Genomic DNA, 69,107 nt, shown 5'->3' with positions numbered 1-69,107 from the left:
CACGCACCCACACTCTCACCCCGACACACACACCCACACACACACCCACACACACACCCCGAAACACACCCACACACACACCCCGACACACTCCCACACACACACCCACACACACACTCACACACACATCCACATCCACACACTCCCCGACACACACACACACCCACACACACACCCTGACACACACCCACACACACAACCCCGACACACACACACCCACACCCACACTCTCACACACACCCCGACCCACACACACACACTCACACACTCACGCACACACACACACACACCCACACACACACACACACACACTCACACACACACACACACACACCCCGACGCACCCCCACACGCACCCCCACACACGCACGCCGACACACACACCCACACACACACACCCACACCCACACACCCCCGACACACACCCACACACACACACACGCCGACACACACCCAGACATACACACACCCCGACACACACCCACACACACACCCCGACACGCAGCCACACACACACCCACACACACACACACCCCTCACACACACACACAACCCTCACACACACACATACCCCTCACACCCACACACACAACCCACACACACACCCCGACACTCAACCACGCACACACCCACACACACCCACACTCTCACCCGCACACACACCCACACACACACACACACCCACACACACACACACACACACACACACACCGACACACACCACACAGACACACACACACACACCCCGACACACACCCACACACACACATCCACACACACACCCCGACACACACCCACACACACACCACGCACACACCACATACACACCCACACACACCCAAACACACACACACACACAGAGACACACACACCCACATACACACACACCCCCCGTTCCAGACTGGGATGAGGAAGAGGTCCTTGATTCTCTCGGAAGGGGAGGTGAGTCTGTGGAATTCCTGACCACCGAGCACGGTCGAGATTGGGTCATCGAGGGCTTTTAACTCCGTCAGAGGGAATCAAAACATTAGAGGGGGGACAAAGGCAGGAAAGTGGAGTTGCGGGTTACCAGATCAATGGGCTGACTGGCCTTCATCTGCTCCTGTACCTTATCATACAGCGTGGAAATAGGCCCATCTGGCCCGTGCTGACCAACCAGCTAGTCCCAATCGTCCCCAAATGGCCCCTCTCCCTCTAAACCCGTCCCATCCAGGGTCCCTGTCCAAATGGTTTTGAGATGTTGTTATTGTACCTGCCTCAGCCTCTGGCAGCTTCTTCCCACCCACCCACCCACCGCTCCCTGTGTCAAGCAGTTTCCCCCCCCCCCCCCCCCCCAGGTCCTTCTTAAATCTTTCCCCTCTCACCCTCAACCTCTGCCCTCGAGTGTCCAACTCCCCATCCCTGGGGAACAGACCGTCTGCGTTCACCCTATCCATGCCCCTCACGCACCTCAATGAGGTCACCCCTCATTCTCCTACGGTCCAAGGGATACAGTCCCTACCCTGGCCAATCCCTCCCTGTAATTCAGGCCTGCTAGCCCTGACAACAGCCTGGTCAAGCTTCTTTGTGCTCTGCTCGGTGTAGCGCTGTCTGTCCGAGAGCAGGGGTGAGAGAGCGGGGCTGGAAAAGCGCAGCAGGTCAGGCAGCATCCGAGGAGCAGGAGGGGATCGGGCAAAAGCCCTTCATCCTTTTGTCCTTTGTCGGACGGGGTATTGAGTAGAGGAGTCAGCAAGTCGTGCCACAGGATTTCGGTTCGGCCGCACTCACAATACAGTGTACAATTCTGGCCGCCGCGTTACCAGAAGGGTGTGGATGAGTTAGGAAGGGGCACAGAGGACGATGACGCCTGGGATGGACGACGCCCGCTATGACGAGAGTCATAGACTCACAGAGATGTACAGCACGGAAACAGACCAGATATCCCAACCCAGTGTAGTCCTGGCCTATATCCCTGAGGGGGAGAGGGACGCTGTGGACGGTGGGAAAGCTTTACACAGCATTCACTTCACCAGCTTCCAAAGTCAAGAGGCCATTCAGCCCCTCCTCCTCCAGCCTGTTACACAGGAACAGGAGGCCATCCAGCCCCCCTCCTCCAGATGCCTCATAATTGTACCAGCCCCCACCACTTCCTCTGGCAGCTCATTCCATACACGTACCACCCTCTGTGTGAAAAAGTTGCCCCCTTACGTCTCTTTTATATCTTTCCCCCTCTCACCCTAAACCTATGCCCCTCTAGTTCTGGTCTCCCCCACCCCAGGGAAAAGACCTTGTCTATTTACCCTATCCATGCCCCTCGTGATTTTGGAAACCTCTCTAAGGTCACCCCTCGAGAGGTTGAGGAGATTCGGATGATTTTCATTCGAAAGATGGGGGTTGAGGGGAGGGACTGAGGCCTACACAATCACGAGAGGGTTAGACAGCGTGGGTAGCAAGAAGCTTTTTCCCAGAGTGGGGGGAACTCAATTACTAGGGGTCACGGGGTCAAGGTGAGAGGGGAAAGGTGAGATATGTGTGGGAAGAGGGGGGGTGGTGCCTAGAATGCGACACCAGGGGGAGGTGGTCGAGGTGGGAACGATAGCAAGGGACAATGGCTCGGCTTGCCACCATGTTGCACTTCAATGCAGGACGACCGACGTTCGGACCCCCTTCGAGAAGGTTCATACGGGCACAGCAGCGGCAGGAGGCCATTCAGCCCATCTGACTGCTCTGCCCCGCATGGTGGATCTGATAACCCTCAACCCCACCACCCTGCCTTTTCACCCAAATCTTTCATTCCCCCTTCCTGATGAAAAGTCTCTCTCAGCCGTGAGTACACGTGACGACATCAGATCGCCTGTTCAGTCCTCCACTCGATCCCTGCCAACTTCACAGCACAGGCGGAGGCTATTCAGCCCATTACTCCGGTGCTAGCTCTCTCTACAGCAGTCCAGTCAGTCCCATTTCCACACGCTCCTCAGAGACCCCCGTGCACGTTTAATTCCCTCGGGTATCCCCCTAATTTCCGCATGAAAGTATTCATTACCTCGGCTGCGAGGGGGGACTACATCCCAGCTCATTAACACTATTCTGTTAAGAAGATCTCTGTCACATCCGGAACTGCATCTCCCATAGTGCCCAGGGATGTGCAGGTTAGGGTGGATTGGCCATGCTAAATTATCCCATAGTGTCCAGGGATGTGCAGGTTAGGGAGGATTGGCCATGCTAAATTGTCCCATAGTGCCCAGGGATGTGCAGGTTAGGGTGGATTGGCCATGCTATATTGTCCCATAGTGCCCAGGGATGTGCAGGTTAGGGTGGATTGGCCATGCTAAATTATCCCATAGTGTCCAGGGATGCGCAGGTTAGGGTGGATTGGCCATGCTAAATTGTCCCATAGTGCCCAGGGATGTGCAGGTTAGGGTGGATTGGCCATGCTAAATTATCCCATAGTGTCCAGGGATGCGCAGGTTAGGGTGGATTGGCCATGCTAAATTGTCCCATAGTGCCCAGGGATGTGCAGGTTAGGGTGGATTGGCCATGCTAAATTGTCCCATAGTGTCCAGGGATGTGCAGGTTAGGGTGGATTGGCCATGCTAAATTGTCCCATAGTGCCCAGGGATGTGCAGATTAGGGTGGACTGGCCATGCTAAATTGTCCCATAGTGCCCAGGGATGTGCAGGTTAGGGTGGATTGGCCATGCTAAATTGTCCCATAGTGCCCAGGGATGTGTAGGTTAGGGTGGACTGGCCATGGGAAATTGTCCCATAGTGCCCAGGGATGTGCAGGTTAGGGTGGATTGGCCATGGGAAATTGTCCCATAGTGTCCAGGGATGTGCAGGTTAGGGTGGATTGGCCATGGGAAATTGTCCCATAGTGCCCAGGGATGTGCAGGTTAGGGTGGATTGGCCATGCTAAATTGTCCCACAGTGTCCAGGGATGTGCAGGTTAGGGTGGATTGCCATGCTAAATTGTCCCATAGTGCCCGGGGATGTGCAGGTTAGGGTGGATTGACCATGGGAAATGCAGGGTGATTGGGTGGGATGCTGTTTGAAGGGTCAGTGTGGGTGTGATGGGCTGAATGCCCCATTTCTACACTCTCCAGATCCTGTAAGAATCCCCTCCCCCTACACCTGAAACTTGTGCACTCATGGACTGAGTGCCATCTACTGCTTCGAACAAGTTTCATTTGTGTAGCCTCTGTCAACCCTTGTGGACCCACAATGGATTTGCTGTGGGACACCCTCCTCACAGCCCTAATGGAAGGATAACCAGGCTAACCAGGCTAACCAGGAAAACCAGGATGAAGGGGTGGGACATTGAGGAGCTGGTAATGGAACGATGGGCCAAGAGAGAACCGGAACTCTGAGCAGCTGGTCACAACAGGGAGGGAGGTCCACTCCAACAGGTGAACAGACCCAGCCCGGAGCGGGAAGGGACGTTAGAGGAAGGAGATCTCTCGGAGACAAGGGCTTCCAAAACCAACCGTGGACGGGCTGAAGATAATCCGGTATCATCACTGTCTCACCTTCCATTCCGTCTGTGATTGTGATGACCAGACTTTCACTGTGGAATAAAGAATCCTTCCGCCTGACCTTTGGGCTGTCTGTCAGGGTTCAGTCTGGATGGTGTGGGAGGACAGCACCAACTCCACACCCAGCATTTCACACAGCCCTCCCAAATTACACCATCGCAAATCAGCTGACCCGAAAATGGTCTGGTTCTGTCATCACCCAAACCACACCCAACCTCTGTAACCCCCTCCATTCCCCTACACCCCTCCCTATCTCTGTAACCCCCTCCAGCCCCTACACCCCCTCCCTATCTCTGTAACCCCCTCCCAATCTCTGTAACCCACTCCTTATCTTTGTAACCCCCTCCCTATCTCTGTAACCCTCTCCCTATCTCTGTAACCCCCACCATACCTCTGTAAGCCCCTCCCTATCTTTGTAACCCCCTCCCCATCTCTGTAACCCTCTCTCTATCTCTGCACCCCCCCACCCTCTCCCTGCAACCCCCTCCCTATCTCTGTAACCCTCTCCCTATCTCTTTAACTCTCTCCCTATCTCTGTAACTCCCTCCCTATCTCTGTAACCCCCTCACTATCTCTATGACACTCTCCCTATCTCTGTAACCCTCTCCCTATCTCTGTAACCCCCTCCCTATCTCTGTAACCACCTCCCTATTTCTGCAAACTCCTCCCTATCTCTGCAACACCCTCCCTATCTCTGTAACCCCCTCCCTATCTCTGTAACCCACGCCCTATCTCTGTAACCCCCTCCCTATCTCTGTAACCCCCTCCCTATCTCTGTAACCCACGCCCTATCTCTGCAACACCCTCCCTATCTCTGTAACCCCCTCCCTATCTCTGTAACCCCCTCCCTATCTCTGTAACCCACGCCCTATCTCTGTAACCCCATCCCTATCTCTGTAACCCCCTCCTTATCTCTGTAACTCTCTCCCTATCTCCTTAACCCCCTCCCTATCACTGTAACCCCCTCCATTTCTCTGTAACTCTCTCGTTATCTCTGTAACCCTCTCTCTATCTTTGCACTCCCCTCCCTCTCTCTGCAACCCCCTCCCTATCTCTGTAAACCCTCCCTATCTCTGTAACCCCCTCCCTATCTCTGTAACCCACGCCCTATCTCTGCAACACCCTCCCTATCTCTGTAACCCCCTCCCTATCTCTGTAACCCCCTCCCTATCTCTGTAACCCACGCCCTATCTCTGTAACCCCATCCCTATCTCTGTAACCCCATCCCTATCTCTGTAACCCCCTCCTTATCTCTGTAACTCTCTCCCTATCTCCTTAACCCCCTCCCTATCACTGTAACCCCCTCCATTTCTCTGTAACTCTCTCGTTATCTCTGTAACCCTCTCTCTATCTTTGCACTCCCCTCCCTCTCTCTGCAACCCCCTCCCTATCTCTGTAAACCCTCCCTATCTCTGTAACCCCCTCCCTATCTCTGTAACCCCCTCTCTATCTCTGTAACACCCTCCCTAACTCTGTAACCCTCTCCCTATCTCTGTAACCACCTCCCTATCTCTGTAACCCCATCCCTATCTCTGTAACCCCCTCCCTATCTCTGTAACACCCTCCCTATCTCTGTAACTCCCTCCCTATCTCTGTAACCCCCTCCCTATCTCTGTAACTCCCTTCCAATCTCTGTAAACCCCTTCCTATCTCTGTCACTCCCTCACTATCTCTGTAACTCTCTCCCTATCTTTGTAACTCCTTCCCTATCTCTGTAACCCCCTCACTATCTCTGTAACTCTCTCCGTATCTTTGTAACTCCCTCCCTATCTCTGTAACCCCCACCTATCTCTGTAACCCCCTCTCAATCTCTGTAACCCTCTCCCTATCTCTGTAACCCTCTCCCTATCTCTGTAACCACCTCCCTATCTCTGTAACCCCATCCCTATCTCTGTAACTCCCTCCCTATCTCTGTAACCCCCTCCCTATCTCTGCACCCCCTTCCCTCTCTCTGTAAACCCCTCCGTATCTCTGTAACCCCCTCCCTATCTCTGTAACCCCCTCCCTATCACTGCAACCCTCTCCCTATGTCTGTAACCCCCTCCCTATCTCTGTAACTCTCTCCCTATCTCTGTAGCCCCCTCCCTATCTCTGCAACACCCTCCCTATCTCAGTAACCCTCTCTCAATCTCTGCACCCCCTTCCCTATATCTGTAACCCCCTCCCTATCACTGTAACCCCCTCCCTATCTCTGTAAACCCTCCCTATCTCTGTAACCCCCTCCCTAACTCTGTAACCTTCTCCCTATCTCTGTAACCCCCTCCCTATCTCTGTAACCCCCTCCCTATCTCTGTAACCACCTCCCTATCTCTGTAACCACCTCCCTATCTCTGTAACTCCCTTCCACTCTCTGTAACCCCCTCCCTATCTCTGTCACTCCCTCACTATCTCTGTAACTCTCTCCATATCTCTGTAACCCCATCCCTATCTCTGTAACTCCTTCCCTATCTCTGTAACCCCCTCCCTATCTCGGTAACCCACTCCCTATCTCTGTAACCCCCCCATCTCTGTAACCCCCTCCCTATCTCTGTAACCCTCTCCATTTCTCTGTAACTCTCTCGTTATCTCTGTAACCCTCTCTCTATCTTTGCACTCCTCTCCCTCTCTCTGCAACCCCCTCCCTATCTCTGTAAACCCTCCCTATCTCTGTAAGCCCCTCCCTATCTCTGTAAAACTCTCCCTATCTCTGCAATACAATCCCTATCTCTGTAACACCCTCGCTATCTCTGTAACCCCCTCTCCCTATCTCTGTATCCTTCTCCCAATCTCTGTAACCCCCTCCCTATCTCTGTAGCCCCCTCCGTATCTCTGCACCCCCTTCCCTATCTCTGTAACCCCCTCCCTATCTCTGTAACCCACGCCCTATCTCTGTAACCCCCTCCCTATCTCTGTATCCCCCTCCCTATCTCTGTAACCCACGCCCTATCTCTGTAACCCCCTCCCTATCTCTGTAACCCCCTCTCAATCACTGTAACACTCTCCCTATCTCTGTATCCCTCTCCCTATCTCTGTAACTCTCTCCCTATCTCTGTAACCCCCTCCCTATCTCTGTAACCCCCTCCCTATCTCTGCAAACTCCTCCCTATCTCTGCAACCCCCTCCCTATCTCTGTAACCCCCTCCCTATCTCTGTAACTCTCTCCCTATCTCTGTATCCTTCTCCCTATCTCTGTAACCCCCTACCTATCTCTTTAACTCCCTCCCTATCTCTGTAACCCCCTCCCTATCAATGCAACCCCCTCCCTATCTCTGTAACCCCCTCCCTATCTCTGTAACTCTCTCCCTATCTCTGTAGCCCCCTCCCTATCTCTGTAACCCTCTCTCTATCTCTGCACCCCCTTCCCTATCTCTCTAACCCCCTCCCTATCACTGTAACACCCTCCCTATCTCTGTAACTCTCTCCCTATCTCTGTAAACCCTCCCTATCTCTGTAACCCCCTCCATATGTCTGTAACCCCATCCCTATCTCTGTAACCCCCTCCCTATCTCTGTAACACCCTCCCTATCTCTGTAACACCCTCCCTATCTCTGTAACCCCATCCCTATCTCTGTAACACCCTCCCTATCTCTGTAACTCTCTCCCTATCTCTGTAAACCCTCCCTATCTCTGTAACCCCCTCCATATGTCTGTAACCCCATCCCTATCTCTGCAACCCCCTCCCCATCTCTGTAACCCCCTCCCCATCTCTGTAACTCCCTCCCTATCTCTGTAACCCCCTCCCTATCTCTGTAACCTCCTCCCTATCTCTGTAACCCCCTCCCCATCTCTGTAATCCCCCTCCCTATCTCTAGAACACAGAACATTCCAGCGCAGTACAGGCCCTTCGGCCCCTCGATGCTGTGCTGACCTGTGGAACCAATCTGAAGCCCATCGAACCTACACTATTCCATTCTCATCCATGTGCCTATCCCATGCCCATTTCAGTGCCTGTAAGGTTGGTGAGTCTGTTGCAGGCAGAACGTTCCACGCTCCCCTAATACTCTCTGAGTAAAGAAACTACCTCTGACATCTATCCTATATCTATCAGTTTAAAGCTATGTCCCCTGGTGCTCACCGTCCCCATCCTGAGGTAAAAGGCTCTCCCTGGCCACCCTAGCTAACCCTCTGATTATCTTATATGTCTTTATTAAGTCAACCTTCTTCTCTCTAACGAGAACAGCCTCAAGTCCCTCAGCCTTTCCTCTCAGACCTTCCCTCCAAACCAGGCAACATCCCGGTAAATCTCCTCTGAACCCTTTCCAAAGCTTCCACATCCTCCCTGTAATGCGGTGACCAGAACTGTACACCATACTCCAAGAGTGGCCACACAATGACCTCATGGTTCCGGAACTCTAACCCTTTCCCAATCAAAGCTAACATACCGTACGCCTTTTCTGTAACCTCTCCCAACCGCGTACCCACCTCCCCCACTCTACCTTCATTCTAAGGGGAGATGGACCGTTTAATGAGTCATAGTCTTAGAGAGTCAGAGAGAGATGTACAGCATGCAAAGAGACCCTTCAGCCCAACCCGTCCATGCCGACCCAGATATCCCAACCCAATCTAGTCCCACCTGCCAGCACCCGGCCCATATGCCTCCAAACCCTTCCTATTCATATACCCATCCAGATGCCTCTTAAATGCTGTAATTGTACCAGCCTCCACCACTTCCTCTGGCAGCTCATTCCATACACGTACCACCCTCTGGGTGAAAAAGTTGCCCCTGAGGTCTCTGTTAAACCTTTCCCCTCTCACCCTTACCCTATGCCCCTCTAGTTCTGGACGTCTCCACCTTGGCTGACGCTGGTCAGGGGGAGGTTACGCAGGCTGGGGGAAAGAGTCGAAATGTCGACGGGAATTCAAATGGACAGAGGAGGTGATCTGGAACAACACGGGGCTTTCGGAGGCTCTGTGAATGACAGATCGAAGGTGAGCGCACAGATGCAGTGGGACACCCAGACAGCGGATGGAATCGGGTCAGTATGGCCGAGGGTATTGCAGGTGAGACGACAGGAGGTATGTTCCAGCTGTCCAGGGTGTTGGTGAGTCAGCAAGGTAATACCGTGTACTCTATCAAGGCAACGACGTCCAGGCATTAGGCCCTGTTCAAACCACACTCTCCCGACGGGTCCTTGGGAGAATGTATTGAGAATGGGTTAACAGGTTTGGCCATTACTGACGGAGTTTAGAACAATGAGGGGTGATCAGACCGAAACAGAACAGGTTAGGGGGCAGGGTTAACAGGAGACACGTTGAGAGAATGTTTCAACTAGTGCGCTCCCTCAGCACTGACTCTCCGACAGTGCGGCACTCCCTCAGCACTGACCCTCCAACAGTGCAGCACTCCCTCAGCACTGATCCTCCGACAGTGCGGCATTCCGTCAGCACTGACCCTCCGACAGTGCCCACTCCCTCAGCACTGACCTTCTGACAGTCCCCACTCCCTCAGCACTGACCCTCCGATAGTGCGCGACTCCCTCAGCACTGACCCTCCGACAGTGCGGCACTCCCTCAGTCCTGACCCTCCGACAGTGCCCACTCCCTCAGCACTGACCCTCTGAGAGTCCCCACTCCCTCAGCACTGACCCTCCCACAGTGCGGTACTCCCCCAGCACTGACCCTCCAACAGTAAGCACTCCCTCAGCACTGTCCCTCCAACAGTGCGGCACTCCCTCAGCACTGACCCTCCAACAGTATAGCACTCCCTCAGCACTGACCCTCCGACAGTGCGGCACTCCCTCAGCACTGACCCTCTGACAATGCGGCACTCCCTCAGCACTGACCCTCCGACATTGCGGCGCTCCCTCAGCACTGACCCTCCGACAGTGCGGCACTCCCTCAGCACTGACCCTCCGACAGTGCCCACTCCCTCAGCACTGACCCTCTGACAGTCCCCACTCCCTCAGCACTGACCCTCCAACAGTATAGCACTCCCTCAGCACTGACCCTCCGACAGTGCGGCACTCCCTCAGCACTGACCCTCCGACAGTATAGCACTCCCTCAGCACTGACCCTCCGACAGTGCGGCACTGCCTCAGCACTGACCCTCCGACAGTGCGGCACTCCCTCAGCACTGATCCTCCGACAGTGCGGCACTCCCTCAGCACTGACCCTCCGATAGTGCACGACTCTCTCAGCACTGACTCTCCGACAGTGCGGCACTCCCTCAGCACTGACCCTCCAACAGTGCGGCACTCCCTCAACACTGACACTCCGACAGTGTGGCGCTCCCTCTGCACTGACCCTCCGACAGTGCGGCACTCCCTCAGCACTGACCCTCTGACAGTGCAGCACTCCCTCAGCACTGACCCTCCCACAGTGCGGCACTCCCTCAGCACTGACCCTCCCACAGTGCGGCACTCCCTCAGCACTGACCCTCTGACAATGCGGCACTCCCTCAGCACTGACCCTCCGACAGTGCGGCACTCCCTCAGCACTGACCCTCTGACAATGCGGCACTCCCTCAGCACTGACCCTCCGACAGTGCGGCGCTCCCTCAGCACTGACCCTCCGACAGTGCGGCACTCCCTCAGCACTGACCCTCCGACAGTGCCCACTCCCTCAGCACTGACCCTCTGACAGTCCCCACTCCCTCAGCACTGACCCTCCAACAGTATAGCACTCCCTCAGCACTGACCCTCCGACAGTGCGGCACTCCCTCAGCACTGACCCTCCGACAGTATAGCACTCCCTCAGCACTGACCCTCCGACAGTGCGGCACTGCCTCAGCACTGACCCTCCGACAGTGCGGCACTCCCTCAGCACTGATCCTCCGACAGTGCGGCACTCCCTCAGCACTGACCTTCCGATAGTGCACGACTCTCTCAGCACTGACTCTCCGACAGTGCGGCACTCCCTCAGCACTGACCCTCCAACAGTGCGGCACTCCCTCAACACTGACACTCCGACAGTGTGGCGCTCCCTCTGCACTGACCCTCCGACGGTGCGGCACTCCCTCAGCACTGACCCTCTGACAGTGCAGCACTCCCTCAGCACTGACCCTCCCACAGTGCGGCACTCCCTCAGCACTGACCCTCCCACAGTGCGGCACTCCCTCAGCACTGACCCTCTGACAATGCGGCACTCCCTCAGCACTGACCCTCCGACAGTGCGGCGCTCCCTCAGCACTGACCCTCCGACAGTGCGGCACTCCCTCAGCACTGACCCTCCGACAGTGCCCACTCCCTCAGCACTGACCCCCCGACAGTGCGGCACTCCCTCAGCACTGATCCTCCGATAGTGCCCACTCCCTCAGCACTGACCCTCTGACAGTCCCCACTCCCTCAGCACTGACCCTCCAACAGTATAGCACTCCCTCAGCACTGACCCTCCGACAGTGCGGCACTCCCTCAGCACTGACCCTCCGACAGTATAGCACTCCCTCAGCACTGACCCTCCGACAGTGCGGCACTGCCTCAGCACTGACCCTCCGACAGTGCGGCACTCCCTCAGCACTGACCCTCCGACAGTATAGCACTCCCTCAGCACTGACCCTCCGACAGTGCGGCACTCCTCAGCACTGACCCTCCGACAGTGCGGCACTCCCTCAGCACTGATCCTCCGACAGTGCGGCACTCCCTCAGCACTGACCCTCCGATAGTGCACGACTCTCTCAGCACTGACTCTCCGACAGTGCGGCACTCCCTCAGCACTGACCCTCCGACAGTGCGGCACTCCCTCAACACTGACACTCCGACAGTGTGGCGCTCCCTCTGCACTGACCCTCCGACAGTGCGGCACTCCCTCAGCACTGACCCTCTGACAGTGCAGCACTCCCTCAGCACTGACCCTCCCACAGTGCGGCACTCCCTCAGCACTGACCCTCCCACAGTGCGGCACTCCCTCAGCACTGACCCTCTGACAATGCGGCACTCCCTCAGCACTGACCCTCCGACAGTGCGGCGCTCCCTCAGCACTGACCCTCCGACAGTGCGGCACTCCCTCAGCACTGACCCTCCGACAGTGCCCACTCCCTCAGCACTGACCCCCCGACAGTGCGGCACTCCCTCAGCACTGATTCTCCGACAGTGCCCACTCCCTCAGCACTGACCCTCTGACAGTCCCCACTCCCTCAGCACTGACCCTCCAACAGTATAGCACTCCCTCAGCACTGACCCTCCGACAGTGCGGCACTCCCTCAGCACTGACCCTCCGACAGTATAGCACTCCCTCAGCACTGACCCTCCGACAGTGCGGCACTGCCTCAGCACTGACCCTCCGACAGTGCGGCACTCCCTCAGCACTGATCCTCCGACAGTGCGGCACTCCCTCAGCACTGACCCTCCGATAGTGCACGACTCTCTCAGCACTGACTCTCCGACAGTGCGGCACTCCCTCAGCACTGACCCTCCGACAGTGCGGCACTCCCTCAACACTGACACTCCGACGGTGTGGCGCTCCCTCTGCACTGACCCTCCGACAGTGCGGCACTCCCTCAGCACTGACCCTCTGACAGTGCGGCACTCCCTCAGCACTGACCCTCCCACAGTGCGGCACTCCCTCAGCACTGACCCTCCCACAGTGCGGCACTCCCTCAGCACTGACCCTCTGACATTACGGTACTCCCTCAGCACTGACCCTCCGACAGTGCGACGTTCCCTCAGCACTGACCCTCCGACAGTGCGACGTTCCCTCAGCACTGATCCTCCGACAGTGCGGCACTCCCTCAGCACTGACCCTCTGACAGTCCCCACTCCCTCAGCACTGACCCTCCCACAGTGCGGTACTCCCTCAGCACTGACCCTCCAACAGTGCGGCACTCCCTTAGCACTGACCCTCCCACAGTGCGGCACTCCCTCAGCACTGACCCTCCAACAGTATAGCACTCCCTCAGCACTGACCCTCCGACAGTGCGGCACTCCCTCAGCACTGACCCTCTGACAATGCGGCACTCCCTCAGCACTGACCCTCCGACAGTGCGGCACTCCCTCAGAACTGACCTTCCGACAGTGCCCACTCCCTCAGCACTGACCCCCCGACAGTGCGGCACTCCCTCAGCACTGATCCTCCAACAGTGCCCACTCCCTCAGCACTGACCCTCTGACAGTCCCCACTCCCTCAGCACTGACCCTCCCACAGTGCGGCACTCCCTCAGCACTGACCCTCCAACAGTAAGCACTCCCTCAGCACTGACCCTCCAACAGTATAGCACTCCCTCAGCACTGACCCTCCAACAGTGCGGCACTCCCTCAGCACTGATCCTCCGACAGTGCGGCACTCCCTCAGCACTGATCCTCCGACAGTGCCCACTCCCTCAGCACTGACCCTCTGACAGTGCCCACTCCCTCAGCACTGACCATCCGATAGTGCGCGACTCTCTCAACACTGACTCTCCGACAGTGCGGTACTCCCTCAGCACTGACCCTCCGACAGTGCGGCACTCCCTCAGCACTGACCCTCCGACAGTGCCCACTCCCTCAGCACTGACCCCCCGACAGTGCGGCACTCCCTCAGCACTGATCCTCCGACAGTGCCCACTCCCTCAGCACTGACCCTCTGACAGTCCCCACTCCCTCAGCACTGACCCTCCGACCGTGCGGCACTCCCTCAGCACTGACCCTCCAACAGTAAGCACTCCCTCAGCACTGACCCTCCAACAGTGCGACACTCCCTCAGCACTGACCCTCCAACAGTATAGCACTCCCTCAGCACTGACCGTCCAACAGTGTGGCACTCCCTCAGCACTGATCCTCCGACAGTGCGGCACTCCCTCAGCACTGATCCTCCGACAGTGCCCACTCCCTCAGCACTGACCCTCTGACAGTCCCCACTCCCTCAGCACTGACCATCCGACAGTGCGGCACTCCCTCAGCACTGACCCTCCGACAGTGCCCACTCCCTCAGCACTGACCCTCTGACAGTCCCCACTCCCTCAGCACTGACCCTCCGACAGTGCGGTACTCCCCCAGAACTGACCCTCCAACAGTAAGCACTCCCTCAGCACTGTCCCTCCAACAGTGCGGCACTCCCTCAGCACTGACCCTCCAACAGTATAGCACTCCCTCAGCACTGACCCTCCGACAGTGCCCACTCCCTCAGCACTGACCTTCTGACAGTTCCCCACTCCCTCAGCACTGACCCTCCGATAGTGCGCGACTCCCTCTGCACTGACCCTCCGACAGTGCGGCACTCCCTCAGTACTGACCCTCCGACAGTCCCCACTCCCTCAGCACTGACCCTCCCACAGTGCGGTACTCCCCCAGCACTGACCCTCCAACAGTAAGCACTCCCTCAGCACTGTCCCTCCAACAGTGCGGCACTCCCTCAGCACTGACCCTCCAACAGTATAGCACTCCCTCAGCACTGACCCTCCGACAGTGCGGCACTCCCTCAGCACTGACCCTCTGACAATGCGGCACTCCCTCAGCACTGACCCTCCGACAGTGCGGCGCTCCCTCAGCACTGACCCTCCGACAGTGCGGCACTCCCTCAGCACTGACCCTCCGACAGTGCCCACTCCCTCAGCACTGACCCCCCGACAGTGCGGCACTCCCTCAGCACTGATCCTCCGACAGTGCGGCACTCCCTCAGCACTGACCCTCCGACAGTATAGCACTCCCTCAGCACTGACCCTCCGACAGTGCGGCACTCCCTCAGCACTGACCCTCCGACAGTGCCCACTCCCTCAGCACTGACCCCCCGACAGTGCGGCACTCCCTCAGCACTGACCCTCTGACAGTGCGGCACTCCCTCAGCACTGACCCTCCGACAGTATAGCACTCCCTCAGCACTGACCCTCCGACAGTGCGGCACTGCCTCAGCACTGACCCTCTGACAGTGCGGCACTCCCTCAGCACTGACCCTCCGATAGTGCACGACTCTCTCAGCACTGACTCTCCGACAGTGCGGCACTCCCTCAGCACTGACCCTCCGACAGTGCGGCACTCCCTCAACACTGACACTCCGACAGTGTGGCGCTCCCTCTGCACTGACCCTCCGACAGTGCGGCACTCCCTCAGCACTGACCCTCTGACAGTGCGGCACTCCCTCAGCACTGACCCTCTGACAGTGCGGCACTCCCTCAGCACTGACCCTCCCACAGTGCGGCACTCCCTCAGCACTGACCCTCCCACAGTGCGGCACTCCCTCAGCACTGACCCTCTGACATTACGGTACTCCCTCAGCACTGACCCTCCGACAGTGCGACGTTCCCTCAGCACTGATCCTCCGACAGTGCGGCACTCCCTCAGCACTGACCCTCTGACAGTCCCCACTCCCTCAGCACTGACCCTCCCACAGTGCGGTACTCCCTCAGCACTGACCCTCCAACAGTGCGGCACTCCCTTAGCACTGACCCTCCCACAGTGCGGCACTCCCTCAGCACTGACCCTCCAACAGTATAGCACTCCCTCAGCACTGACCCTCCGACAGTGCGGCACTCCCTCAGCACTGACCCTCTGACAATGCGGCACTCCCTCAGCACTGACCCTCCGACAGTGCGGCGCTCCCTCAGCACTGACCCTCCGACAGTGCGGCACTCCCTCAGCACTGACCCTCCGACAGTGCCCACTCCCTCAGCACTGACCCCCCGACAGTGCGGCACTCCCTCAGCACTGACCCTCCCACAGTGCGGCACTCCCTCAGCACTGACCCTCCAACAGTAAGCACTCCCTCAGCACTGACCCTCCAACAGTATAGCACTCCCTCAGCACTGATCCTCCGACAGTGCGGCACTCCCTCAGCACTGATCCTCCGACAGTGCCCACTCCCTCAGCACTGACCCTCTGACAGTGCCCACTCCCTCAGCACTGACCATCCGATAGTGCGCGACTCTCTCAGCACTGACTCTCCGACAGTGCGGTACTCCCTCAGCACTGACCCTCCGACAGTGCCCACTCCCTCAGCACTGACCCTCCGACAGTGCGGCACTCCCTCAGCACTGACCCTCCGACAGTGCCCACTCCCTCAGCACTGACCCTCTGACAGTCCCCACTCCCTCAGCACTGACCCTCCGACAGTGCGGCACTCCCTCAGCACTGACCCTCCAACAGTAAGCACTCCCTCAGCACTGACCCTCCAACAGTGCGACACTCCCTCAGCACTGACCCTCCAACAGTATAGCACTCCCTCAGCACTGACCCTCCAACAGTGCGGCACTCCCTCAGCACTGATCCTCCGACAGTGCGGCACTCCCTCAGCACTGATCCTCCGACAGTGCCCACTCCCTCAGCACTGACCCTCTGACAGTCCCCACTCCCTCAGCACTGACCATCCGACAGTGCGGCACTCCCTCAGCACTGACACTCCGACAGTGCGGCACTCCCTCAGCACTGATCCTCCGACAGTGCCCACTCCCTCAGCACTGACCCTCTGACAGTCCCCACTCCCTCAGCACTGACCCTCCGACAGTGCGGCACTCCCTCAGCACTGACCCTCCAACAGTAAGCACTCCCTCAGCACTGACCCTCCAACAGTGTGACACTCCCTCAGCACTGACCCTCCAACAGTAAGCACTCCCTCAGCACTGACCCTCCAACAGTGCGACACTCCCTCAGCACTGACCCTCCAACAGTGTGACACTCCCTCAGCACTGACCCTCCAACAGTAAGCACTCCCTCAGCACTGACCCTCCAACAGTGCGGCACTCCCTCAGCACTGATCCTCCGACAGTGCGGCGCTCCCTCAGCACTGACCCTCCGACAGTGCCCACTCTCTCAGCACTGACCCCCCGACAGTGCGGCACTCCCTCAGCACTGATCCTCCGACAGTGCCCACTCCCTCAGCACTGACCCTCTGACAGTCCCCACTCCCTCAGCACTGACCCTCCGACAGTGCGGCACTCCCTCAGCACTGACCCTCCAACAGTAAGCACTCCCTCAGCACTGACCCTCCAACAGTGCGACACTCCCTCAGCACTGACCCTCCAACAGTATAGCACTCCCTCAGCACTGACCCTCCAACAGTGCGGCACTCCCTCAGCACTGATCCTCCGACAGTGCGGCACTCCCTCAGCACTGATCCTCCGACAGTAAGCACTCCCTCAGCACTGACCCTCTGACAGTCCCCACTCCCTCAGCACTGACCATCCGACTGTGCGGCACTCCCTCAGCACTGACACTCCGACAGTGCGGCACTCCCTCAGCACTGACACTCTGACAGTGCGGCACTCCCTCAGCACTGATCCTCCGACAGTGCCCACTCCCTCAGCACTGACCCTCTGACAGTCCCCACTCCCTCAGCACTGACCCTCCGACAGTGCGGCACTCCCTCAGCACTGACCCTCCAACAGTAAGCACTCCCTCAGCACTGACCCTCCAACAGTGTGACACTCCCTCAGCACTGACCCTCCAACAGTATAGCACTCCCTCAGCACTGACCCCCCAACAGTGCGGCACTCCATCAGCACTGATCCTCCGACAGTGCGGCACTCCCTCAGCACTGATCCTCCGACAGTGCCCACTCCCTCAGCACTGACCCTCTGACAGTCCCCACTCCCTCTGCACTGACCCTCTGACAGTGCGGCACTCCCTCAGCACTGACCCTCTGACAGTGCCCACTCCCTCAGTACGGACACTCCGACAGTGCGGCACTTCCTCAGCCCTGACCTTCTGACCGTGCGGCACTCCCTCAGCACTGACCTTCCGACAGTGCGGCACTCCCTAAGCACTGACGCTCTGACAGTGCCCACTCCCTCAGCACTGACCCTCTGACAGTGCGGCACTCCCTAAGCACTGACGCTCTGACAGTGCCCACTCCCTCAGCACTGACCCTCCGACAGTGCGGCACTCCCTCAGCACTGACCCTCCGACAGTGCGGCACTCCCTCAGCACTGACCCTCCCACAGTGCGGCACTCCCTCAGCACTGACCCTCCCACAGTGCGGCATTCCCTCAGCACTGACCCTCCGACAGTGCCCACTCCCTCAGCACTGACCCTCTGACAGTGCCCACTCCCTCAGTACGGACACTCCGACAGTGCGGCACTTCCTCAGCCCTGACCTTCTGACCGTGCGGCACTCCCTCAGCACTGACCTTCCGACAGTGCCCACTCCCTCAGCACTGACCCTCTGACAGTGCGGCACTCCCTAAGCACTGACGCTCTGACAGTGCCCACTCCCTCAGCACTGACCCTCCGACAGTGCGGCACTCCCTCAGCACTGACCCTCCGACAGTGCGGCACTCCCTCAGCACTGACCCTCCGACAGTGCGGCACTCCCTCAGCACTGACCCTCCGACAGTGCAGCACTCCCTCAGCACTGACCCTCCCACAGTGCGGCACTCCCTCAGCACTGACCCTCCCACAGTGCGGCATTCCCTCAGCACTGACCCTCCGACAGTGCCCACTCCCTCAGCACTGACCCTCTGACAGTCCCCACTCCCTCAGTACGGACACTCCGACAGTGCGGCACTCCCTCAGCACTGACCCTCCCACAGTGCGGCACTCCCTCAGCACTGACCCTCCCACAGTGCGGCACTCCCTCAGCACTGACCCTCCCACAGTGCGGCACTCCCTCAGCACTGACCCTCTGACATTGCGGTACTCCCTCAGCACTGACCCTCCGACAGTGCGGCACTCCCTCAGCACTGACCCTCCCACAGTGCGGCACTCCCTCAGCACTGACCCTCCCACAGTGCGGCATTCCCTCAGCACTGACCCTCCGACAGTGCCCACTCCCTCAGCACTGACCCTCTGACAGTGCCCACTCCCTCAGTACGGACACTCCGACAGTGCGGCACTTCCTCAGCCCTGACCTTCTGACCGTGCGGCACTCCCTCAGCACTGACCTTCCGACAGTGCCCACTCCCTCAGCACTGACCCTCTGACAGTCCCCACTCCCTCAGCACTGACCCTCTGACAGTGCGGCACTCCCTAAGCACTGACGCTCTGACAGTGCCCACTCCCTCAGCACTGACCCTCCGACAGTGCGGCACTCCCTCAGCACTGACCCTCCCACAGTGCGGCACTCCCTCAGCACTGACCCTCCCACAGTGCGGCACTCCCTCAGCACTGACCCTCCCACAGTGCGGCACTCCCTCAGCACTGACCCTCTGACATTGCGGTACTCCCTCAGCACTGACCCTCCCACAGTGCGGCACTCCCTCAGCACTGACCCTCCCACAGTGCGGCACTCCCTCAGCACTGACCCTCCCACAGTGCGGCACTCCCTCAGCACTGACCCTCTGACATTGCGGTACTCCCTCAGCACTGACCCTCCCACAGTGCGGCACTCCTCAGCACTGATCCTCCGACAGTGCGGCACTCCGTCAGCACTGACCCTCCGACAGTGCCCACTCCCTCAGCACTGACCTTCTGACAGTCCCCACTCCCTCAGCACTGACCCTCCGATAGTGCGCGACTCCCTCTGCACTGACCCTCCGACAGTGCGGCACTCCCTCAGTACTGACCCTCCGACAGTCCCCACTCCCTCAGCACTGACCCTCCCACAGTGCGGTACTCCCCCAGCACTGACCCTCCAACAGTAAGCACTCCCTCAGCACTGTCCCTCCAACAGTGCGGCACTCCCTCAGCACTGACCCTCCGACAGTATAGCACTCCCTCAGCACTGACCCTCCGACAGTGCGGCACTCCCTCAGCACTGACCCTCTGACAATGCGGCACTCCCTCAGCACTGACCCTCCGACAGTGCGGCGCTCCCTCAGCACTGACCCTCCGACAGTGCGGCACTCCCTCAGCACTGACCCTCCGACAGTGCCCACTCCCTCAGCACTGACCCCCCGACAGTGCGGCACTCCCTCAGCACTGATCCTCCGACAGTGCCCACTCCCTCAGCACTGACCCTCTGACAGTCCCCACTCCCTCAGCACTGACCCTCCAACAGTATAGCACTCCCTCAGCACTGACCCTCCGACAGTGCGGCACTCCCTCAGCACTGACCCTCCGACAGTATAGCACTCCCTCAGCACTGACCCTCCGACAGTGCGGCACTGCCTCAGCACTGACCCTCTGACAGTGCGGCACTCCCTCAGCACTGACCCTCCGATAGTGCACGACTCTCTCAGCACTGACTCTCCGACAGTGCGGCACTCCCTCAGCACTGACCCTCCGACAGTGCGGCACTCCCTCAACACTGACACTCCGACAGTGTGGCGCTCCCTCTGCACTGACCCTCCGACAGTGCGGCACTCCCTCAGCACTGACCCTCTGACAGTGCGGCACTCCCTCAGCACTGACCCTCTGACAGTGCGGCACTCCCTCAGCACTGACCCTCCCACAGTGCGGCACTCCCTCAGCACTGACCCTCTGACATTACGGTACTCCCTCAGCACTGACCCTCCGACAGTGCGACGTTCCCTCAGCACTGATCCTCCGACAGTGCGGCACTCCCTCAGCACTGACCCTCTGACAGTCCCCACTCCCTCAGCACTGACCCTCCCACAGTGCGGTACTCCCTCAGCACTGACCCTCCAACAGTGCGGCACTCCCTTAGCACTGACCCTCCCACAGTGCGGCACTCCCTCAGCACTGACCCTCCAACAGTATAGCACTCCCTCAGCACTGACCCTCCGACAGTGCGGCACTCCCTCAGCACTGACCCTCTGACAATGCGGCACTCCCTCAGCACTGACCCTCCGACAGTGCGGCGCTCCCTCAGCACTGACCCTCCGACAGTGCGGCACTCCCTCAGCACTGACCCTCCGACAGTGCCCACTCCCTCAGCACTGACCCCCCGACAGTGCGGCACTCCCTCAGCACTGATCCTCCAACAGTGCCCACTCCCTCAGCACTGACCCTCTGACAGTCCCCACTCCCTCAGCACTGACCCTCCCACAGTGCGGCACTCCCTCAGCACTGACCCTCCAACAGTAAGCACTCCCTCAGCACTGACCCTCCAACAGTATAGCACTCCCTCAGCACTGACCCTCCAACAGTGCGGCACTCCCTCAGCACTGATCCTCCGACAGTGCGCGACTCTCTCAGCACTGACTCTCCGACAGTGCGGTACTCCCTCAGCACTGACCCTCCGACAGTGCCCACTCCCTCAGCACTGACCCTCCGACAGTGCGGCACTCCCTCAGCACTGACCCTCCGACAGTGCCCACTCCCTCAGCACTGACCCTCTGACAGTCCCCACTCCCTCAGCACTGACCCTCCGACAGTGCGGCACTCCCTCAGCACTGACCCTCCAACAGTAAGCACTCCCTCAGCACTGACCCTCCAACAGTGCGACACTCCCTCAGCACTGACCCTCCAACAGTATAGCACTCCCTCAGCACTGACCCTCCAACAGTGCGGCACTCCCTCAGCACTGATCCTCCGACAGTGCGGCACTCCCTCAGCACTGATCCTCCGACAGTGCCCACTCCCTCAGCACTGACCCTCTGACAGTCCCCACTCCCTCAGCACTGACCATCCGACAGTGCGGCACTCCCTCAGCACTGACACTCCGACAGTGCGGCACTCCCTCAGCACTGATCCTCCGACAGTGCCCACTCCCTCAGCACTGACCCTCTGACAGTCCCCACTCCCTCAGCACTGACCCTCCGACAGTGCGGCACTCCCTCAGCACTGACCCTCCAACAGTAAGCACTCCCTCAGCACTGACCCTCCAACAGTGTGACACTCCCTCAGCACTGACCCTCCAACAGTAAGCACTCCCTCAGCACTGACCCTCCAACAGTGCGACACTCCCTCAGCACTGACCCTCCAACAGTGTGACACTCCCTCAGCACTGACCCTCCAACAGTAAGCACTCCCTCAGCACTGACCCTCCAACAGTGCGGCACTCCCTCAGCACTGATCCTCCGACAGTGCGGCGCTCCCTCAGCACTGACCCTCCGACAGTGCCCACTCTCTCAGCACTGACCCCCCGACAGTGCGGCACTCCCTCAGCACTGATCCTCCGACAGTGCCCACTCCCTCAGCACTGACCCTCTGACAGTCCCCACTCCCTCAGCACTGACCCTCCGACAGTGCGGCACTCCCTCAGCACTGACCCTCCAACAGTAAGCACTCCCTCAGCACTGACCCTCCAACAGTGCGACACTCCCTCAGCACTGACCCTCCAACAGTATAGCACTCCCTCAGCACTGACCCTCCAACAGTGCGGCACTCCCTCAGCACTGATCCTCCGACAGTGCGGCACTCCCTCAGCACTGATCCTCCGACAGTGCCCACTCCCTCAGCACTGACCCTCTGACAGTCCCCACTCCCTCAGCACTGACCATCCGACAGTGCGGCACTCCCTCAGCACTGACACTCCGACAGTGCGGCACTCCCTCAGCACTGACACTCTGACAGTGCGGCACTCCCTCAGCACTGATCCTCCGACAGTGCCCACTCCCTCAGCACTGACCCTCTGACAGTCCCCACTCCCTCAGCACTGACCCTCCGACAGTGCGGCACTCCCTCAGTACTGACCCTCCAACAGTAAGCACTCCCTCAGCACTGACCCTCCAACAGTGTGACACTCCCTCAGCACTGACCCTCCAACAGTATAGCACTCCCTCAGCACTGACCCCCCAACAGTGCGGCACTCCCTCAGCACTGATCCTCCGACAGTGCGGCACTCCCTCAGCACTGATCCTCCGACAGTGCCCACTCCCTCAGCACTGACCCTCTGACAGTCCCCACTCCCTCTGCACTGACCCTCTGACAGTGCGGCACTCCCTCAGCACTGACCCTCTGACAGTGCCCACTCCCTCAGTACGGACACTCCGACAGTGCGGCACTTCCTCAGCCCTGACCTTCTGACCGTGCGGCACTCCCTCAGCACTGACCTTCCGACAGTGCCCACTCCCTCAGCACTGACCATCTGACAGTCCCCACTCCCTCAGCACTGACCCTCTGACAGTGCGGCACTCCCTAAGCACTGACGCTCTGACAGTGCCCACTCCCTCAGCACTGACCCTCCGACAGTGCGGCACTCCCTCAGCACTGACCCTCCGACAGTGCGGCACTCCCTCAGCACTGACCCTCCCACAGTGCGGCACTCCCTCAGCACTGACCCTCCGACAGTGCAGCACTCCCTCAGCACTGACCCTCCCACAGTGCGGCACTCCCTCAGCACTGACCCTCCCACAGTGCGGCATTCCCTCAGCACTGACCCTCCGACAGTGCCCACTCCCTCAGCACTGACCCTCTGACAGTGCCCACTCCCTCAGTACGGACACTCCGACAGTGCGGCACTCCCTCAGCACTGACCCTCCCACAGTGCGGCACTCCCTCAGCACTGACCCTCCCACAGTGCGGCACTCCCTCAGCACTGACCCTCCCACAGTGCGGCACTCCCTCAGCACTGACCCTCTGACATTGCGGTACTCCCTCAGCACTGACCCTCCGACAGTGCGGCACTCCCTCAGCACTGACCCTCCCACAGTGCGGCACTCCCTCAGCACTGACCCTCCCACAGTGCGGCATTCCCTCAGCACTGACCCTCCGACAGTGCCCACTCCCTCAGCACTGACCCTCTGACAGTGCCCACTCCCTCAGTACGGACACTCCGACAGTGCGGCACTTCCTCAGCCCTGACCTTCTGACCGTGCGGCACTCCCTCAGCACTGACCTTCCGACAGTGCCCACTCCCTCAGCACTGACCCTCTGACAGTCCCCACTCCCTCAGCACTGACCCTCTGACAGTGCGGCACTCCCTGAGCACTGACGCTCTGACAGTGCCCACTCCCTCAGCACTGACCCTCCGACAGTGCGGCACTCCCTCAGCACTGACCCTCCCACAGTGCGGCACTCCCTCAGCACTGACCCTCCCACAGTGCGGCACTCCCTCAGCACTGACCCTCCCACAGTGCGGCACTCCCTCAGCACTGACCCTCTGACATTGCGGTACTCCCTCAGCACTGACCCTCCCACAGTGCGGCACTCCCTCAGCACTGACCCTCCCACAGTGCGGCACTCCCTCAGCACTGACCCTCCCACAGTGCGGCACTCCCTCAGCACTGACCCTCTGACATTGCGGTACTCCCTCAGCACTGACCCTCCGACAGTGCGGCGCTCCCTCAGCACTGACCCTCCGACAGTGCGGCACTCCCTCAGCACTGACCCTCCGACAGTGCGGCACTCCCTCAGCACTGACCCTCCGACAGTGCGGCGCTCCCTGAGTCGTGTCAGTGTAGCTTTGGATGTGGGCTTTGGGGATTTGGACTGTGTATGTTGTGGTATCCCGTGACCCTATTGCCCTGAGCACGGAACCTTCCGGAGATCCCTGGCTGCGCACCCTCCTGTCGGTATCTCTCTGCTCAGTCGATCATTTGGATGGTCCTTGGGAATCCCAGAGTGCGGCTGGGCGTTTCCGGGGGTACGTGGGCGGATTTTACCGGTGAGGGAGATACAGTTAGTGGGAGACTGTACCGTAACCGAGTCACCGTTATCCGCGGTGACTCAGCACAGCTGTTATCTTCACTGACTTGTGAGAAGGAACGTTCTGGAACCGGACTCTGGGAAACTCTCCTTCTGGTCGATTCCGTGCACGGCCCATTTTTGGGAAGGCTGTCAACATCTTAAAGTAGGTGCCAAGGTCACGCACCCGATTGGTAATCGGTGATTAATCGATGACAGCCATTCGGCCAGAACCCATCTCTGCAACAGCATGGAATGCAGACACTTCGGCCCAACTCCTCCATGCTGACCCAGATATCCCAACTCAATCTAGTCCCACCTGCCAGCACCCGGCCCATATCCCTCCAAACCCTTCCTATTCATATACCCATCCAAATGCCTCTTAAATGTTGTAATTGTACCAGCCTCCACCACTTCCTCTGGCAGCTCATTCCATACACGTACCACCCTCTGTGTGAAAAAGTTGCCCCTTAGGTCTCTTTTATATCTTTCCCCTCTCACCCTAAACCTATGCCCCTCTAGTTCTGGACTCCCCCACCCCAGGGAAAAGACTTTGCCTATTTATCCTATCCATGCCCCTCATGATTTTATAAACCTCTATAAGGTCACCCCTCAGCCTCCGACGCTCCAGGGAAAACAGCCCCAGCCTGTTCAGCCTCTCCCTGTAGCTCAAACCCTCCAACCCTGGCAAACATCCTTGTAAATCTTTCCTGATCCCTCTCCATTTTAACGATACCCATCCGAGAGAACGATCCTGCTCCCTTCGCCCTGCTATCCCTACCAACCTTGCTTCCCTCTTCCATTGACAGTCCCAGACCTTTCCTGGGAATCTCTGTTGGATCTGAGTTCCGTTAGGATGTGTTGCATCTCCCAATCTGAGGGGATGTTTACCTCCACCACCATCCCTCCAGCCTTGCCAACCCTCAGCGCCGAAGGTAGGTGCTAAACTTGGCCTATCGACCTGATGAGGGGCCGAATGGCCTGCGCCTTGTCTTTGTTTGGATGTTAGGACAGAGAGAGACATTCCCCGTGTATTTGGATGGCATTTCACGATTTGAGAGTGACACAGTACTAGGAGAAACTGTGTTCAGGGACGGAGGATCCCACTTTTACAGGACGCAGTCCGTTGGGTGGAGAGCTGAATTTGGAATGTCTGGAATGTTTCCCTGAAGAACACAGGGAACTGGAATCAATGGAAGAAAGGGGATTAAAAATGAGAGGGGTCAGAGGGATATTGTTGGGAATGAGGTGTTTGGGTGATAAGGAGAGGCAGAAAAGACTGGGACTGTTTTCCCTGGAGCGTCGGAGGCTGAGGGGTGACCTTATAGGGGTTTATAAAATCATGAGGGGGATGGATAGGGTAAATCCACAAGGTATCCCGAGTGGGGTGGTGGTAGATTTTGAGGCTGGGATGATATGTTCAGAAGGAGAGAGGACAACGTTATAAAAAACACAAGAGGCTTTTTTTTACCTAGAGATTGGTCTGTGTGGGGAATGACCTTCCTGAGGAAGTGAGGGGTGTGGGGACAGTTACAGCGTTTAAAAGACATTTGGATAAGGACATGAACAGTTGGTTTGGGTGGATTGGCTTTGGGAAATTGTCCCATAGTGCCCAGGGATGTGCAGGTTAGGGTGGATTGGCCATGCTAAATTGTCCCATAGTGCCCAGGGATGTGCAGGTTAGGGTGGATTGGCCATGCTAAATTGTCCCATAGTGCCCAGGGATGTGCAGGTTAGGGTGGATTGGCCATGGGAAATTGTCCCACATACAGATGCACACACTCACACGCACTCTCTGACACACACACACACACACACACACACACTCATACACTCACATACAAACACTCCCAGACACAAAAATACATACACTCACTGTCTCTCTCTCTCACACGCATACACCCACACACATACACATGCTCCCTCTCCCTCCCTCTCATCCACACCGTGTGAGGGTGAGTCAGCACTATAGCTGTACAGCTGCAGAGTGGGATTCGGAAAACCGTGTCCAACCACGGGATACCGAATCTCCTCATTGCTGGAAATATCTGGGTGAGTCCCACTGGGGAATTGTGTCCCGCTCTGGGAAGGATGGGAAATCCTGAGATCGAATGCAAAAACAGAACTCTTGGGAATGCTCCCAGGCTTGTGAGAGACCGGGAATGCCTGGTATTGTCTCTCTCCGAGCTGGGGATGGTTAGGGGGAAGATTGAGAATCCCTGGGAGCGGCATTCGATCCAGGGAAAGACTGTTCTGAGGAGCAGAAGGGTCAGTCGGCCGAGGGACACAGGCTGAAGGGGGTTCGGGAATGGACCAGCAGACGGGGAGATGGAGGAGAGGTTGTTTCCTGACCCAGTGAGTGGAGATCTGGGATACCTGGCCCAAAAGGGAGTGGATTCAGCAGGAACTTTCAAACATTTGGGGAGAGATGAGACAGAGCCATTCTGGGTGGGGGAAGTGGAGAAGGACTGAGGGCTCAGAGAGCTGGGCAGGAGCAGATTGGGCTAGTCTGGGAGGCAGAATGGCCTCTCCCTGTCTCGTTTGATTCTGCAATGTGCTTTCCCTGAAGATGGGAATAAATGCAGTTGGGTCAATGAGGGCGTTGGGAGGGAGAGAGAGACAGAGAGAGAGAGAAAGAGGCAGATAGAGAGAGACAGAGAGAGAGAGAAAGAGGCAGATAGAGAGAGACAGAGAGAGACAGAGAGAGAGAGAGACAGAGAGAGAGAGAAAGAGGCAGATAGAGAGAGACAGAGAGAGACAGAGAGAGAGAAAGAGAGAGAGAGAGAGAGACAGAGAGAGAGAGACAGAGAGACAGAGAGACAGAGAGAGAGAGACAGAGAGAGACAGAGAGAGAAAGAGACAGAGAGAGAAAGAGACAGAGAAAGAGAGACAGAGAGAGAGAGGGGAGAGACAGAGACACAGAGAGAGGGGAGAGACACAGAGAGAAGGGAGAGACAGAGAGAGACAGCCACAGAGAGAGAGAGAGAGAGAGAGCGAGACAGAGAGACAGAGAGAGAGACAGAGACAGACAGAGCGAGAGACAGAGAGAGAGAGAGAGACAGAGAGAGAGGGGAGAGACAGAGAGAGAGAGAAGAGACAGAGAGAGAGAGAGAGAGAGAGAGAGAGAGAGAGAGAGAGACAGAGAGACAGAGACAGAGACAGAGAGAGAGAGAGTGTGCAATGGACAGGGTTCTCTGAAAGTAGGGTCCCAGGTAGACAGGGCAGTGAAGGAGGCCCTCATCAGTCAGGGCATTGGGTATAGAATTTGGGAAGTTCTGTTGCAGTTATACAGGACGTTGGTGAGGCCACACTTGGAGTATTGGGTTCAGGTTTGGTCACCCTGCTACAGGAAGGATGTTATTAAACTGGAAAGTGTGCTGAAGGAAGTTATCAAGGATGTTACCGGGACTCAAGGGTTTGAGTTATAGGGAGAGGTTGGACAAGATAGGACTTATTTCTTCAGAGTGTAGGAGACTGAGGGGGGACCTTACAGAGGTGGATATGATCATGAGAGACATGGATAGGGTGAACACACTCAGTCTTTTCCCCAGGGTTGGGGAATCGGGGGCTAGAGGGCATCAGTATAAGGTCAGAGGGCAAAGAATAAAAGGGAACCTGAGGGGCAACGTTTTACCCAGAGGGTGGTACGCAGATGGAATATGGAATGAGCTGGAAGGGGTTGAGGCGGGTACATTAACAACATTTAACAGGCATCTGGACAGATACACGGATAGGGAAGGGTGAGAGGGGGATGGGCCAAGTGCAGGGAAATGGGGGTTAGCATGGACGGACATTTTGGTCAGCACAGAGCATTGTGGGCCGAATGGCCTGTCTCTGTGTTGTGGGACTCTGCGACTCTACAAGTTTTGAGTTATCCGAAGCAGGATATCCAGGAATTCCGACAGCGGAGAATTTTCCAGCTGAGGTGATATCTGGAGGGAGCGTGGGAAGGGAACACGTGTTGGTAACGATCTCTGCCCCTCCCTGATATCTCTTGGCACCTGACTCTGTCCTTGTCCCTATAACAACATTACCTGGGAAGCAGGGGGTTTCGGGAGATACCGGAGGCAGGGGATAAATAGCCGGATCTTTGGAAATCACTGCAGACTGGAGTGGACTGAAGATGAAGGAGCTAATTCTCAGCCTGTGGCTGGTGGCAGTAGGTAAGACCACAGCGGGGAAAGGGCAGGGGGGCGGTCTCGTTCCAGACCACTGTATCCAGGGGGAGGGGTGGTGAAAGATTGACAAGGGTAAACCTACCCCTCTCTGATTAATTTGTGAGGTCGCGAAATCTGAAGCAAGAGCAGAGGCTGTGTAGGTTAGGGTGGATTGGTCATGGGAAATTGTCCCCTAGTGCCCAGGGATGTGCAGGTTAGGGTGGATTGGCCATGCTAAATTGTCCCATAGTGCCCTGGGATGTGCAGGTTAGGGTGGGATTGGTCATGGGAAATTGTCCCCTAGTGCCCAGGGATGTGCAGGTTAGGGTGGATTGGCCGTGGGGGAAATTGATCTGCAGGTTCGCTGCCCAAAGTTAAAAGTCCCACAGACAATCCTTCAGACCCCCACCCGATGAAGGAACGACGCTCTGAAAGCTCCTGTTCCCAAATGAACCTGTCCGACTGTGGGCTGGTGTTGTGAGAGTGTGTGCAGTCCAGTCCCATACCGAGCACCTCCACACCACAGAGTCAGGGGGGTGGGGAGGGGGAATGGGTCTGGGTGGGACACTCCTCGGAGGGGTCAGTGTGGACTTGTCGGGCCGAAGGGCCTCTTTCCACACTGTGGAGCTCCTGGAAAAACTCAGCAGCTCTGGCAGGATCTGTGGCGAGAGAAAGCAGGGTTAATGGGTCAAGGGACCCTCCCCTCCTACACAGCCAGCTCCCCTCAACCCCCCCCCCCCCCAACTCCAGGTGACCTCCCGTCGCTGGGGAGGTTGGGACTCCAGGGTGGGGAGGGGGAGGATAATTTCTGGGTGGGACGGGCAGGGTTGAAGGGGCGAACGAGGGGCCGAATGGTCTCGCCTCCTGCTCTGTGACTTGCCGTTATTAATTGTTCTTCCCCCCTCCCCCACTCCCCCTTTCCCCATCCCTATCCCACCCCTTTTCCTTGTAGCTGCTGCCTCATCCGATGACAAGATTGTCGGGGGGTACGAATGTAGCCCCCACTCCGTGCCATGGCAAGTCTCTCTGGACATGGGGTACCATGGCTGTGGGGGCTCTCTGATCAGTGACCGATGGGTGATCTCTGCTGCCCACTGCTACTACAGGTACGCACACCTTCTCCGGACCCCGCGCCATTCCGCCCATCTCCTCCCTACTAGCTGGCGGTGAGAGCGCCCCCCTCTCAGGTGACCTTGCGGAAGCCTCAGCCAAGTCCCCCTCAGTTTCCCTCCCCTCCTCCGTCCCCTCCCTCCTCGCTGCCAGCCTCAACCTCGCCCCACCCCCTCGCGGCTACTGCTTCCTCTCGACCAATGCCCTCCCCTCCTGCCAACCCTGGTGATGCCAGGCCCCTCGGTCAATCCCCTACTAGTCTTCCCTGACTCTGAGTGACCCCCTCTGGTCTCTCTCTCTCTCGCTGGGTCACCCACGTTCAGGAAATTAGCCCCCACTTTTCCCAAAACTTTCGCTCCATGTGCCCAGTTTCGTTCATTCGGGCCCGGTATTTATTGTCTACCTCATCCTGCCCGTCCCTAGTTGCCCTCCCCCCCCCCCCCCACCTTGAGAGGGTGGGGGGTGTGAGTGCCTTATTGAACTACTGCTGTGGGTAGACCCACAATGCCCCTGAGGGAGGGGAATTCTGATCCAGGAAGGATATATTTCCGAGTTGGGATGGCGAGGTGACCTGTCTCTCTCTCCCCCTCCCCCCCCGGGCCTGCATTTATCGCTGGGGTGAGGGGGTCTCGGTTTGACGGGTGCAGCAGGGGGGGAGAGTGAAGAGTGCGGTGTGTCTCTGGGAGTCACATCTGCGTCTGCCCCTGCCCTGGGTGTTCCAGCCAGATCTACCCTGTTCCAAATACCGAGAGCCTGCAGCCGCGACTGAGGTGGGCTGGTGCTAGTTAAATTGTGGGCCCCGCATTCCCCCCACCTCCCCCTCCCCCAACAACACCACCAGCAGAGTCTGAGAAACAGGCCCTTTGGCCCATTGAGTCTAGTTTGACACTAAACCACAAGTGTTCCCATTCAGTGGGTGTTCACCCAGAAATGTTCCCTCCTCCCCTCTCTCCCAGGCTCTGCTGCCCCCCCCACCCACTGGGTAAACTCCCGTCACCTCCCCCACCCCCCGGCTCACACCCTCCCCCCACCTCACCTTCGCCCTCCTGTCTCAGGCACGCCCGTCGGTGCCCACCTAAATCTGGCAAACTTCACCCAAAGGTCCACCCCCAACTGCTCCAGAGGACACACCCCCAACCTCCTCAGAGCTGAGAGATTCAACTCCACCCCCAACCCCCAACTACCCCCCTCCCCAACACATCACTTCACAAAGCTACCCCCAGCGCCCCTGCGCCTTGCCCACAGTCCTCCCGGTCCTGAGGGAGGTGACCAGAACTGGGCACGACTCAACGTTCCACAACGCAGGCTCGGTCATCCAAACAGGTGACCTCCGGGCAACGTCACCAACTCCACCACCAACTCCACCAACCCCCAACTGTTGGGGGCCTTCTGGGGTGGGGGCTCCAGAGGGGTAGGGAAGGTCTGCCAGGAACCTGGGAATGGTGGGGGGGGGGTGAGTAGACAGGGAGTCACGGGAACTGACCGTTCCTGAGAATTCTGATCCTTCCATCAACACCATCTCCAATTCCCCCACCTCAGGAAAGTAGCCAACATCGTCAACATCCCCCTCCCTCCCCAAACCAAACACCCCTCCCTCCCCAAACCAAACACCCCTCCCACCTCAAACCAAATACCCCCTCCCACCCCAAACCAAACACCCCTCCCACCTCAAACCAAATACCCCCTCCCACCCCAAACCAAACAGTGCCCAGGGATGTGCAGGTTAGGGTGGATTGGCCATGCTAAATTGTCCCATAGTGTCCAGGGATGTGCAGGTTAGAGTGGATTGGCCATGCTAAATTGTCCCATAGTGCCCTGGGATGTGCAGGTTAGAGTGGATTGGCCATGCTAAATTGTCCCATAGTGCCCAGGGATGTGTAGGTTAGGGTGGATTGGCCATGCTAAATTGTCCCATAGTGTCCAGGGATGTGCAGGTTAGGGTGGATTGGCCATGCTAAATTGTCCCATAGTGTCCAGGGATGTGCAGGTTAGAGTGGATTGGCCATGCTAAATTGTCCCATAGTGCCCAGGGATGTGCAGGTTAGGGTGGATTGGCCATGCTAAATTGTCCCATAGTGCCCAGGGATGTGCAGGTTAGGGTGGATTGGCCATGGGAAACTGTCCCATAGTGTTCAGACTGATATGGGAACTTCTGGTACATCTGATTCGATCTCTCTCTCTCTCTCTCTGCTATCTGCAGCACGATATTCCGCACTCTGTACCATCCCCCTCCTTGTGCTTCTGATTTGGCTGGTTACAAAACACTAATTTTCACTCTATCCCGGCACAACGTGACATTAATGTGATCAAGTCAAATCATTCTGTTGCAGTCCGGATTACCTGAAAGTGCTGCTGGGAGCGCACAGTCTGACGCACCGTACAGGGACAGAGAGGCTGGTTGGAGTGGACGGTATCTATCAGCACCCGCAGTTTGATGGTTACACACTGGATCACGACGTCATGCTAATTAAACTGGCAGAGACCGTCCGCATGAATAACTACATCAGCGCAGTGCCATTGCCAACAGAGTGCCCACAGCCCTATATCATGTGCACAGTCTCAGGATGGGGTAACACTTATCCCAATGATGGTAGGTACAGCTTTACCCGGGGGTTGTCAGGGTTGGAGGGGGGGAAACGGTTGGAGGGGACATGGGGAGGGATGTGGTGCTCTCGGAGTGAGGGAGGGGTCATCAGCAGGGCAAAGTCCCTTCGGAATCTGTGACAGTGTCAGAGCAACGGGATCACAGCACACACCCCGATCCAGGGAATGATCGCTGGGGAGAGTGTAGAGGGAGCTTTACTCTGTATGTAACTCCGTGCTGTCCCTGTCCTGGGAGTGTTTGATGGGGGACAGTGCAGAGGGAGCTTTACTCTGTATCTAACGCCGTGCTGTCCCTGTCCCAGGGAGTGTTTGATTGGGGGACAGTGTAGAGAGAGCTTTTACTCTGTATCTAACCCTGTGCTGTCCCTGTCCCTGGGAAGATTTGATGGGGGACAGTGTAGAGAGAGCTTTATGCTGCATCTAACCCATGCTGTCCCTGTCCTAGGAGTGTTTGATGGGGGACAGTGTAGAGAGAGCTTTACTCTGTATCTGACCTTGTGCTGTCCCTGTCCTGGGAGTGTTTGATGGGGGACAGTGTAGAGAGAGCTTTACTCTGTATCTGACCCTGTGCTGTCCCTGTCCTGGGAGTGTTTGATGGGGGACAGTGTAGAGAGAGCTTTACTCTGTACCTAACCCCGTGCTGTCCCTGTCCCTGGGAGGGTTTGATGGGGGGACAGTGTAGAGGGAGCTTTACTCTGTATCTAACGCCGTGCTGTCCCTGTCCCTGGGAGGGTTTGATGGGGGGACAGTGTAGAGGGAGCTTTACTCTGTATCTAACCCCGTGCTGTACCTGTCTCTGGGAGTGTTGATGGGGGACAGTGTAGAGAGAGCTTTATGCTGCATCTAACCCATGCTGTCCCTGTCCCTGGGAGTGTTTGATGGGGGGACAGTGTAGAGGGAGCTTTACTCTGTATCTAACCACGTGCTGTCCCTGTCCTGGGAGTGTTTGATGGGAGACAGTGTAGAGAGAGCTTTACTCTGTATCTAACCCCGTGATGTCCCTGTCCCTGGGAGGGTTTGATGGGGGGACAGTGTAGAGGGAGCTTTACTCTGTATCTAACCCCGTGCTGTACCTGTCTCTGGGAGTGTTGATGGGGGACAGTGTAGAGAGAGCTTTATGCTGTATCTAACCCATGCTGTCCCTGTCCCTGGGAGTGTTTGATGGGGGGACAGTGTAGAGGGAGCTTTACTCTGTATCTAACCACGTGCTGTCCCTGTCCTGGGAGTGTTTGATGGGAGACAGTGTAGAGAGAGCTTTACTCTGTATCTAACCCCGTGATGTCCCTGTCCTGGGAGTGTTTGATGGGGGGGACAGTATAGAGGGAGCTTTACTCTGTATCTGACCCTGTGCTGTCCCTGTCCTGGGAGTGTTTGATGGGGGACAGTGTAGAGGGAGCTTTACTGTGTATCTAACCCCGTGCTGTCCCTGTCCTGGGATGTTTGATGGGAGACAGTGTAGAGAGAGCTTTACTCTGTATCTAACCCCGTGCTGTCCCTGTCCTGGGAGTGTTTGATGGGGGACAGTATAGAGGGAGCTTTACTCTGTATCTAACCCCGTGCTGTCCCTGTCCTGGGAGTGTTTGATGTGGGACAGTGTAGAGGGAGCTTTACTCTGTATCTAACCCCGTGCTGTCCCTGGGAGTGTTTGATGGGGGGACAGTGTAGAGGGAGCTTTACTCTGTATCTAACCCCGTGCTGTCCCTGTCCCTGGGAGGGTTTGATGGGGGGGTGCAGTGTGGCTTGTCTGTCCCTAATGAAACTCTGTATGTTATGTTTCTCACGGTAGTGGTGATGCCGGATAAGCTGCGATGTGTGAAGGTTCCGTTGATGAGTGATCCTCCCTGTCATTACGCCTACCCTGGCCTTATCACCAGCACCATGATCTGTGCCGGCTACATGGAGGGGATGAAAGATGCTTGCAATGTAAGTTCCCGTTCAAAGCACACTTCCTGAATCCTCCTCCATCCCTGCGGGAGTGGAGCACCCCGAGACATTGCTCACGGTGCAAGTGTAATTTCAGATCGGTCCTGCTCTACACAAAGAAATCGTGAAAGATTTCCATTTAGGGTCAGACAGCATGGAAACAGACCCTTCGGTCCAACCCGTCCATGCCGACCCAGATATCCCAACCCAATCTAGTCCCACCTGCCAGCACCCGGCCCATATCCCTCCAAACCCTTCCTATTCATATACCCATCCAGATGCCTCTTAAATGTTGTAATTGTACCAGCCTCCACCACTTCCTCTGGCAGCTCATTCCATACACGTACCACCCTCTGTGTGATAAAGTTACCCCTTGGGTCTCTTTTATATCTTTCCCCTCTCACCCTAAACCTATGCCCCTCTAGTTCTGGACTCCCCGACCCCAGGGAAAATACCTAATCTATTTATCCTATCCCCATGATTTTATAAACCTCTATAAGGTCACCCCTCAGCCTCCGACGCTCCAGGGAAAACAGCCCCAGCCTGTTCAGCCTCTCCCTGTAGCTCAGACCCTCCAATCCTGGCAACATCCTTGTAGATCTTTTCTGAACCCTTTCAAGTTTCACAACATCTTTCCGATAGGAAGGAGACCAGAATTGCACCCAATATTCCAACAGTGGCCTAACCAATGTCCTGTACAGCCGCAACATTACCTCCCAACTCCTGTACTCAATACTATGACCAATAAAGAAAAGCATACCAAACACCGCCGTCACTATCCTATCTACCTGTGACTCCACTCTCCAGGAGCTATGAACCTGCACTCCAAGGTCTCTTTGTTCAGCAACACTCCCTAGGACCTTACCATTAAGTGTATAAGTCCTGCTAAGATTTGCTTTCTCAAAATGCAGCACCTCACATTTATCTGAATTAAACTCCATCTGCCACTTCTCAGCCCATTGGCCCATCTGGTCAAGATCCTGTTGTAATCTGAGGTAACCCTCTTCGCTGTCCACTACACCTCCAATTTTGGTGTCATCTGCAAACTTACCAACTGTACCTCTTATGCTCGCACCCAAATCATTTATGTAAATGACAAAAAGTAGAGGACCCAGCATCGATCCTTGTGGCACTTCACTGGTCACAGACCACCAGACTGGAAAACAACCCTCCACCATCACCCTCTGTCTTCTACCTTTGAGCCAGTTCTGTATCCAAATGGCTAGTTCTTCCTGGATAGTGCATTACCATTGCACCCGTCACATCCTTGAGACATTCAGGGAAGCCTGTTCCTTGATGTGTGTTGTTGTGTGTGAACATGGGAGCCCCTGTGCATCTAGTGACACCATGCACATAGCGGTGAGACTGTGACTCGGCCTGTCCACTTACCAGTGACTCAGCCTGAGGCCTGGGTGATGGATCCCTCCCTGGGATTGGGTTGGTACTGACAGACTCAAATCGGTGACCCAGCGACCAGGCGAGTGAGCACCACCCACTGAGCCAGGGCTCCACGTATCGTGTGAGATCGAGAATGGACCAGTGGGAGTTAACTTGGTGGGATAGCGAGAGGAGGAGAGAGTGACAGCCCTTGACACCATTTGACCGAGTGTGGCATCAAGGAGTCACTGGCAAAACTGGTATCAGAGGGCAAATCCTCCACTGGTTAGAGTCGTACCTGACTCATCAGAAGATGGTCGTGGTTATTGGAGGGTCACCCATCCCAGCACCAGGCCATCTCTGCAGGAGACCCTCAGGGGACAGTCTGAGGCCCAACCATCTTCAGCTGCTTCCTCACTGACCTTCCCTCTGTCATAAGGTCAGGATGGGGATGGTGACTGATGGTTACACAGCGTTCAGCCCCATTCACCCACTCCTCACATCCTGAAGCAGGCCGTGTGTAAATGCACCAAGATCTGGACAGTATCCAGGCTTGGGCTGACAAGGGGCAAGGAACATTCACACCACACACTAACCAGACATATACATCACCTCCAACAGGAGGGAATCGAACCCCTGCCCCTTGACCTTCCACGGTATTCCCATCACTGAATCCCCCACTGTCACCAGAGGGTCTCTCTCTCTCTCTCTCTCTCTCCCTCCCCCCCATTACGATGCTCATGGAATAATTAAGAGTTTCCAACTCTGTTTTTTGGCCCCCTTGGCCGAGCGAAGCCCCGTGACAAATCATCGCTGTGCAGTTCTGTCCCTGGTGCTCCTCGGGATGTTTCTCTCTGTTAGTGTGGCTACATAAATGTAAGCTGCTTTATTTTGTGAGTGGAAATTGGTAATCCCAAAATGGCGGATACTCCCCAACTGGTGGACTATTCCAAAATGGCAGACAATTTCAAAATGGCGGGCCACTCCAAAATGGCAGGGATACGGAAGCTGACATGTCCGGCTGGGGCTGAACATTGTTTATGGCTGTGATTGGGGATGTGGGGTTCCTCCATTCCTGAAGTGGGTCAAAGGGTAAATGGTGCTGAGAGGTGGTTGAATGGCCTTGAATCACGGTGTTACGCATCACTGTGAGCCGGGTTCCCCTCCCCCTCCCTCCGGTGATGTGTCCCGATGTGGGCTTCAGTAACGGGGTGAGGCTGGGTCTGCCAAACCGTCCCCTGCCCATCACCATGGACCCTCTCTGTCGCTCCATCCCCTTCCTTTCTATCGTTCACTGTGCACCGTTCCTGGTTTAATGAGGCTTCTTGCTCACACAGGGAGACTCCGGGGGTCCGCTGGTGTGTGATGGGATCCTGGAAGGCATTGTGTCCTGGGGACAAGGTTGTGCTCAGCAAAACTACCCGGGGGTGTACACGAAGGTCTGCGCAGTCCTCCCCTGGATTCACGAAACCATGGCCACAAAGTGAGATCCCTCCATTTGGACACAGACCAGACCCTGCCCACTGCTTACCTAGCTGGTCAGGCTAGTTTGTGCTGGTTAGACCCGTTGGCTGGTTGGTTAACTGGTTGTCAAGTTAATAAAGGGCTCATTTCGAGTTCAGTCCCGACTCTTGTCTCTGTCACTCACACATTGTTCAAGAGCACACTCTGACACTTGCACACTCACACTTACACGTCAACACACACAGTCACAGTGACACACACACACAGTCACACTGACACACACAGACACACTGACACACACACACAGTCACATTGACACACACACACAGTCAGATTGACACACATACAGTCACACTGACACACACACACAGTCACAGTGGCACACACATACAGTCGCACTGACATACGCACAGTCACAGAAAAATACACACAGTCACACTGACTCACAGTCACACTGACTCACACACAGTCACATTGACGCACGCACAGTCACACTGACACACATACAGTCACACTGACACACAGTCACAGTGACACATACACAGCCACAGCAACACACACATAATCACACTCACACACACATAGTCACACTGACACACACAGTCACAGCAACACACACAATCACACAGACACATACAGTCACACTGACACACACACAGAATCACAGTGACACACAAAGTCACACTGATACACACAGTCACACTGACACACAGTCACACTGACACACACAGTCACACTGAATCACACTCTCAGTCACATTGACACACATACAGCCACAGCAACAAACACAATCACACCTACACAGAGTCACACTGACACACACACAGAGTCAGTGATGAAGGGCTCTGGCCCGAAACGTCGAATTTCCTGTTCCTTGGATGCTGCCTAACCTGCTGTGCTTTAACCAGCAACACATTTTCAGCACACACACAGTAACACCTACACAGAGTCACACTGACAAACATACAGTCACACTGACACACAGTCACAGTGACACACACAATCACACTGACACACAGTCACACTGATGCACACAGTCACAGTGACACACACATACAGTCACACCGACACACAGTCACATCAACACACACCGTCACAGTGACACACACGTACAGTCACACTGACACACACAGAGTCAAAGTGACACACACAGAGTCACACTAACACACAGAGTCACACTGACACACAGTCACACTGACACACACAGTCACACTGACCCACACACAGTCACATTGACGCACATACGGTCACACTGACACACATTCACAGTGACACATACACAGCCACAGCCACAGCAACACACACAATCACACTGACACACACAGTCACACCGGTACACGCAGTCACAGTGACATACACACAGTCACACTGACACACAGTCACACTGACACACATCCAGCAGCACACACAATCACACTGACACACACAGTCACACTGACACACACACTGTCACAGAGAAACATACACAGTCACGCTGACACACACAGTCACACTGACACACACACAGTCACAGAGAAATGCACACAGAGTCACAGTGACACACACACACAGAGCCACAGTGACACACACAGTCACACTAACACACACAGTCACACTGACACACGGTCACACTGACACACACACAGAGTCACAGTGACACACACAGTCACACTAACACACACAATTACACTGACACACAGTCACACTAACACACAGTCACACTGACTCACACACAGTCACACTGACACACACAGTCACAGTGACACAACACAGTCACACTAACACACACAGTCACACTGACACACAGTCACACTGACACACACAGAGTCTCAGTGGCACATACAATCACTCTAACACACATAATCACACTGACACACAGTCACACTAACACAGTCACACTGACTCACACACAGTCACATTGACACACATACAGCCACAGCAACACACACAATCACACTGTCACGCACAGTCACATTGATACACACACATTGTCACAGAGAAATACACACAGTCACACTGACACACACATTGTCACAGAGAAACACACACTCACACTGACACACACACAGTCACATATGACACAGAATCACACTGATGCACAGACACAGTCACACTGACATACAGTCACAGTGACACACACAGTCACACTGACATGCACACAGTCACAGCAACACACACACTCACACTGACACACATAGAGTCACATATGATGCACAATCACACTGATGCACGGACACAGTCACACTGACACACAGTCACACTGACAAACACACAGTCACAGCAACACACAATCACATGGACACACAGTCACACTGATGCACAGAGGCAGTGACAAACACACAGTCCCAGTGATACACACACAGTCACACTGACACACTCACAGAATCACAGTGACACACACAGTCACAGCAACACACCCAATCACACTGTCACACACATTCACACTGATACACGCAGTCACAGTGACACACACATACAGACACACTGACACACAGTCACACTGACATGCACATTCACAGTGACACACACAGTCACACTGACAAGTACAGAATCACAGTGACACACACAGTCACAGCAAGAAACACACAATCAGTTTGTCACTGTGACCGTGTGTGTCAATGTGACTGTATGTGTGTTGGTGTGACTCTGTGTCAGTGTGATTATGTGTGTTGCTGTGGCTGCATGTGTGTCAGTGTGACTGTATGTGTGTCAATGTGACTGAGTGTGTGAGTCAGTGTGACTGCGTGTCAGTGTGACTGTGTGTCACTGTGATTCTGTGTGTTGCTGTGGTTGTGTGTGTCACTGTGATTCTGTGTGTGTCAGTGTGACTGTCTGAGAGTCAGTGTGACGGTGTGTCAGTGTGACTGTATGTGTGTGTCACTGTGACTCTGTGTGTGTCAGTATGACTGTGTGCATCAGTGTGTCAGTATGGGTGTCAGTGACAAACATAAAGTCACACTAACACACAATCATAGTGACACAGGCACAGTCACATTAACACATACAGAATCACACTGACACTCAGTCACAGTGACACTCACATACAGTCACACTGACACACACAATCACACTGACACAGTCACAGTGACATGCACACAGTCACACTGACGCACATACAGTCACAGCAATACACACACAATCACACGGACACAGTCACACTGACACACACAATCAACTGACATCCAGTTACACTGACATACACACAGTCACACTGATGCACACAGTCACAGTGACACACACATAGTCTCAGTGACAAACATACTGTCACACTGACACACACATTCAAACTGATAGACACAGTCACAGTGACACGCACATATAGACACACTGACACACAGTCACACTGACTCTCAGACAGTCACACTGACTCACACACACAGTTACACTGACACCCATGCAGAGTCACAGTGACACACACACAGCCACGACAACACACACATAATCACACTGACATACAGTCACACTGACACACAGTCACAGCGACACACACACAATCACACTGACGCACACAGTCACAGCAACACATACGCAATCACATGGACACACAGTCACACTGACACACACAATCAACTGACATCCAGTCACACCGACACACACTGTCACACTGATGCACACAGTCACAGTGACACACACATATAGTCACACTGACACACAGTCACACGGACTCTCAGACAGTCACACTGACTCACACACAGTCACGCTTACACACATAGAGTCACAGTGACACACACAGCCACATTGACACACATACAGCCACACCAACATACACAATCACACTGACACAGAGTCACAGCAACACACACAGTCACACTGACAAACACACACAGTCACACTGGCGCACAATCACACCGATGCACAGACACAGTCACACTGACACACAGTCACACTGACATGCACATGCACAGTGACTCACACAGTCACACTGACACACACAGTCACAGCAACACACACACAATCTGTTTGTCACTGTGACCATGTGTGTGTCAATGTGACTGTACATGTGTTGGTGTGACTCTGTGTCAGTGTGATTGTGTGCGTTGCTGTGGCTGTATGTGTGTCAATGTGACTGAGTGTGTGAGTCAGTGGGACTGTGTGTGTTAGTGTGACTGTGTGTCACTGTGATTCTGTGTGTTGCTGTGGTTGCGTGTGTGTCACTGTGATTCTGCGTGTGTGTCAGTGTGATTGTCTGAGAGTCAGTGTTACGGTGTGTCAGTGTGACTGTATTTGTGTATCACTGTGGCTCTGTGTCTGTGTGTCAGTGTGACTGTGTGCATCAGTGTGTCAGTATGGGTGTCATAAACAAACATACAGTCACACTGACACACACAGTGACACGCACACAGTCACACTAACACACACAGAATCACACTGACACCCAGTCACAGTGACACTCACATACAGTCACACTGAAGCACACAATCACACTGACACCCAGTCACAGCAGCATGCACACAGTCACACTGACACACAGTCACACTGACTCACATACAGTCACAGCAACACACACACACACAATCACACGGACACACACATACAGTCACACTGACATACACAGTCAGAGTGACACATACATACAGTCACACTGACACACAGTCACAGTGACACACATACATAGTCACAGTGACAAAAATACAGTCACACTGACACACAGTCACAGTGACACACACATACAGTCACATTGACACACACAGAGTCACAGTGATACACACATAGTCACAGTGTCACACAAATAGTCACAGTGACAAACATACAGTCACACTGACACACAGTCACACTGACACACAATTACAGTGAAACACACAGTCACACTGACAGACATAATCATAATGACACACACAGTCACATTGACACACACAGTCACAATGACACACGCGGTCACACTGTCACACACATAGTCACACTGTCACACAGTCACAGTGACACACACGCAGTCACACTGGCATACACAGTCACTGTGACACACACAGGCACACTGACATACAGTCACCCTGACACACACACACACACATACAGGCACACAATCGCACACACACAGTCACAGTGACACACACACACACACACACAGTCAAACTGACACCCCCCACACAGTCACACTGACATACACAACATATTCACATTGACACACAGACACACAAAGTAACACACAGAGACAGAAACACACCCTCACCCAAATAAGACACACACACATATGCAGTGAATTTATCATTTCACACTGTACCGCTCGGATTGTAAACAGGAGGTGCTGGAGAATGTCAGCAGGTCTTGCAACATCTGCGGAGAGAGAAATCCGAGTTAAAGTTTGAGTCCGGTGACCCTCCATCACAACTCTTCGTTGGAACACAGGAGGGAGGTGAGGAAGTGGGGAGGGAGTTACACGGTCAGGGAAGATGGGAACAAGTCCAACAGACAGAAAGTTGGTGAAAAGGGTGATAGAAGAACAGAGAAAGAGAGAGAGAGAGTGAAAGTGAGAAAGTGAGAGAGGGAGAAAGGGAGAGAGAGAGGGAGAGAGACAGAGTGAGAGAGAGAAAGAGAGAGTGAGAGAGAAAGAGAGAGAGGGAGAGAGTGAGAGAGAGAGAGAAAGAGAGAGAGTGAGAGAGAGAGAGTGAGAGTGAGAGAGAAAGAAAAGAGTGTGAGAGAGAAAGTGAGAGAGGGTGAGAGAAAAGAGAGAGGGAGAGAGAGTGAGAGGGAGAGAGAAAGAGACAGAGTGAGAAAGAGCGATAGTGAGAGACAAAGACAGAGAGAGGGAGAGAGAAAGAGTGAGAGTAACGGTAAAAGAGTGAGAGAGTGAGTGAGAGAGAGTGAGAGAGAAAGAGAGAGTGAGAGAGAAAGAGAGAGAGGGAGAGAGAGAGAGAGTGAGATTGAGAGAGAAAGAGAGAGAGTAAGAGAGTGAGAGAGAGGGAGGGAGAGAGTGAGAGAGAGAGAGTGAGAGTGAGAGAGAGAGAGTGAGAGTGAAAGAGAGAGAGGGAATGAGAGAGAGAGTGAGAGAGAAAGAAAGAGAGAGAGAATGAGAGAGAAAGAGAGAGTGAGAGTGAGAGAGTGAGAGTGAGAGAGAAAGAGAGAGAGAGAGAGTGAGAGAGAGGAGGGAACACAATGGTGGAAGCAGAGAAAGATCCAAACCAGGAGAGAAAAAGAGAAAGTGACAGTGAAAGAGAGAGAGAAAGAGAGTGTGAGAGTGAGAGAGTGAGAGTGAGAGAGAAAGAGAGAGAGAGAGAGAGTGAGAGAGAGGAGGGAACACAATGGTGGAAGCAGAGAAAGATCCAAACCAGGAGAGAAAAAGAGAAAGTGACAGTGAAAGAGAGAGAGAAAGAGAGTGTGAGAGAGAGAGAGTGAGAGAGAAAGAGAGTGAGAGTGAGAGTGAGAGAGAGAGAGGGAGGACACAGTGGTGGAAGCAGAGAAAGATCCAAACCAGGATGCTTGAGTGTACTCTGCACTTTCGACACTCCCACAGTGTGAAAACAGGCCCTTCGGCCCAACAAGGCCACACTGACCCTGCGAAGAGTAACTACCCCAGACCCATTCCCCAACTACTCTACATTCTCACTGACTAACCCACCCTAACCTACACATCCCTGGGCACTATGGGACAATTTCCCATGGCCAATCCACCCTAACCTACACATCCCTGGGCACTATGGGACAATTTCCCATGGCCAATCCACCCTAACCTGCACATCCGTGGACACTATGGGACAATTTAGCATGGCCAATCCACCCTAACCTACACATTCCTGCGCACTATGGGACAATTTCCCATGGCCAATCCACCCTGACCTGCACATCTTTGGACTGTGGGAGGAAACCGGAGCACCCAGAGGAAACCCACACAGACACGGGGAGAATGTGCAAACCCCACCCAGAGGTTTGCATGAGGCAGGAATCGAACCCAGGACCCTGGCGCAGGGAGGCAGCATTGCTCACCACTGAGCCAGTGGGTCTGACCTAATTCTTTCCACCCTGAGGGGGCTGAGGCCACTCCTGTGACATTTACTAACCCCATACAAGGCCTGACTTTCTACTAGTGCAGCTGGGCTGGGACTCTCTGTGATGTGGTCGACTGAGATCCAGGGAAAGGTCAGCAGCACTGCAGCCAATGTGTGGAAGGGAATCCTCGATTAAAGGTTGCTGGCATCATAGAGTCATTGAGTCATCGAGATGGACAGCACGGAAACAGACCCTTCGGTCCAACCTGTCCATGCTGACCCAGATATCCCAACCCAATCTAGTCCCACCTGCCAGCACCCGGCCCATATCCCTCCAAACCCTTCCTATTCATATACCCATCCAGATGCCTCTTAAATGTTGTAATTGTACCAGCCTCCACCACTTCCTCTGGCAGCTCATTCCATACACATACCACCCTCTGTGTGAAAACATTGCCCCTTAGGTCTCTCCTATATCTTTCCCCTCTCACCCTAGACCTATGCCCCCTAATTCAGGACTCCCCCACCCCAGGGAAAGTCTTTGTCTATTTAAGTAAAAAAATGAGGTCTGCAGATGCTGGAGATGCTGCCTAACCTGCTGTGCTTTAACCAGCAACACATTTTCAGCTTTGCCTATTTATCCTACCCATGCCCCTCATGATTTTGTAAACCTCTATAAGGTCACCCCTCAGCCTCCGACGCTCCAGGGAAAACAGCCCCAGCCTGTTCAGCCTCTCCCTGTAGCTCAAACCCTCCAACCCTGGCAACATCCTTGTAAATCTTTTCTGAACCCTTTCAAGTTTCACAACATCTTTCCGATAGGAAGGAGACCAGAATTGCACGCAATATTCCAACAGGGGCCTAACCAATGTCCTGTACAGCCGCAACATGACCTCCCAACTCCTGTACTCAATACTCTGACCGATAAAGGAAAGCATACCAAACGCCTTCTTCACTATCCTATCTACCTGCGACTCCACTTTCAAGGAGCTATGAACCTGCACTCCAAGGTCTCTTTGTTCAGCAACACTCCCTAGGACCTTACCATTAAGTGTATAAGTCCTGCTAAGATTTGCTTTCCCAAAATGCAGCGCCTCACATTTATCTGAATTAAACTCCATCTGCCACTTCTCAGCCCATTGGCCCTTCTGCAAACTTACTAACTGTACCCCTTATGCTCGCATCCAAATCATTTATATAAATGACAAAAAGTAGAGGACCCAGCACCGATCTTTGTGGTACTCCACTGGTCACAGGCCTCCAGTCTGAAAAACAGCCCTCCACCACCACCCTCTGTCTTCTACCTTTGAGCCAGTTCTGTATCCAAATGGCTAGTTCTCCCTGTATTCCATGAGATCTAACCTTGCTAACCAGTCTCCTATGGGGAACCTTGTCGAACACCTTACTGAAGTCCATATAGATCACATCCACCGCACTGTCCTCATCAATCCTCTTTGTTACTTCTTCAAAAAACTCAATCAAGTTTATGAGACATGATTTCCCACGCACAAAGCCATGTTGACTATCCCTGATCAGTCCTTGCCTTTCCAAACAGATTTACATCCTGTCCCTCAGAATTCCCTCCAACAACTTGCCCAACACCGAGGTCAGGCTCACTGGTCTATAGTTCCCTGGCTTGTCTTTACCGCCCTTCTTAAACAGTGGCACCACGTTTGCCAACCTCCAGTCTTCCGGCACCTCACCTGTGACTATCGATGATACAAATATCTCAGCAAGAGGCCCAGCAATCACTTCTCTAGCTTCCCACAGAGTTATCGGGTACACCTGATCAGGTCCTGGGGATTTATCCACCTTTAACCATTTCAAGACATCCAGCACTTCCTCCTCTGTAATCTGGACATTTTGCAAGATGTCACCATCCATTTCCCTACAGTCTATATCTTCCATTTCCTTTTCCACAGTAAATACTGATGCAAAATATTCATTTTGTATTTCCCGCATTTTCTGTGGCTCCACACAAAGGCCGCCTTGCTGATCTTTGAGGGGCCCTATTCTCTCCCTAGTTACCCTTTTGTCCTTAATATATTCGTAAAAACCCTTTGGATTCTCCGTAGCTCTATTTGCCAAAGCTATCTCATGTCACCGTTTTGCCCTCCTGGTCTCCCTCTTAAGTATACTCCTACTGCCTTTATACTCTTCTAAGGATTCACTCGATCTATCCTGACTGTACCTGACATATTCTTCCTTCTTTTTCTTAACCAAACCCTCAATTTCTTTAGTCATCCAGCATTCCCTATACCTCCCAGCCTTCCCTTTCACCCTGACAGGAATATACTGGCTCTGGAACTTGAGGATTATCCTCAGATCCATTCCCATTCCAAACAACATGAACCCAAATAGCGCAACCATTTGGGGAGTTTACTGATCGAAATAATCATGATGAACATTGTCAATTTTACCATAATCTGGAATCCAACGGTAATCTCAGGCAACACAGTCGAAATAGGAGCGAGGGGAGGCCCTTTGAGACGGCTCCGGCACTCAGTCAGATCTTGTCCGTAGAGTTGGGGTCTGAAATATCTCCCTCTGAGCTACTCCTGATCGCCTCCCACTGCCCAACAGGATTCCATCTCCCCCCGCCTCATAAATGTACCATTTTGTCCCCTCCACCACCTTCCGAGACACAGAGTTGCCCGACTCTTGGAGAATAGATGTTGCTCCTCACCTCCATCCTGAAAGGATGACCCCTTGGTCTGTGTGTGTGCAGTGGTCTGTGTGTGCTTCCCCTTCCCCCCCTGCCCCCCCCCACTCTGCACTGAGCCCACAAGAGAACACTTCTCTTTCCCATCCATCTTGCGGAGACCATCTGGGTCCTAACCCCATCAGCTGAGCCAGCCCTCACTCTCTCAGCTCCAGGGGGGGGGAGCGAGTTGAAGCTGACAATCTTTCCACATAGTTACCGGGTCCTTACAGCACAAAAACAGACCCTTCGGCCCAACCAGTCCGTGCTGACCCTAACCCCAAACTGAACCAGTCCCAGCTGCCTGCTCCTGCCCCATCCCCCTCTAACCCTTTCCTGTCCATGTCCTTATCCAAATGTCTTTTAAACGTCCCCACACACCCCCCACTTCCTCACACGGACCACTCCCCCCGGGGGAAATAATTCAATCCTCACATCTTTTGAAAATCTCCCCCCCCCCACCTTAAAAATTTGACCCCTAGTCTTGAGATCCCCCATTCTAGGGGAAAGACCCCAGCCATTCCCATTAGCTCTCCCCCTCATGATTTTATAAACCACTCCAAGGTCAACCATCCAACCTCCGACGCTCCAGAGAAAATGTCCCCGTCTGTCCAGTCTTTGTTTGTAACTGACACTCTCTCCACCCGGCAACATCCTGGGAAGGATCGGAACGATGTGGAGGCACTGGAACGGGTGCAGAGGAGGTTTCCCAGGATGTTGCCTGGTATGGTAGGAAGATCGTATGAGGAAAGGCTGAGGCACTTGGGGCTGTTCTCATTGGAGAAAAGAAGGTTTAGGGGAGATTTGATAGAGGTGTACAAGATGATTAGGGGTTTAGATAGGGTTGACCATGAGAACCTTTTTCCACGTATGGAGTCAGATATTACAAGGGGACATAGCTTTAAATTAAGGGGTGGTTGGTATAGGACAGATGTTAGGGGTAGATTCTTTACTCAGCGAGTCATGAGTTCATGGAATGCCCTGCCAGTAGCAGTGGTGGACTCTCTTTCTTTATGGGCATTTAAATGGGCAATGGATAGGCATATGGAGGAAAGTGGGCTAGTGTAGGTTAGGAGGGCTTGGGTCGGCGCAACATCAAGGGCCGAAGGGCCTGCACTGCGCTGTATTTTTCTATGTTCTATGTTCTATAAACCTCTCCTGAACCCTCTCCAGTTTAATAATATCCTTCCTATAACAAGGTGACCGGAACTGGACACAGTATTCCAGAAGGGGCCTCCCCAATGTCCTGTACAACCTCAACGTGACGTCCCCAACGCCTACACTCAAAGGGCTGAGCAATGAGGGGTAGTGTGCTAAACCCCGTTGCAACCCCCCTGTCTGTCTGTGATGGAAACTTCAAAGGATGGCGTCCCTGAACCCCTAGGTCTCTCTGTTCTCCAACACCACCCAGGGCCTGACCATTCACTGGACAAGTCTTGTCTTGACTTGCCTTTCCAAAGCACATTGATCCAAATTTATCCATCTGCCACTTCTCAGCCCATTGACCCAATTGGTCATGGTGCCTTTGTGATCCTAGGCAGCCATCTGCCCTGCTCACTGTCCCACCAACCTTGGTGTTATCCACAAACTTGCTGACCCTGCTTTCTATCTTCTCGTTGACGCCACTGATAGAAATGAGGAGCAAAGATGGACTCGGTTCCTGTGGATCACCACCAGGTACAGGTCACCAGTCTGAAAAGCAACCCTCCACCACAACCCTCTGGCTTCTGCCGTTAAGCCAATTTTGCAGCCAATTGGCGAGCTCACCCTAGATCCCATGTGATCTGACTTCACCAATGAGTCCACCATGCTGGGTCATGTCAATGGCCTTATTAAAGCCCACGTCCGAACATCTACCCCTCCAGGTCCTCATTAATCTTCGTGGCCTCTTCCTCGAAGATCTCAATTATGTTTGTGAGACAAACCTTCCCTCACACAAAACCACGCAGTCTATCCCTGATCACTCCTTGGAGGACACCCCCTCCCTCCAGGTATCAATCCAGTCACCAATCCCCGAACCAAATGCACACCAGTCAGACCCTCCCTTCAGGAAGGAGGTCCAAAGGGTACACAGTCATCCAGACGTGGGTTCACCAATGCCCGGTGGATAGCACAGTGGCTCAGTGGGTTAACACTGCTGCCTCACGGTTCCAGGGAGCCAGGTTCGATTCCAGCCTCAGGTGACTGTCGGTGTGGGTTTCCTCCCACAGTCCACGATGTGCAGGTTAGGGTGGATTGGCCATGCTAAGTTGTCCCATAGTGCCCAGGGATGTGCAGGTTAGGGTGGATTGGCCATGGGAAATTGTCCCATAGTGCCCAGGTATGTACAGGTTAGGGTCTGTCTGCCTGTGTGTAGTGGGATGTGGGTGTGTGTAGTGGTCTCTCTGTGTGCAGTGGTCTGTGTGAATACAGTGGTCTGTGTGTGTGCAGTGGTCTCTCTGTGTGTAGTGGTCTGTATGACTGTGTGTGTGCTGTGGTCTTTGTGTGCGCAGTGCTCTGTCTGTCTGTGTGCAGTAGTCTGTCTACGTGTACTGGTCTGTCTGTCTGTGTGCAGTAATATGTCTGTGTCTAGTAGTCTCTCTGTCTGTGTACAGTAGTCTCTCTGTCTGTGTGCAGTGATCTGTCAGTGTGCAGTGTTCTGTGTGTGTGTAGTGGTCTGTGTGTGTGTAGTGGTCTGTGTGTGTGCAGTGGTCTGTGTGTGTGTAGTGGTCTGTGTGTGTACAGTGGTCTGTGTGTGTGCAGTGGTGTGTGTGTGTGTGCAATGGTCTGTCTGTGTGCAGTGGTCTGTGTGTGTAGTGGTCTGTGTGTAGTGGTCTGTGTGTGTGCAGTGGTCTGTGTGTGTGTAGTGGTCTGTCTGTCTGTGTGCAGTAGTCTCTCTGTCTGTGCGCAGTGATCTGTCAGTGTGCAGTGTTCTGTGTGTGTGTAGTGGTCTGTGTGTATGCAGTGGTCTGTCTGTGTGCAGTGGTCTGTCTGTGTGCAGTGGTCTGTGTGTGTGCAGTGTTCTGTGTGTGTGTAGTGGTCTGTGTGTGTGCAGTGGTCTGTGTGTGTGCAGTGGTCTGTGTGTGTGTGCAATGGTCTGTCTGTGTGCAGTGGTCTGTGTGTGTAGTGGTCTGTGTGTAGTGGTCTGTGTGTGTGCAGTGGTCTGTGTGTGTGCAGTGGTCTGTGTGTGTGTAGTAGTCTGTCTGTCTGTGTGCAGTAGTCTCTCTGTCTGTGCACAGTGATCTGTCAGTGTGCAGTGTTCTGTGTGTGTGTAGTGGTCTGTGTGTGCAGTGGTCTGTCTGTGTGCAGTGGTCTGTCTGTGTGCAGTGGTCTGTGTGTGTAGTGGTCTGTGTGTGTGCAGTGGTCTGTCTGTGTGCAGTGGTCTGTGTGTGTAGTGGTCTGTGTGTGTGCAGTGGTCTGTCTGTGTGCAGTGGTCTGTGTGTGTAGTGGTCTGTGTGTGTGCAGTGGTCTGTGTGTGTGTAGTGGTCTGTCTGTGTGTAGTGGTCTGTGCGTGTGCAGTGGTCTGTGCGTGTGCAGTGGTCTGTGTGTGTGCAGTGGTCTGTGTGTGTGTAGTGGTCTGTGTGTGTGTAGTGGTCTGTGTGTGTGCAGTGGTCTCTCTGTGTGTAGTGGTCTGTGCGTGTGCAGTGGTCTCTCTGTGTGTAGTGGTCTGTGTGTGTGTAGTGGTCTGTGTGTGTGCAGTGGTCTGTGTGTGTGCAGTGGTTTGTGTGTGTGCAGTGGTCTGTGTGTGTAGTGGTCTGTGTGTGTGCAGTGGTCTGTGTGTGTGTAGTGGTCTGTGTGTGTGTAGTGGTGTGTGTGTGTGTGCAATGGTCTGTCTGTGTGCAGTGGTCTGTGTGTGTAGTGGTCTGTGTGTGTGCAGTGGTCTGTGTGTGTAGTGGTCTGTGTGTGTAGTGGTCTGTGTGTGTAGTGGTGTGTGTGTGTGTGTGCAATGGTCTGTCTGTGTGTAGTGGTCTGTGCGTGTGCAGTGGTCTGTGTGTGTGCAGTGGTCTGTGTGTGTAGTGGTCTGTGTGTGTGCAGTGGTTTGTGTGTGTGCAGTGGTCTGTGTGTGTAGTGGTCTGTGTGTGTGCAGTGGTCTGTGTGTGTGCAGTGGTCTGTGTGTGTGTAGTGGTGTGTGTGTGTGCAGTGGTCTGTGTGTGTGCAGTGGTCTGTGTGTGTGTAGTGGTGTGTGTGTGTGCAGTGGTCTGTGTGTGTGTAGTGGTGTGTGTGTGTGTGTAGTGGTCTGTGTGTGTGCAGTGGTCTGTGTGTGTGCAGTGGTCTGTGTGTGTGTAGTGGTGTGTGTGTGTGCAGTGGTCTGTGTGTGTGCAGTGGTCTGTGTGTGTGTAGTGGTCTGTGTGTGTGCAGTGGTCTGTGTGTGTGCAGTGGTCTGTGTGTGTGTAGTGGTCTGTGTGTGTGCAGTGGTCTGTGTATGTGTAGTGGTCTGTGTGTGTGTAGTGGTCTGTGTGTGTGTAGTGGTGTGTGTGTGTGCTGATATTTTGGCCATGGGTCTGGGAATGGCTGCACTCTGAGTCATTCCGAGTTGTGAGCGATCGGAAATTCATAGATTGTGCCATTAATGTCCGAGAATTATTCGATCCCTCTGTGAGTGTTTTGCTGGAGACAAGGTGTTGACTGGCTGTAATCACCTCCGCTAATCTCTGCTCAATTCGCCAATCTCCCAAACCTGGGAATCGCTGCACATGTATGTCATTAGCTCCCACTGAGTGTCCCCTAAATGTTCTCCAGATACAGCTTCTGGGCTCTGGAATGGCGACGTTAATGAGAAACATGTTTGCTTTCTCTGGTGACTGATACCTTCCCTCCTCCTGACCCGATAAGCAGGTGTGTTTCTCAGTATTAAAACTGCACCCTCTCCCTCTCCCATTCTGTGTTTGACCTGACCATGGAGTTGCTGATTCTTGCCCTGCTGCTCGGAACTGCTGGTAATTGTGTGATCATAACTTTGCTGTTTCCCTCTCTCTCTGTCTTCCCCACCTCTCCTGCTCTCTCTCTCTCTCTCTCTCTCTCCTTCCCTCTCTCTCTTTTGCACTCTCTCTCTCCCTCCCTCTCTCTTCCCCTCTCTCTCTCTCTCTCCTGCACACTCTCTCTCTCTCCTTCCTTCTGTCTCGGTCTCTCCCAAGCCATCTCTCTCTCTCTCTCTCTTTCTCCCTCCCCCTCTCTCTCTCCATCTCTTTCTCTCTGCCTCCCTCCCTCTCTCTCCCTCCCTCTCTCACTTTCTATCTCTCTCCTGCACTCGCTCCCTCTTTCTCTCTCCATCTCTCTTCCCCTCTCTCGCTCTCTCTCCTGCACACACTCTCTCTCTCTCCTTCATTCTGTCTCTCTCTCTCTCTCCCTCTCTCTCTCTATGTTATGATTTTCTCTGACCATTCTCTTCCCCTCTGGGTCCTGAATCACTTCTGGTTAACGGCATCTTTCGGCGTTCACGAGTCTGAGGTGAATCGAAGGGACGAGGAGGTGAGAGGCAGATCCTCAATAAATTTGGGGTAGACTTTGTCTGAGAGCAAGACTCCATGCAGAGGTTTTGAGATGAGGAGGCTCCCCACTCCTGATCCTCAGAGGGACCGGCTGCCATCCTGGCTTGCACGTTGGGTTGTGACATTGCAGGGAAAGAACTCGATTTATTACAGCACCGTCATGAATTCCTTTCAGTGTTAAATGTTCAGTCATGTACCTTCTTAAATGTGAGTGAAAAGCTTACGTTTCTTTATCACCACGTCTCGATTCATCATTTGAAAATGATGTCCTGTCCTTCCCAGATTTATCACAAAGGTTAAAGAGTTTAAAATAAATGCTGAAACGCCTCCTAATTTATCCAGCCTTCAGACCCAGGAGTCGTTCTTTTCAATGACTCAGGTGACAGAGATAGCGTTATTAACCATTCCTTATGAAACCTTCAAATCCCCTTTTAAATTCCCCCAGAGACGCATTTATCGACAGACAGAAAAACACAGGAATGGAGAGAGAATATTGCAAAGGGTTCATTGTTCTTTCGCTCCTAAGTTTGGCGGGGTTGGGTCTTTCCTTATTGGGTCCCCCAGTTTCACTCGTTCCCCAGATGCTTCCCTGGAAGTGCAGAGGGACCGGAGTGATTTGCTCTCACAGAGAACCTACCTCTCGTGTTTAAGGTCACCTCGTTTCCTTCAGGTGGGAAAGGGGTTTCGTTTTGACTGCAGAGAACAGAGAAACCGCTCCTGAGATGGTGGAGAGCGAGTCGCGCTGACCACCTCGGTTAGCCCACAGCCAATCATACAGGAGTTGGCAAGCGAGCAGCCACTGGCCTACAGACCAATCAGGGTTCATATGACACGGCCGCTCAGTGGGTTAGCACTGCTGCCACACGGCGCCAGGGATCTGGGTTCGATTCCAGCCTCGGGAAATCGGGGAATCAGACAATCACCCCGTGTCTGTGTGGGTTTCCTCCAGGTGCTCCGGTTTCCTCCCAGAGTCCAAAGATGTGCAGGTTATGGTGGATTGGCCATGCTAAATTACCCATAGTGCCCAGGGATGTGTAGGTTAGGGTGGATTGGCCATGCTAAATTACCCATAGTGCCCAGGGATGTGTAGGTTAGGGTGGATTGGCCATGCTAAATTACCAATAATGCCCAGGGATGTGCAGGTTAGGGTGGATTGGCCATGCTAAGTTGTCCCATAGTGCCCAGGGATGTGTAGGTTAGGGTGGATTGGCCATGCTAAATTACCCATAGTGCCCAGGGATGTGCAGGTTAGGGTGGATTGGCCATGCTAAATTACCAATAATACCCAGGGATGTGCAGGTTAGGGTGGATTGGCCATGCTAAATTGTCCCATAGTGTCCAGGGATGTGCAGGTTAGGGTGGATTGGCCATGCTAAATTGTCCCATAGTGCCCAGGGATGTGTAGGTTAGGGTGGATTGGCCATGCTAAATTACCCATAGTGCCCAGGGATGTGCAGGTTAGGGTGGATTGGCCATGGAAAATTGTCCCATAGTGCCCAGGGATGTGCAGGTTCGGTTCATTAGTCAGGGGTAAATGTAGAGTAGTGGGGTTGGGTTTGGGTGGGATACTCTTTGGAGGGTCGGGGTGGATTTGTTGGGCCGAAGGGCCTGTTTCCACACTGTAGGGATTGTATCATGCTAAAACGTGGGGCTCCATTTGTACGCGTGTGCCCCCAGACTGTCTGTGACCCCCTCAAATGCAACTTGTTCAAGTAACCGCGCAAACCATTGGGCACAGGTAAGCCGCTTCTCAAACACCTTCCAAAGAAACAGTCCCTCCCTTTTTCACTCGGCAGCCTGTAAGAACGCACCAAGGCCCTCCGAATTAATTGGGTTCCTTTCCACAGCGGCGTTCTCCGGAGATGAGAAGATTGTTGGCGGATATGAGTGCTCTCCGCATGGGGTTCCGTGGCAAGTGTCGCTGAACATTGGCTACCATTCCTGCGGGGCGTCCATCATCAGCGACCAATGGCTGGTTTCTGCTGCCCACTGTTGGTATTAGTAAGTATCCCCCTGTCTCCGAATGTACCACACAAACTCAGGCAAAGTCCCTTCCCCGCTCCCCACCCTCAAACTTTCCCAAGAAGGAAGTAACCGGGAAATGCTCGGGGAATCTAAACTGTTGGGGGTTGGGGGAAGGGGGTGGAGTCTGATACAAGAGTAGGGAGGGTATGGGCTGCAGATGCTGGAGGTCAGAGTTAAGAGTGTGTTGCTGGTTAAAGCACAGCAGGTCAGGCAGCATTTGAGGAGCAGGAACATCGACGTTTGGGGTATAAGCCCTTCATCAGGAATGGTGAAGCCATTCCTGAAGGAGGGCTTATGCCCGAAACGTCGAATTTCCTGTTCCTTGGATGCTGCCTGACCTGCTGCGCTTTTCCAGCAACACATTTTTAGTTTCATCAGGAATGGGTATGGTCCAGTTATGATGTGGAGTGTTAGACTGGGGTGGACAAAATTTAAAAATCACACCACACCAGATTTTAGTCCAACAGGTTTAATTGGAATTACAGAACAAACTCGATTTCCCAGACGAGACAGACGGGGAATATTTTGTTTGGATAACTGATTGTTCAGATAACAGGTTGTTAAGATACCTGAGAGCTCAGATATCTGATTGTTCGGATAATGGATTTTTCAAATAACGGATTGTTCGGATAACTGAGAGTTCGCAAAAGCAACTGTTCGGATAACAGATGGTTCAGATAACTGATTGTTCAGATGTTTTTACAGGACCTTGAGATCCTTTTCGGATAATCCGAAATTTGGATAATTGATGTTCGGATTACCGAGATTGTTCTGTACTCGCTTTGAGAGTGCTGCTGTTATATCAGGTGACTAGCTTCCTGATGAAGGAACAGCGCTCCGAAAGCCTTAGTGATTCCAAATAAACCTGCTGGACTCTAACCTGGTGTTAGGCAGAGAGTACACCTGGAGCGTGGCTAATACAGAGCCCAGCTCTGGTCACCGTGTTCCAGGAAGGATATGATTCAGGATTCAGGAGAGCTGTCCCAGGGAATGGGAGTGTTTGAGTCATGAAGGGGAGGCTGGATAGGTCGGAGCTCATTTTACTGGAGTCTAGGAGGTTGAGAGGTGACCTTACAGAGGTATGTAGAATCATGAGGGGCATGGCTACAGTTAATGGTAGCTGAAAATGTGTTGCTGGAAAAGCGCAGCAGGTCAGGCAGCATCCAAGGAGCAGGAGATTCAACGGTTCAGGCATAAGCCCTTCATCAGGAATTCTCCTGCTCCTTGGATGCTGCCTGACCTGCTGCGCTTTTCCAGCATCACACTTTCAGCTCAGATCTCCAGCATCTGCAGTCCTCACTTTCTCCTCCTGTTACTGGTAGTTGTCTTCCCCCTAGGGTGGGGGATTTGGAGACTGGGGGAGGGGATAGGCTGTTAAAGAGAGAGGGGAGAGATTTGAGGGATGAAGTTTTTACCCAGAGGGTGGTTTGTGTGGAAGGAACATCCTGGGGAAATGGGGTGGGGGGGTGTGGGGACAGTTGCGACGTTTAACTGGATCAGGACGTGAACGGGAGGGATGTGGGCCAGGAGCAGGAAGGGGTGGGACTGGTTTAGTGTGGGGATTATGGACTGGTTGGGCTGAAGGGTCTGTTCCCGTGCCGAAGGACTCAATGCCTATCGTTCCCTTCCTCAAAAGGTAGAAGATGCAGAATGGTTTAATATTTCTCAGGCAGAGATGGGTTCCCAACAACCGAGAGGGCGGGAGATTGCCGGGGGGCTGGTGCGGGACAGGACGGTTAATATTGAAACCAGACCAGCCATGATCTGACTGAATGGCAGAACGGACGGGAAGGGGCCGAATGGCCTTGGTTTGGTCCTGTGCATCTGTTCGTAAAAGGATTCAGGAGCATCAGGGGATCTGTGTCAGAGAACAGGCTGGCCCAATAACTGGGCCGAAAGGCCTCAAAGAATTCTGATTGGGTGGGATTGAGGAGAAGGTGTTGCTAATGACAACGGGGGAGTGGGAGATCAGAATGGGGGGGAGGGGATAGAAGACAGTCCCTAATAAATCCGCTGGGGAGTTCAGGAGTGATGGGGAGTGAGAATGGTGTTAATGTACTGAAGGGTGGGAGCTATATCAACGCATCAGGGAGAAGGGGATGGTGACAGGGTGGCGGTGTGTGTGGGGTGGAGAGAAAGAGAGAGTGAAAGAAAGAGAGGAGAAAGTGTGAGAGAGAGAGGGAGAAAGAGGGAGAGGGAGAGAGAGTGAGAGTGAGAGAGAGAGTGAGAGAGAGAGGGAGAGGGAGAGAGAGGGAGAGAAAGTGAGAGTGAGAGAGAGGGAGAGAGAGGGAGAGGGAGAAAGAGAGTGAAAGTGAGAGAGGGAGTGAGAGAAAGTGAGTGAGAAAGAGGGAGAGGAAGAGAGAGTGAGAGAGTGAGAGAAAGAGGGAGAGGGAGAGACAGGGAGAGGGAGAAAGAGAGTGAGAGAAAGTGAGTGAGTGAGAGAGAGGGAGAAAGAGGGAGAGAGAGAGAGTGAGAGAGAGGAAGAGGGAGAAAGAGAGTGAGAGAATGTGAGAAAGGGAGTGAGAGAACGTGAGTGAGAAAGAGGGAGAAAGAGGGAGAGGGAGGGAGAGTGAGAGAGTGAGAGAGAGAGGGCGAGGGAGAGACAGGGAGAGGGAGAAAGAGAGTGAGAGAAAGTGAGAGAGGGAGTGAGAGAGAGAGTGAGAGGAAATGAGAGAGAGTGAGAGGGAGAAAGAGAGTGAGAGAGAGTGAGAGAAGGTGTGAGAGAGAGTGAGAGAGAGTGAGAGAAGGTGTGAGAGAGAGTGAGAGGGTGTGAAAGGGAGTGAGAGAGTAAGAAGGAGTGGGAGAGAGGGAGAGAGAGAGTGAGAGTGAGAGAGGGAGAGGGAGAAAGAGAGTGAGAAAAAGTGAGAGAGGGAGTGAGAGAGAGTGAAAGGGAGTGAGAGAGAAAGAGAGGGAGTGTGCAGGTGCGATTTACATGAACAATTCCAGGGATGAGGAAGTTTGGGGATCAGGATGGAGTGAAGAGGGTGGGACTGTTCTCCCTGGAGCAGAGAACCCAGAGGGAGAGGGAGGGAGGGAGATTGGATCGAGGTTTACAACATCAGGGGCAGGAGCTGGAGAGAATCGAGTGGGAGGAGCTGTTCCCAGTCGGAAAAGGGAACAAGGAACGAGAGGGGCAGGGATTGAATGAGAAGCAAGGGCAATGTGAGTGAAACCATTTCCACCCAGCGAGTGGTGAGGGGGCTGGGGGAGAGGCACTGCCTGGGGATGAGCGGGACAGGAGGAGGCAGGGTCAACCGAGGGGCACGGTGGGGCTGGATATTTAGACAGGGCTATGGGGAAAGGGGGCAGGGATTTGGGGCTAGGGGATAGAACCAGCACGCTGGGCCGAATGGCGTCCGCCCTCGAACGGTGACTTGGGAGCTGGGAGGGGGATGTTCTTGTTGACTGGGGTGGGTGAGGTTGACTGGCTAACCCCCGTCGGTATCTCTGTCTCCTCCCACACCCCCCATCTCTCTCTCTCTCTGTCTGACAGCCCAGGTTATATGGTAGCAGCATTAGGAGACCCAGACTGGGCAGTGTTTGAAGGCACTGAGCAGCTCATAAAGATCGACAATATCTTCTGGCATGATAAATACGACTATTATACCCTGGACCATGACATCATGTTGATTAAGCTGAATGTTCCCTGCATCTTCAATGACTACATCCAGCCGGTCAGACTGCCCACAAACTGCGCTGCGGATGGGACCATGTGCACTGTGTCGGGCTACGGAAATCTCCTCGGCTCTGGATGTAAGTGACTCCCCAACCCTCCCAGGCCCCACGCACTGGCAAGTCTCCCCCTCCCCCCACAGGGCCAGAGAACTTCCCGTCACCTCCCAGCGACGCAAGATCCCGCAACCCGACTCCTTGCGTTCCGACCCAACTTCCCACAGTCACAGAGACGGACGGCACGGGAACAGACCCTTCGGCCCGACCCGTCCAGGCTGGCCCAGGTGTCCCAACCCAATCCAGTCCCATTTGCAAAGCCCATATCCCTCCAAACCCTTCCTGTTCATATACCCATCCGAATGCCTCTTGAATGCTGTCATTGTACCAGCCTCCACCACTTCCTCTGGCAGCTCATTCCATCCACGTACCACCCTCTGGGTAAATTCCAACATTTCAAAACTCAACCCATTTTTAATCAAGAAACCTCACCACATAATCCAGGCCCGACTCTCAGAGGGGCAGTGCTGAGGGAGCGCCGCACTGTCGGAGAGTCAGTGCTGAGGGAGTGCTGCACTATTGGAGGGTCAGTGCTGAGGGAGTGCCGCACTGTCGGAGGGTCAGTGCTGAGGGAGTGCCGCACTATTGGAGGGTCAGTGCTGAGGGAGTGCCGCACTGTCGGAGGGTCAGTGCTGAGGGAGTGCCGCACTGTCAGAGGGTCAGTGCTGAGGGAGCGCCGCACTCTCAGAGGGTCAGTGCTGAGGGAGCGCCGCACTGTCGGAGGGTCAGTGCTGAGGGAGTGCCGCACTGTCGGAGGGTCAGTGCTGAGGGAGTGCCGCACTGTCGGAGGGTCAGTGTGAAAGACAGTTGGTGTTTGTATGTTTTCCTGTCTGTGTATGAGCAGAGTAGGTGTCTGTGAAAGAGAGTGTGTTTTTTTTTGGGTCTGTGTGTGTCTCTGTTTGTTTGTCTCAGTGTGAGTGAGTGTGTGTGTGTGTGTGTGTGAGAGAGTGTGTGAGTGTGTGTCTCAGTGTGTGAGTGAGTGTGTGAGTCTCTGTGTGTGAGTGTGTGTGTGTGAGTGTGTGTGTCTCTGTGTGAGTGAGTGTGAGTGTGTGTGAGAGTGTGTGAGTGTGTGTGTGTGTGTGTGTCTCAGTGTGTGAGAGAATGTGTGAGTGTGTGAGTGTGTGTCTGTGTGTGTGTCTCTCTGAGTGTGTGTGAGAGTGTGTGTGTCTGTGTGAGTGTATGAGTGTGTGTGTGAGTGCGTGTGTGTGTGTGTGAGTGAGTGAGTGTGAGTGTATTTTTGTGTGAGTGTGTTTGGGTGTGTGTGGGTGTGAGTGAGAGTGTGTGTGTGTGTGTGTGTGAGTGTGAGTGTGTGTGTCTCTGTGTGTGTGAGTCTAGGAATGTGTGTGTGTGAGTGTGAGTGTGTGTGAGAGTGTGTGTGTGTGTGAGTGTGTGTCTCTGTGTGTGAGTGAGTGTGTGTGTGAGTGAGTGTGTGTGTGTGATTGAGTGTGTGTGTGAGTGTGTGTCTCTGTGTGTGAGTGAGTGTGTGAGTGTGTGTGTCTCTGTGTGTGAGTGAGTGTGTGAGTGTGAGTGTGAGTGAGTGTGTGTGTGTCACTGTGTGTGAGTGAGTGTGTGTGTGTGTCTCTGTGTGTGAGTGAGTGTGTGAGTGTGTGTGAGTGAGTGTGTGTGAGTGTGTGTCTCTGTGTGTGAGTGTGTGAGTGTGAGTGTGTGAGTGAGTGTGAGTGTGAGTGTGTGAGTGACTGTGAGTGTGAGTGTGAGTGTGTGAGTGAGTGTGTGTGTCTGTGTGAGTGAGTGTGGGAGTGTCTCTGTGTGTGTCTGTGTGTGTGTGTGTGAATGTGTGTGAATGAGTGTGAGTGTGTGAGTGTGTGTCCCTGTGTGTGAGTGACTGTGAGTGTGAGTGTGTGTGAGTGAGTGGGTGTGTCTGTGTGAATATGAGTGTGAGTGTGAGTGTGTGTGTGAGTGTGTGTGTGTCTGTGTGAGTGAGTGTGAGAGTGAGTGTGTGCGTCTCTATGTGTGTGAGTGTGTGTGTGTGTCTGTGTGTGAGTGAGTGTGAGAGTGTCTCTGTGTGTGTCTCTGTGTGTGTATGAGTGTGTGAATATGTGTGTGTGAGTGTGTATGTGTGTGAGTGTGTGTCTCTGTGTGTGAGTGAGTGTGTGAGTGTGAGTATGTGTGAGTGAGTGTGTGAGTGAGTGTGTGTGTGTGTGAGTGAGTGTGTGAGGATGTGAGTGTGTGTGAGTGTGAGTGTGTGAGTGTGTGAGTGAGTGTGTGAGTGAGTGTGTGAGTGAGTGTGTGAGTGTGTGTGAGTGTGTCTGTGAATGTGTGTGTGTGAGTGTGTGTGAGTGCGAGTGTGTAAATGAGTGTGAGTGTGTGTGTGTGTCTCTGTGTGTGAGTGTGTGTGTGTGTGAGTGTGTGCGTGTGTCAGTGTGTGTGTGTGAGAGTGTGTGTGTCTGTGACTGTGTGTGTGTGAGTGTGTGTGTCTGTGTGTGTGTGAGTGAGTGTGAGTGTGAGTGAGTGTGCGTGTGTGTGTGCGTGTGAGTGTGTGTGTGTGAGTGTGTGAGTGTGTGTGTGTGAGTGTGTGTGAGTGAGTGTGAGTGTGTGAGTGTGTGTGTGAGAGTGTGTGTCTCAGTGTGAGCTGGGTGTTACTGACTGTGTGTGTGTGTTCTAGCCCAGTACCCTGACAGCCTGCACTGTGTGGACGTGCCCATTGTGAGCGCTGCAGAGTGTGATGCGGCGTACCCGGGCCTGATCACCAGTACCATGGTGTGTGCCGGCTACCTGGAGGGAGGCAAGGACGCCTGTCAGGTTAGTGGCCATCTCTACTCATGGCGGCCATGTCCTGCTCTCCAGGGCTGTCCTGCTCTCTCTCTCTGTCTGTATCTCTCTCTCTCTGACTTGCACACTCACACTCACACACTCACACACAGACACACACACATTCTTATGCACACACACACTCACACGCACTCTCACAGACACACACACACTCACACGCACACTCACACACTCACACACAGACACATACACATTCTCACACACACACTCACACAGACACACACATACACACACTCACATGCACACTCACACACAGACACACACACTCACACACACACTCATACACACACACACGCTCACACACACACACACCCACAGACAAACAGACATACAAACACACACTCACACACAAACATACTCTCACGCACACACACACCCACACTCACACTCACACTCACTCACACACACACACTCATGCACAGACACACACACTCACCCACCTGCACATACACACTCACACGCACACACAGACACACACACTCACACACAGACACCCACCTGCACATACACACTCACACGCACACACAGACACACACTCACACACACAGACACACACACACACTCACACACACTCTCTTTCTGATTCTTTTTCTCTCACATGTTTGTCCCTCTTTTGTCTCCCTCTCACTCCCTCCCACTCTCACTCTCTATCTCTTTCTCTCTCTCTCTATCTGTGTGTCTCTCTCTCTCTCTCTGTGGCTCTCTCTCTCTGTCTCACTCTCCCTCTCACTCACTTTCTCGGTCTGACTTTATCTCACTCTCTCTGTCGCTGTCTCTCACTCTCACTCTATGTGTCTCTCTCTCACCCTCTCTGACTTATTCTCACACTCCCTCTCTTTCTGTCTCTCTGTCTCTTTCTCTCACTCTCTGTCTCACGCTCACTCACTCACACACTCTCTCTGTCTCTCTCTCTCATACACACGCTCTCTGTCTCTCTCTCTCACTCTCTTTCTCTCACTCGGTCTGTCTCTCTGTCTCTCTCTCACACACACACACTTACTGTCTCTCTCTCACACACACTCTTTGTCTCTCACACACACTCACTCTCTCTGTCTCTGTCTCTCTCTCTCTCACACACACACTCTCTCTATCTCTCTCTCTCACACACACACACACTCTGTCTCTCTCTCACACACACACTCTCTCTGTCTCTCTCACACACACACACACACTCTGTCTGTCTCTCTCTCTCACACACACACTCTCTCTGTCTCTCTCACACACACACACTCTCTCTGTCTCTCTCACACACACACACTCTCACTGTCTCTCTCTCACACACACTCTCTCTGTCTCTCTCACACACACACACACTCTGTCTCTCCCTCTCACACACACACACTCTCTCTGTCTCTCTCACACACACTCTCTGTCTCTCTCACATACACACACACTCTCTGTCTCTCTCACATACACACACTCTCTCTGTCTCTCACACACTCTCTCTCTGTCTCTCTCACACACACACTCTCTCTGTCTCTCTCTCACACACACACTCTCTCTGTCTCTCTCTCACACACACACACACTCTGTCTGTCTCTCTCTCTCACACACACACTCTGTCTCTCTCACACACACACACTCTCACTGTCTCTCTCACACACACACACTCTCACTGTCTCTCTCTCACACACACTCTCTGTCTCTCTCACACACACACACTCTCTCTGTCTCTCTCACACGCACACACACTCTCTCTGTCTCTCTCACACACACACACTCTCTCTGTCTCTCACACGCATACACTCTCTGTCTCACACACACACACTCTCTCTGTCTCTCTCACACGCACACACACTCTCTCTGTCTCTCTCTCTCATACACACGCTCTCTGTCTCTCTCTCTCACACACTCTCTGTCTCTCTCTCTCTCACACTCTCTCTGTCTCTCTCTTACACACACACTCTCTGCCTCTTTCTCTCACACACACACACACACACTCTCTCTGTCTCTCACACTCACACTCTCTCTGTCTCTCACACACACACTCGCTGCCTCTTTCTCTCACACACACGCTCTCTGTCTCTCTCTCACACACACACACACACACTCTCTCTGTCTCTCTCTCTCTCACACACACTCTGCCTCTCTCTCACACACACACTCTGCCTCTCTCTCACACACACACGCTCTCTCTGTCTGTCTATCTCTCTCACACACACACTCTCTCTGTCTCTCTCTCACACATACACACTCTCTTTCTCACACACACACTCACTGTCTCTCTCTCTCTCTCACACACACACACTCTCTCTGTCTCTCTCTCTCTCACACACACTCTCTCTCTCACACACACACTCTCTCTGTCTCTCTCTCTCTCACACACTCTCTCTGTCTCTCTCACACACACACACTCTCTCTGTCTCTCTCACACACACACTCTCTCTCTGTCTCTCTCTCTCACACACACACACTCTCTCTGTCTCTCTCTCTCTCACACACTCTCTCTGTCTCTCTCTCTCTCACACACTCTCTCTGTCTCTCTCACACACACTCTCTCTCTCTCACACACACACTCTCTCTGTCTCTCTCTCTCTCACACACACTCTCTCTGTCTCTCTCACACACACACTCTCTCTCTGTCTCTCTCTCTCACACACACACACTCTCTCTGTCTCTCTCTCTCTCACACACACTCTCTCTCTCTCACACACACACTCTCTCTGTCTCTCTCTCTCTCACACACTCTCTCTGTCTCTCTCACACACACACTCTCTCTCTGTCTCTCTCTCTCTCACACACACACTCTCTCTGTCTCTCTCTCTCTCACACACTCTCTCTGTCTCTCTCACACACACACACTCTCTCTCTCTCACACACACACTCTCTGTCTCTCTCTCACACACACACTCTCTCTCTCTCGGTCTCACTCTATCTCTCTCTCGCTCTCTCTCTCCCTCTCTCTCTCTGTCTCACTCTATCTCTCTTTGGATCAAAAGCTGGGAGACAGTGAGGACAGCAGATGCTGGAAAAGCACAGCAGGTCCGGCAGTATCCGAGGATCAGGAGGGTGGAGGGTTCGGGATGAAGCCCTTCATCGGGAAGGTGACATGTTCCTGCTGCCTGGATACTGCCGGACTGACTTCAACAACGGGAAGACTGAGAAAGGAGTGTTCAACAGGGAGCGAGAGAAGGAAAGAACAACGGAGAAGGAAGAGAGAGAGAGACAGTGAGAAAGAGAGAGAGCATGAGAGAGAGAGAGAGCATGAGAGAAGGAGGCAGAGAGAGCGAGAGAGACACAGAGAAAGAGACAGACAGGATGTGAGAGTGTGTGACAGAGAGAGAGAGAGAGGGAGGGAGTGAGAGACAGAGAGAGGGAGTGAGTGAGGGAGAGACATAGGGAGGGAGGGGGAGACAGAGAGAGGGAGTGAGTGAGGGAGATACAGAGGGAGGGAGTGAGTGAGAGAGAGACAGAGAGAGGGAGTGAGTGAGTGAGAGACAGTTAGAGGGAGAGGGAGGGAGTGAGGGAGAGACAGAGGGAGTGAGTGAGGGAGGGAGAGACATAGAGAGGGAGGGAGTGAGGGAGAGACAGAGAGAGTGAGTGAGGGGGGGAGAGACAGAGAGAGGGAGAGAGAGAGAGTGTGTGAGGGAGACAGAGAGAGGGAGGGAGTGAGGGGAGAGAGAGAGACGGAGTGAGGGAGAGAGAGAGACAGAAAGAGGGAGTGAGGGAGAGAGAGGGAGAGGGACTGAGAGACAGAGAGAGGGAGAGGGAGAGAGAGACAGAGAGAGGGAGTGAGGGAGGGAAAGAGAGAGAGAGTGAGGGAGTGAGAGGTAGAGAGAGACGGAGAGGGAGAGAGAGAGACAGAGAGAGGGAGTGAGAGACAGAGAGAGGGAGTGAGGGAGGGAAAGAGAGAGAGAGTGAGGGAGTGAGAGACAGAGAGAGGGAGTGAGGGAGGGAAAGAGAGAGAGAGTGAGGGAGTGAGAGGTAGAGAGAGACGGAGAGGGAGAGAGAGAGAGACAGAGAGAGAGAGAGAGAGAGACAGAGAGAGGGAGTGAGTGAGGGAAAGAGAGATGGTGCAGGGAGGGTGATTGGGGAGGGACGATGAGGGTGGAGGGTTTGGGGATGGGTGTTGAGGGGGATTGCTGTATCAGCCCGGGATGAGTGACGGAATGTCGTGTCTCTCCGACGCAGGGAGATTCCGGAGGCCCGCTGGTCTGTGATGGTGTCCTGCAGGGAATTGTATCCTGGGGATATGGATGTGCCGAACAGAATCACCCGGGGGTCTACACCAAGGTCTGCTCGCTCCTGGACTGGATTTACGAAACAATGGCCAACAATTAAACCCCATTCCCCATCAGCAACGCCTCCCTCTCCCCCCTCGGTCAGACACAGGGGTCCCTCAGAGCCGCCTGGCAACATGTCGTCCTGTTTCAAATAAAGAATTTACGTAGCAGCCGGTGCCGCCCTGTTGATTTCCTTGGGGAAGGGGTCTCGCAGCGAGTGTCTTAGTGTGCCCATCTCCCACACGATGCGACGGGGTGGGGGCGCGGTTGGCGCAGTTTGGCAAGGAGGTGGGGGCATGGGTGGGTGAAGACCAGGCAGAGTGGGTGGGGGACAAAGGAGTAGAGGGGATGTCTTCAGAAATGGGGGAAGGAGTGGGTGGGGAACCCCTCTCTCAATCACTGGGGAAATGGACCCAGCACAAAGATTAGGCCCCATTTCGTCATTGGTTGAGGAGACGTTGACCTCACTGGCTCAGCCAACATGGAATGACCATCCTCAACGTCCCAGCCAACCCCATCACTGCGGGGCTGGAGTCACGTGGAGACCAGACAGGGCAATGTTCCTTCCCTGATGGAGCCTCCCAATAATTGACAAGGGATTCCCCAGCTCCCAGTAGCCTCTTAGCCTCGAGTTTTTGACTGGATTCCAAGCTCCCCATCTGCCCTGGGGGTGACCTCAGAACGTTACCTGGGCTTCTGGACTCATGTCGCAGCGATGAAAAAGGTTTTAACGTTGGAAACTACTTCACAAATCGAGGGAAGGGGATTAGCACCCTTCCCTTCATCGCTCAGCCCTTTGAGTGTAGGAGTTGGGGACGTCATGTTGGGGTTGTACAGGACATTGGGGAGGTCCCTTCTGGAATACTGTGTCCAGTTCCGGTCTCCCTGTTATAGGAAGGATATTGTTAAACTGGGCAGGGTTCTGGAGAGATTTCCCAGGATGTGGCCGGGAATGGGAGGGTTTGAGCTACAGGAAGAGGCTGGATAAGCTGGGACTGTTTTCCCTGGAGCGTCGGAGGCTGAGGGGTGACCTTATAGAGGTTTATAAAATCATGAGGGGCATGGATAGGGTAAATAGACAAAGTCCCATCCCTGGGGTGGGGCAGTTCAAGACTGGGGGGCACATTTTTTTAGGGGAGAGGGGAAAGATTTAAAATGGACCTGAGGGGCAACTTTTTTTACCCAGAGGGTGGTCCGCGAGTTGGAATGAGCCAGTGGGGGGGACAGTTACAGCGTTTAATAGACATTTGGATAAGGACATGAGCAGGAAAGGGTGGGAGGGAGATGGAGCAGGCAGGTGAGGGGGGCTAGTTTAGCTTGGGGATTATGGCCAGCATGGACTGGTTGGGCCGAAGGGTCTGTTTCTGTGCTGTAGACAATATCCCCAGGTCACCACCTGCCCTTTCGGGGAACACGGAGCATTGAGAAAGTAGGTCAAGGATGGAAACCCCCACAAATTCTCAAGGAAGGATTTGGAAAGTCACGCCCGTTCGAGGCCAGAGGGGGACGAATGTGCACAAGTGGGGCTGGTGCAGATTCGAGAGGCCGAATGGTCTCTTTCGTGCTGTACAGGTGGGCGCGGCACAGTCTGGGGAAGAGCTTACGGCCAGGGGACGTGGGCGCAGATGGGTATTTGTGGTGTTTGTGACCCCTGAGGCCTGAGACATCGATTTCTCCTGCCCCTCGGATGCTGCCTGACCTGCTGCGCTTTTCCAGCACCACTCTCACCTGGACTGGAGTGGTTGTCCCTTACCCGGAGTTACCCTTGAGAAAGGGGCCTTGCCGAAATGCTGCAGTTCGTACGTCGATGCTCTCTGTCTCCATCAGCTCCATTTTATTCTTTTGCGACAGGAAGGTTGAGCAGTTTGCACTCACTGGCTCAGGTCGGGTAAAGGTGGCACGTTCTCTACCCTAAATGGGGCATCAGAGGGCGAGATTGGGCTGCTTTGGAACACTCAATAGCAACGCCACGATGGGAGTTACAGAGTTTGACATTTTCTTTGAGATAAATGGGGGAGGGAGGGGATGGTACACACTGCTGTTACTGAGGGGGGGGGAGGGAGGGGATGGTACACACTGCTGTTACTGAGGGGGGTGGGGAGAGGGAGGGGATGGTACACACTGCTGTTACTGAGGGGGGTGGGGAGAGGGAGGGGATGGTACACACTGCTGTTACTGAGGGGGGTGGGGAGAGGGAGGGGATGGTACACACTGCTGTTACTGAGGGGGGGTGGGGGGAGGGAGGGGATGGTACACACTGCTGTTACTGAGGGTCGGTGGGGGGGAGGGAGGGGATGTTTGTGGGTGTGGGGTCAATCCAGCCGGGGGCTGCTTTGTCCCTGGATGGTGTCGAGCTTCTCGAGTGTTGTTGGAGCTGCCCCCATCCAGGGGCAAGTGGGGAGTATTCCCTCCCCCTCCTGCCTTGGGCCTTGTCGATGGTGGGACAGGCTTTGGGGGGAGTCAGGAGGGGAGTTACTCGCTGCAGGATTCCCAGCCTCTGACCTGCTCTTGGAGCCGCTGTGTTGATGTGGTGGGTCCAGTTGGGTTTCTGGGTCAATGGTAACCCCCAGGAGGGTGACAGTGGGGGGATTCAGTGATGGGAACACCGTGGAAGGTCAAGGGGCAGGGGTTAGATTCCCTCCTGTTGGAGGTGATGTATATGTCTGGTTAGTGTGTGGTGTGAATGTTCCTTGCCCCTTGTCAGCCCAAGCCTGGATCCTGTCCAGATCTTGGTGCATTTGCACACGGCCTGCTTCAGGATGTGAGGAGTGGGTGAATGGGGCTGAACGCTGTGTAACCATCAGTCACCATCCCCATCCTGACCTTATGACAGAGGGAAGGTCAGTGAGGAAGCAGCTGAAGATGGTTGGGCCTCAGACTGTCCCCTGAGGGTCTCCTGCAGAGATGGCCTGGTGCTGGGATGGGTGACCCTCCAACAACCACAACAATATAAAGGATTACGACTTAACAACCCTCTGGGGAATTCTCCACGGCAACGATTTGACCCTTCAGGGTGAATTTGCCAACAAATTGTCCAATCCTCTCCTGCCGTGTAAGTTACAGTTCCCTGCGGGAAACGCGGTATGCTTGAGGAAGGGAAGAGATTAACAAATCTCACTGAAGGACAGAATGTAAGTGATGAGCCGAATGGACAACATCACTTTATGGTTTAATATTGAACAACCACTCGATTTGTAACCAATAAACCACTCGACGCGGTTCGCCAATGTTTATTCTGACATATTTCTTTATTAATAGCCGTTCCCCAGGCTGCGAGGGGCAGGAATACATGCGGAAGCGAGCTCTAATTCTTCCTCCTCGTTTCTCGGATCCAGGGAAGGTAGTTGCAGACTTTAGTGTAGACTCCAGGGAAATTAGGCTCCGCACAACCTAATCCCCAGGACACAATTCCTTCCAACTTCCCATCGCACACCAACGGACCCCCGGAGTCACCCTGTTTGGGAGAAATCCAATACAAGTGGGCTGAGACGTGGCAGATGGAGTTTAATTCAGATAAACGTGAGGTGCTGCATTTTGGGAAAGCAAATCTTAGCAGGACTTATACACTTAATGGTAAGGTCCTAGGGAGTGTTGCTGAACAAAGAGACCTTGGAGTGCAGGTTCATAGCTCCTTGAAAGTGGAGTCGCAGGTAGATAGGATAGTGAAGAAGGTGTTTGGTATGCTTTCCTTTATTGGTTAGAGTATTGAGTACAGGAGTTGGGAGGTCATGTTGCAGCTGTACAGGACATTGGTTAGGCCACTGTTGGAATATTGTGTGCAATTCTGGTCTCCTTCCTATCGGAAAGATGTTGTGAAACTTGAAAGGGTTCAGAAAAGATTTACAAGGATGTTGCCAGGGTTGGAGGATCTGAGCTACAGGGAGAGGCTGAACAGGCTG

At 54.3% G+C, this 69,107-nt stretch overlaps 3 protein-coding genes across 4 annotated transcripts in view; 2 read left to right on the top strand and 1 right to left on the bottom strand.

Moving 5' to 3' along the window:
• Positions 1-28,861: 28,861 nt before the first annotated feature.
• Positions 28,862-37,396, top strand: LOC132816240 (trypsin-10-like). The gene is made up of 5 exons (XM_060825736.1): positions 28,862-28,901; positions 29,848-30,001; positions 32,336-32,598; positions 34,408-34,532; positions 37,247-37,396. The coding sequence occupies exons 1-5, from the start codon at positions 28,862-28,864 to the stop codon at positions 37,394-37,396; spliced, it is 732 nt and encodes a 243-aa protein (XP_060681719.1).
• Positions 37,397-51,849: 14,453 nt separating this feature from the next.
• LOC132815856 (trypsin-like) lies at positions 51,850-65,266 on the top strand. 2 transcript variants are annotated; one of them, XM_060825171.1, is made up of 5 exons: positions 51,850-51,889; positions 54,289-54,432; positions 57,965-58,219; positions 60,819-60,955; positions 65,117-65,266. In XM_060825171.1, the coding sequence occupies exons 1-5, from the start codon at positions 51,850-51,852 to the stop codon at positions 65,264-65,266; spliced, it is 726 nt and encodes a 241-aa protein (XP_060681154.1). The 2 variants fall into 2 exon arrangements, with proteins under 2 accessions (XP_060681154.1, XP_060681153.1); XM_060825170.1 differs by having other exon boundaries at positions 54,289-54,436; positions 57,960-58,219.
• A 3,246-nt stretch (positions 65,267-68,512) lies between these two features.
• Positions 68,513-69,107, bottom strand: part of LOC132815854 (trypsin II-P29-like) — a 3,981-nt gene continuing 3,386 nt past the window's right edge. The window contains exon 3 of the mRNA XM_060825168.1: positions 68,513-68,662. Coding sequence (XP_060681151.1) covers positions 68,513-68,662 — 150 coding nt within the window. The remainder of the gene's footprint in view (positions 68,663-69,107) is intronic.

Source organism: Hemiscyllium ocellatum, chromosome 5 (assembly GCF_020745735.1).
Source record: "Hemiscyllium ocellatum isolate sHemOce1 chromosome 5, sHemOce1.pat.X.cur, whole genome shotgun sequence".
Lineage (NCBI taxonomy): Eukaryota > Metazoa > Chordata > Chondrichthyes > Orectolobiformes > Hemiscylliidae > Hemiscyllium > Hemiscyllium ocellatum.
This window is presented reverse-complemented; position numbering and strand designations above follow the sequence as displayed.

Bases quoted from the DNA above. Each gene is read 5' to 3' on its own strand.
- LOC132815856 (XM_060825170.1), top strand. From the start codon at position 51,850: ATGGAGTTGCTGATTCTTGCCCTGCTGCTCGGAACTGCTG. The intron at 51,890-54,288 runs GTAATTGTGTGA...TCCTTTCCACAG, and splicing joins CCTGCTGCTCGGAACTGCTG to CGGCGTTCTCCGGAGATGAG. The intron at 58,220-60,818 runs GTAAGTGACTCC...TGTGTGTTCTAG, and splicing joins AAATCTCCTCGGCTCTGGAT to CCCAGTACCCTGACAGCCTG.
- LOC132816240 (XM_060825736.1), top strand. From the start codon at position 28,862: ATGAAGGAGCTAATTCTCAGCCTGTGGCTGGTGGCAGTAG. The intron at 32,599-34,407 runs GGTACAGCTTTA...TGGTGATGCCGG, and splicing joins CACTTATCCCAATGATGGTA to ATAAGCTGCGATGTGTGAAG. The intron at 34,533-37,246 runs GTAAGTTCCCGT...TTGCTCACACAG, and splicing joins GGATGAAAGATGCTTGCAAT to GGAGACTCCGGGGGTCCGCT.